The sequence below is a fragment of the Lepisosteus platostomus genome, chromosome 11, assembly GCF_059453375.1.
Source record: "Lepisosteus platostomus isolate fLepPlt1 chromosome 11, fLepPlt1.hap1, whole genome shotgun sequence".
Classification (NCBI taxonomy): domain Eukaryota; kingdom Metazoa; phylum Chordata; class Actinopteri; order Semionotiformes; family Lepisosteidae; genus Lepisosteus; species Lepisosteus platostomus.
The window spans coordinates 1496466-1550520 of record NC_142621.1 but is presented as its reverse complement, the minus strand read 5'-3'; the positions used below and the strand labels follow the sequence as shown (position 1 = coordinate 1550520).

At 42.9% G+C, this 54055-nt stretch overlaps 2 protein-coding genes and 2 long non-coding RNA genes across 7 annotated transcripts; 2 read left to right on the top strand and 2 right to left on the bottom strand.

The window, feature by feature from the left end:
- The first annotated feature begins 7518 nt into the window (after positions 1-7518).
- Positions 7519-10789, top strand: LOC148651723 (uncharacterized). The gene is made up of 2 exons (XR_015925145.1): positions 7519-7837; positions 8615-10789. It is a non-coding gene; the product is annotated as an uncharacterized LOC148651723 (long non-coding RNA).
- A 79-nt stretch (positions 10790-10868) lies between these two features.
- cdc7 (cell division cycle 7 homolog (S. cerevisiae)) lies at positions 10869-24070 on the bottom strand. The gene is made up of 12 exons (XM_088597711.1): positions 23948-24070; positions 23175-23249; positions 22178-22264; positions 21872-22007; positions 19701-19794; positions 19465-19607; positions 18192-18426; positions 17277-17366; positions 16382-16530; positions 15557-15639; positions 11962-12111; positions 10869-11463 (listed from the first exon to the last, which is right to left on the bottom strand). Exons 2-12 carry the CDS (start codon positions 23230-23232, stop codon positions 11138-11140), a joined length of 1551 nt encoding a protein of 516 aa, XP_088453837.1. The 5' UTR covers positions 23233-23249; positions 23948-24070; the 3' UTR covers positions 10869-11137.
- A 48-nt stretch (positions 24071-24118) lies between these two features.
- Positions 24119-42955, top strand: LOC148651721 (uncharacterized). The gene is made up of 3 exons (XR_015925144.1): positions 24119-24442; positions 26758-26810; positions 41944-42955. It is a non-coding gene; the product is annotated as an uncharacterized LOC148651721 (long non-coding RNA).
- On the bottom strand, positions 25411-51863 carry hfm1 (helicase for meiosis 1). Of its 4 annotated transcripts, none has more exons than XM_088597707.1 (40): positions 51786-51863; positions 49158-49232; positions 48869-48981; positions 47199-47436; positions 46343-46602; positions 44087-44134; positions 43224-43294; positions 43005-43137; positions 42554-42705; positions 42305-42382; positions 41918-42079; positions 41292-41492; positions 41117-41205; positions 40886-40929; positions 40684-40785; positions 39297-39442; positions 38855-38949; positions 38536-38669; positions 38370-38417; positions 38085-38165; positions 37435-37526; positions 37162-37268; positions 37029-37076; positions 36786-36883; positions 36470-36604; positions 35040-35125; positions 34722-34805; positions 34336-34493; positions 34130-34233; positions 32786-32944; positions 31605-31694; positions 31150-31274; positions 30625-30707; positions 30080-30189; positions 28805-28906; positions 28303-28545; positions 27049-27109; positions 26756-26864; positions 26012-26154; positions 25411-25650 (listed from the first exon to the last, which is right to left on the bottom strand). In XM_088597707.1, exons 2-40 carry the CDS (start codon positions 49226-49228, stop codon positions 25584-25586), a joined length of 4470 nt encoding a protein of 1489 aa, XP_088453833.1. In that variant the 5' UTR covers positions 49229-49232; positions 51786-51863; the 3' UTR covers positions 25411-25583. The 4 variants fall into 4 exon arrangements, with proteins under 4 accessions (XP_088453833.1, XP_088453834.1, XP_088453836.1 ...); XM_088597708.1 differs by having other exon boundaries at positions 26012-26151; XM_088597710.1 differs by having other exon boundaries at positions 51767-51819.
- Positions 51864-54055: the final 2192 nt, after the last annotated feature.

Here is a 54055-nt window from a genome sequence, read left to right as displayed (position 1 = left end):
AGGTCATGAGATAAAGCTGAAGAGGTCCAGACGACCCCTCGCTGGAGAAACCTGGGAGATGAATTCGACTAGTGCACCTCCGAGACCATTGCAGCACTTTAGCCGCCAATTAAACTGCCACAGCCCAAATAAAACAGCTCTGAAAAGCTGAGCGCACACTAGGCAGGCTGGAAACCAACACTGTGCTGCCATCTAAAAGCCAGGGGTTAGGGAACTGCACCGATTGGCCCCACCAGTCAAGGCCATAAGTAATGCAGGTTGAGCTCTTTGGCCCCAGGTTCGAGCCTGGGTCATGTCGCTAGCGAACTGCAAGTGGGAATCACCAAGCAGTGGCAGCTGGCTGAGGACCTGGCTGAGGGAGTCGGATTGATACACCAGAGGTCTCTCAGCAACACAGCACCCCCTGTGGCCTCCCGGGGGCTTGCAGTGCCATTGGGGAGGAGCAAGAGAAGCCGAGATTCTGAAAACAACTGCTGCCCTAACCCACAGGCACTGGAAAACACCAGCTCACCTGGTTCTCCATCTTCACTTCAATTAACAAGACACCCAAGGATCACATTTGTGCTAATCCTCTGCCTACTCATTATCCACCATGACATCTCTTCGCCAAGCCCCAGATCTTCTCTCCCAGCTGATCCTCTTTGTTTCTCTGAGACCGTGTCATCTAGACTCACCTCTGGGAGCAGTACCCTCCAGACTCTGCACGCCTCCTGAAGCCCTGCTCCTCCTAGCCGCCTTCATAAGCCTCTTCATTATCCTGGAGGCATGAGCAATTCCACACAGAGCCTCTCCCACCAGCTCCTTTCCCTCACCTGGAATTTCACCCTCTCTGAGTGCTAATTACTCACTCAGAGCAGCTGCATCTCATCCAGCAGGTTTTCTCAATTAACAGCTGGCCCTTCTGACACTGCAGCCCTCTGAAAGGGTGACAGTCTTCAATGAGGCCTGCATTTTGAAATTGGGAAAGCAAATTTGGAAGACAATTATAACCCTGCAATTTTTAAAATGTGCTGTTCTTTCTTTCTGACTGTCTTTGAGGCCTTTTTTTCCCCTCAAACCAGACCTGAGCCACAATACAGAGAAAAATACAGAGTCAGACTTGACCACAACAGATTAAAAAGTTACTGGTTTGTGGTCTGGCTGCTTGTTTGCTCTGTGCTAGACTGGTCGAGAGAAACCTCACCTGCTCCTTCAAGCAGTTCTCTGTCCAGGAGGAAGAAGCAGTATTTTCACAGGATTCAACAGTCTCTTCCAAAAATGAGAAGCAGAATGTTTATTCTTGAACAGCGTTTTTCTGAGAGGTGAGTCTTTCTATGTGCACTGCTTGTAAAGGAAAAAGGTTTGTTTTTTGATTGCAGAGGCAGCAACATTTTGAAACTTGCAACTTTTAAAACTGCAGTGTCCACTTTAAATTAGAAGTAAAGCCTTTCCTCTGCCTCAGTACCGACTGATTAATAGCAGAGCTTTACACAGTGTAAGGCTGAACATGTCACCCAGGTGGGGCTGTGCTTCCGTTGTGGATGAAGTGGCTTTGTTTCTGTCTGTAAACCTTTAGGATAAAACATGTTATATACTGTAAATGCAATTAAGTCATACATAGTAAAAAATTCAAACTGAGTAGAGAAGGATAAAAAAAACACAGGAAATCCGTGCAGAGTCCAGTAAATGCATGACATAAGCACATGGTATACCCGTGGGAAAACCTTAGAAATCTTGCCGTGCGCTTAACAGAACAAACTTCGCTAAGGGTCCAGTTTCTGAGATGAAGACCTGACACCCATTGAATCAGCAAAACCTTGTGATGACAGCTACTCCCCAGGTGGCCAGAAGTGTGTCCTCCAGTGTCCTGATCGCTCCAGAAGTGCTCCGCAGTGCCGAGCCTGAGGATTAATGGCGTTCCCCGGCCAGCGACTTGTGTCGAGGGGCTTCAGAAAGCTCTTGATGAATGACTCGCTCTCAGCTGGGCCATGGAGCCCCACTGGGACTCCGAACAAGTAATCGAAAGTAAAAAACAAAGTCAAATAATATTTGCTCTAGATAAAGAGTAGGTATATAATGAAGAAAAATAACTACTTTTATGTAATGTGGACTTTTTTACTACAAGCGTCAAACCACATAATTGTTCTTTAGATGTAATAGAACATACTGTACATGAGTTGGCAGCAATTTTTAGACCTGTAGTCATTTTCTAAACCCTTTCCCACCGGTAATATTGAAAAGACACCAGTGCTTTTTCTAAAGTATTTTTACTGTATATTCCTTTATCTCTTAAGGTTGTAGGTTTTCCTGCTTTTGACATAATAATAGCTGCACAGAAGAAGTTTTGTGCTCAGTTTTTTTTTAATCCCTGCTTGAAGCAGAGAGTTACTTTAAACTTCACCCCGAACGAAACACCTTCATGCTTGTGTGGTATGCGAGAAAAGGTTTTGGAAAATATTTTTAGAGGGGCCCCTCAGTTTCCAGATGTTCCCCTTGTCTTTTAAGTCAGAGCTCCCAGATCCAGATGTTACCCAGGCATTGCTTATTGCAGCAACACTAGGGACCAAATGAAAACTCGGGAGCGACAGCCCCCTTTCCTGGGGAAGCTGCCAGACCTGCACAGTCGCCTATTAATTTCATTGCAATCGAGTGACTCGAGTGGGACTCAAGTGTTAACTGACAGCTCACTGTATGGAGCGCTGAACACAATCTGCAGGCAGTCGCCAGCAGAGGCTATGGCCTTCTTAGCCACGGCTCGTCCTACAGGATCCAAACAGCCTTCGAGATCGCCTGAGAAACCGACGGGCTCAAAGCTATTGCTTTGATCAATTTTTTAAAAAGGAGCATGATAAAGAGTCGCTGTATCCTTCTGCTCATATTCAAGTTTTTTTTTATTGCAAAGGGATACGAAAGGCATCATTTAAGTGCCTTAGACTGCCATGTAGCACCCTTTCTGGGAGCCCCAGTCTGAGCTTTGTTTTGTGAACAACATGAAATTGAATCCTGCTGTCTCTAATGTTCTCCCTTGTGCACACTAGGCAGAGCAGGGCTGAGCTCCAGCTCACCACAGTGAGCCACACAAACAAGCCATATACTGGGGCCAGAGGAATTCTGGGTAGTGCCACAGTGAGCCACACAAACAAGCCATATACTGGGGTCAGGGGAGTTCTGGGAATTCCTTTCCCAAGGAAGGAGTTGGGAGGTGTGCTGAAGTCCGTTCTGAGATCAACGCTGCAGACTTCAACTCATACAACCTAATAACGTTAGTAAACTAAACTTTTTCCTGTAAAACTTTTCATTGTTTCCGGGTTTATCCATTCATCTGATGCCTCTCTATGGTGGACTCTGGGAGACATTTTGAAATCATTTTGTATTAGAATTTGTCCTGTTTTTCAATATAAACCAAAAAGTTAACTTCAAGAAAATATTGACTTCTAGGTAGACTGTTAAACCTTAGCAAATTAATCAGGGATTTATTGTGATAGCTTTATATTTTTGGTTTATTTGGGGGTGGGGAGGTGTGTATCTGAGCAGAGCTTAAGAATTGCAAAGCAGCAATCGGCTATAATGAACTGAAATTGGTGCATTTCAAGTGGCATGTCTTTACCCTGAATTTGTGAAACGAAAGGCACAAAGCCGTCTCGCCTATTTTTTAAAATAAGCTTTGCAGCAGATTTCATATTTGTAACAGAAAATTTCAACATTGTTTATCAGCACGCTTGCCAGAAGTAATCTGGGGACCAAACAGCGTGTGCATGTCACATTCCATCACGCCGCTAATTTTGCTGAAGAAACGGCCATCAGGCTGAAGAAGGAAAAACACATTTAATCAGCCCGCAGCCTGTTTCTCGCCATCTGAAATCTCATTCATCAGGAATAATCACGGCACAGGACTCTTAACCAAATGAGAACCAAATGTTGACACTTAAAACAGTGCTCTTGCTCCCAGCCAATAACTGGCGGTGCTAAACTGATTTTGCAGCTCTTAATGTATGTGAAATTTATAGTGCCTCTGAAATGACTATTTTCAACCCAAGGGAATACTGCTGTCATTTAATAGGCTTGTTGTTTTCTTTACGTCAGAACTAGTGTAGGCTGAGGCAAGGATAAAAGACTGACCTTAACGGCCTTTTATTACTTCTTTGCAGTTGTGCTGTTCTGATGAGTTGGATACGAACCAAGAGAAATAAGTGCTTATCTCACTAAAAACATCTCAGCAGTGGAGTCAAGTCTCAGGCCAGAATGGTTGATTATTTATCACAGTGGCCCCGGATTACTCTCGGAATAGTCCTTTGTGCTCTGCTCAGGAGTGGGACTCCGCTGCCCTTAGAGAGAGGATGTCTCTGCTTTCCACACAGCAACAAGCTGTCATAGACTCCAAAGCTGCACACTTCAAGCACAGTTTCTGACACAGCTCTAAATCTGTTCTTCAGCCTGAAAGAGAAATGCTCCACAGATTTCCCAAGGATAAACTTAGTTACTAATATCTCAATCCTAGGATTCCAAATCGCTAGGACAGGCCCCTGGATATTGAACTTTTAACTTTTAATGTCAGCTGCTTGCAAAACTGAAAGAATGTGCTGTTCTTTGCAAAACTAATTTTCTTTTCATTTTCTGGACTGGAAGAGCAAAGGGAGAGCTGTGCTAGACTAAAGGAACTGGTAAAGAATATCGACAGAATACAGTGTGGTTACAGGACAGCAGTGAACCAGGCCTGGTGGGGTATATTCCATGTTCACAGCGAATAAGAGCAGTAAGCAAAGAACAAAGAGTTCCCCCAGGATGTAGCTGCTGGCAGAGGGGTCACGGGCCCTGAACCATCATCACAGGGACTGAATAGTTAGGATTTTTGTGTAGTTCATTCTACCACTGGGGGGCTGAAGGGCTTAGATACGTAATTTTCTTCTTATGAGCCTTTTGTTATGAAATCCACAAATAGTGTGAATACCAAGTGAATATTGGCAAGGGAATACCAATACACATTGTTTTAGTTTTACATAATACCATAAAAACAAATCTGGTGCTGCTAGCAATTATTTAGACAATATTTACAGGATCAAATTTCTTCACAGACATCCCTTTTGCCAATAACACACTAGTAATATTCAATAAAAGGAGACTTAATTAAAGCTTACTCCACTGAAAAAAGCACATCTTGGAAAGCACGCATGCAAGGGCTCCCAAACTCTGCTGAAACAAGTCAAAACCCACAGCGCCATTTACTGTCCTGAACACAAGCAGCTGTTTTGCTCTGACCCTGTTTACACGCACACGCCGCCCTGACTGCTGCAGCTCATCACCTGAGTGGCGGACGAGCCAGATGTTGAAGGCTCTTCCTGTGGTGAAGCTCTTTCCCAGCCTGGAGCCCTGCTGAACAGATGTGGCAGAAACGCCAGTGCAGAGCAAGGTGAAGTGTCTCTGCCAGCCTCTTGACTCTTGCAACTGCATCTTAACTACAGCAACATGGTTTTGCACTAATCAAGTGTGATAAACATTGTCTATTAAACAGTACTTATCAGTGACACCTTCTGTAAGTGTAACAAACACTCACGGGTGGCAATTATAGATGTCCTGGTGACTTAAATGTGTTGAGATAACGTGTGCTGTCACGTATCTATGCAACATTAAGTATCTGCACAGCTTTTTCAGTTGTGCTGGAGCAATGTTACTCTTCCTCAGCAGCTTACCACAGATACATGTTACATTCCATTCAGATGTTCATTTTTCAATAACAGGACAAAATGGTTTGTTACTTGAAATTAAAGCCCAAGGTTGTTTCTTTCTCTTAAACTCCCAGCCAAAGCTGCAGTCCTGATGTGGCTTGTGCCTCCTGATCGTAATTCTTGTCGTAATATTCCTGCTGATGATCTCCTGTCATTTGTGACAGGTCTGCTTCGTGACAGCAGGCTCTTGTCTGACAGACTGGAAAACTTGCTCCAGGCCTCTCCAGTTACTAACTCTGCTCTGTTTGTGTTTGAAATGTAAACTGATATGTGACTGTTTTCTTGTGGCCGGTATTGCTCTGCAGCTGCTCTGTTTTAATAGCGGTTTGCTGGGAAGGATCTGTGTGTAAGACCTGAGGCTACTCCAACTGGAGATCAGGATGATTTAGTTATAGCAAGTTCCTTATTTATCACTGGGACGTTCTATATACAAAAACCTTGATAAGGAGGAGATTTTTATAAACATTTAGATTTTAGTTGTTTTAGAGTTTGGAAGAAAAAGCAAATGTTTTTTTTTTTGGGTGGATGGGGATTAAGCTCTTCTAGGTGGCCTTGCTCACCCTTTCCAAGGAATATTTCAGACATGTTTAATTAGAAAGGATCTGTAATCTCTGCAGTTGATTTTTATGAGGCTTGAAAAAAGCTTCAGACGTTCATCCTTGTTTTTCAACAATGCCTTCTCTTTTCACGAAAGGTTAGGGAGACCTGTCTTGTTCTTCGTGGTCTTGCTGCTCCCTCTGTTTTTGGATCCACTGTAAATTGAATGAGCTTGCGGATTATGCCAGGATCTATATCACAGCTACTGATCAGGATTGAACGACTGGGTGAACTGAGCAGCTTTGATATACTTTATTCTGAGTTCAGTTTGAATTTTAAATGAGCGCCAAGGAAAAATGACTGGAATTGGACTCCGTGACCCCGGAGGGACCAGCACGCTGTGTTGCAGACACAGGCCAGCCATGCTCTTGCTGCACCTCAAAAATTGTCTTGGAGAAACATTAAGCTGCTTCGTCCTGACACCCTTCACACAGTAGCTGGCCACTCTCTCGGTGCCCAAGCCAGTGCGATTTCCATTCTTGAACAGACTGAGGACTGGCGTCTCCTCCCTGCTGAGCCCCTGGCTCCTGCTGGTGAGGCTGTGCTGTCCTGCAGGTTGACGGGTTCTGGTGCTGCCCGGCGTCCAGCTGGCCCGCTGCCTGCTGGAGCGGAGGAGCAAACCGTCTCCAGGTCGGGGCTTTGCAGACGTCCAGCGTCTGTGTGCTGGGCCTCTGGACGTGAGGTGGAGCAGCGCAGGGCTGTGGTCTCCCTCCACAGCAGCCGCGGGTGAGAGAGAGAGAGAGAGAGAGAGAGAGAGAGAGAGAGAGAGAGAGAGAGAGAGAGAGAGAGAGAGAGAGAGAGAGAGAGAGAGAGAGAGAGAAGGAGGAGAGAGAGAGAGAGAGAGAGAGAGAGAGAGAGAGAGAGAGAGAGAGAGAGAGAGAGAGAGAGAGAGAGAGAGAGAGAGAGAGAGAGAGAGAGAGAGAGAGAGAGAGACTGTGAGCCATAGCGCGACGCCAGGGCGCTGGGCTCCGTTTCCAACTTGCTCTCCATCCAAACCACTCGATGACTTAATTGGCCCAATTACACCATTTGATGAACCGGAAACATTTAACACTTCTGCTCAGGGCTGAAAAGGTTTTATAGCGACTGTAACTTGAATCCAGGGTGACTTGTAAAACTTCAGCCCTCGTGCCCCCTGTGAGAGACACTTGAGTGGCTGAACCACTGATTGAATCAGCTCAGCGGAAGGGGAGTTCAGTAGTTCTGGAGAGCAGAGGCACTGAAGCATCTGTGTTTCACAGCTGTGAGGTGTTCGTCCTCTCTCGATTCTTCATGATCAGTGTTCGGTGATCTAACAAGTTTACCGCAGCCCTCAACTGCAATTTTTTCTTTTTTCACAGGGAAAATAAGGATCGGCTCTGCCCAGACAGTAACAGATTTTGCTGAAGTGCAGTACAGGGAGTGAATGTGCTCCTGTCTGGAACGGTAAGCGCTCCGCCCTGCAGGAGGCTGACTGAGCATCCTTCTGGAGACTGACTGAGCCTGCCAGCAAGGAACAATTTCTTCAGCCTCCACGAGACTCTGCTTTTCCTCTTCAGGTTTGTCCTTTCGATTCTCTTTCAGCCTCAGCAGAGGCATTTTCCCATTTCTGGTTATTGATTGTTGGCAGCCAGTTACCTTGTCTCTCATGAAATCCTAATTTGTACATAGGTTGCATTTTAGTAGAAAATAGAGCCCAAGTAAATATAGTGAAATGACAATAAATGCTCCCATTTTATTTTCTTCCTTTATCTTTTGGAAGCCAGTGAGCAAATCTGATGACGTTTTGCCCTGGAATTACAAAATGTTATTGCAGGTTATAGGACACACCACTCCTATACTTCAGGAGTTGGTTCCTTCTATTTAAAAGCCTCCCGCCTGCTAAACCCTCTCTCAGGGCTGGAGAGAGGCCGCTGCATCTGCAGAGACACAGCGCTGTTTGCCACTTCGGCCCGCGTGCTCGGGGGAGAATGACTTCCTGGTGCCGTACTGCTCCCTCGTAACAGCCGAGGTGGCTGTGAGCCGGGAGGCGTGGCCCTGTGGCATTAACGCACGCACATCTGCAAACAGTTTTCTGGTGGGGTCGGTGCCAAGGAGCGCGGAGATTAATGTCGCTTTAGAGGATCCTGCGATGATTTTGACTCAAATGGGCTTGATTGCATTAAAGTAAACAGCCCTCTCCAGCCCTGCTGGCTCTGGGCTGGGCCTGCTGTCCCAGAAGGATTCCTCACCTTATAAGGGCCGGTGTAATAAAAACATCAAGGGGCTGTGACCCGGGATAATTTATTACAAGCGACTCTTATGTTAACAACTCTTTCTCCGTATTCTCCCAACAGGTTTGCTGAAGTCCTTCACTTGTAAGCTGGGTGTTTGCTTTTACACCTACAGCTTACAGCACAAGGCAAGGAAAGCCTGCATGCACTGAAAAGCATGTTAAATAGGGTTAGGCTGTGGATTTCCTATGTTTGCGTTTCTACATTTTCACCAAAATAAACCACTCTGCAGTGTTCCCCCCGGACTGAGACAAGCTCTGGCCCCTAGTAAGCTGACCGAACGTGTAGGGCATAGGACAGAAAAACTGAAACGTGCAATTTGTCTGCATTAGAAATGCTGAAGAAAATTTCACGAACTTCCTTCTAAAGTCTTAGGTTTAACTCTGCCAAATTTCTCCAAAAAACAGATGCATCTCAGTGTGTGGCACAATCCCAAGATGGCAGGGTTTCATTGGCTGACGGCAGAACAGCTCTTCATTGCCGTAAACAAAACTAGGATCTCCGTTAAGGAAGGCGCACGACACAGCAAAACATGTGGCCCAATCAGGTCCTCTCTTCCACAGCTGCATCGCTTTCTCTGTGCAGGGAATTGGATGGAGGAATTTGGACAATGCGTGCAGTCTTCCTCAGGGGCTGGGAAACTCACCCCCCCCATAAAAACAAAAATAAAAACAAAAGGATACTGTTAATTCCATTAGGAAAAGTTGAGAGTGCTGTATTGTTCCTTGGACACCTGTTTGCCCGGGAGACACACTCGTCACCTGCAGTCAGCCGGGTCAGCTGTACTAACTCCGGCACCTCTGACCTCACAGAGGCTCAGACCAGGTTTGCTTCAGTAACAACTGTCCTTGCACTCCGAACGGAGGCTGTGTTATGCAACAGCATAGAACCCATGAAACTACACAGTAATTGCTTCAGCCTGTGGGTTGCAGGCGCTCAGCTGTGGTTCAACCGAGCATCGTAAATGTATCTTATATTAAGATAAGATCTCAGAAACATGCATTTGAAAACATACACAGAACACGTACCCCTTCCGAGCCCAGATGTTCTGCTGGTTACTGATGTTTTTCAGCACTTAATTTCCTGACGTTCATGGAACTTTACGATGTCTTTGGCTGGAGCAATGATTAAAGGGTTCTGAAAATTACATTGTTTGGTTTAATGCATAAAACCTTGTTGCAACTGTCGGATTATTTACGTGAATATATTAAAAGCGGCAGACAAGGACAATTGTTCAGAAGATCCTGGGATAACAGGAGAGGCAGGCTCCCGCATGGAGAGCACCTCATGGTGATCAGCACACACACACACACATGGACCAAGCCCTACCATGACACTACGATGTCATTTTGATAAACAGCCTGAGCATGCACAAGGACCAGAGCCCCGTTCCCATTTCTGCAGTGCTGTTTTTATTCTGACATCTTGACTTTTTCTGCTGGGGTGGGTGCAGGGGCCATTGGTGATTTCTGCGTAGGGTATTTCCTGCAGAAAGCCACAGCTCAGTGCTATGCTGCCCAGGGAGAGTTTCAGTAGGCCCTTTGAAATGCACAAATGCTGCATATGATCTAGTGACCCCTGAACCCCAAGACATTGTCCCTTTCATTGTCCAGCGATTCAAGAGCCACGTTTCAAAGCCTCAGGTGCTCTTTACAGCTCGGCTGGCCCTGTGCATGATTTCAGCACTTGCCCTTGCTTCCTGCTTTGCCTTCATCTTTTCCTTTCAGTGCATTCTCTCTGTTCTTGCTTTGATGCTGCTCCACAGCGCTGCTTTACAGAAACCCTTAAAACCTCTTTCATCAGTGGCATGAAGCGCCCTCTCAGCTCGCTGTACTGCCTCAGCCCTCGCCTCCCTCCCCCGGCCACTTCCAGCTTCTCCTGCTGGCGGTGTCACAGGAAATCTTCCTCTAGACTCTTCCAGGGCCTTTCAACAGCGTTCGAAGAGGCAAGAGAACTTCAGTGGAAAACTGAATGAGATCCAAAGCCTTCCTTTCTTCACAAGATCCCATTTCAGGGATGGGATGAGCCTGCTCAGACAGACCCGTGCTGTGCAGTCCGAAGGAGACCCATCACCCTCATTACGAACAAACAAGAGGTTGCAACTCGGCCCATTAAGCTCCTTTGTGGGTTAGTAGCCAATTAATCCGAGGACCTCGAACTGATCTTGAAAGAGGTATGGTATCAACTATTCTCTTCGTATTGAACAATAAAGCTGACTAGATTCTTCCATTCCCCCTTCTTTTTGTTTACAAAAGTCATTTTTAAACACACCTCCTTCTGTTTTCCACTACTGCATGGAAATAAAGAAAAAAGACAATTCTTAAAAGCTCGTTTTTATTACAATTCTTTCAACCTAAAACACGAAGGAAAGAATAAAACGTGAAACAAAACAACGTCCGTCACAGGGCTGTGCAAACGGTTCAGTTAAAACGGTGTAAACCGCGCTGGGATAAAAACAGGAGGAGGAAAGGTGCGCTGCCTGCCGGCCTGCGGGCCCCGTGTATCTTCAGAGTCAAGACAGGTGCCGTTAGCTGCTGGCCCGGGGGGCGCCCTGCCTCTCCTGCGGCGGGAAGCGGGGTCACAGAGTCACAGGTCCTGGAAGAAGGGGTGCAGCAGAGCCTGGCTGGCCGTGATCCTCGTCGCCGGGTTCAGGTCCAGCAGCCGGTCCAACAGATCGTACGCAGCGTCAGGAACCCTGTCCCACCCCTCCTCGCCCGAGTCCCTCTGCCCGCCCTGCGGGGGCTCCGGGGGCGGGCCGAGCCGCGCGGCGAGAGACGGCTCCTCCAGCGCACCCGGCGCGGCGCTCGGGTCCGGGCCCCCACTCTCTGAGCGCCGCTGCGCTCCTCTCAGCCTCTCGCACAGGGTCCTCAGGTCCTGGGCCGGCAGCTCCCTACTGCAGACCAGAGATTTTCCTGCACAGAACCAACAGGGGGGCAAGGCACATCTCTCAGATCCGGCCCAGGGGGCGCCCGAACGCGGGCCGAAGGACTGCCGAGATCTCCGCACATCCCAAGCCCTGGGGCCTCAGCAGTGACCAGTGACAGGTGTTGCTCAGTTCTTGCAAAACAGGCAGTCCACAAATGAGACACAAACCGAAGCTGCCTCCCTGTACAATTTGTATGACAAAACTGCCCAGGAATTGTTGTTCTGGCAGCCTTTAGAGTTCAACGATAATAAGAAATTGAAATCTTAAGGCTCTAAAATAGTCACCAACCCAGACATTTTTATGAGCTAAAATATTCTGATATTGTATGCTATAGTAAATGCTCACAAGTTTACAGAGTTCAGTAATTACCTGTAATTATTAATCTGTTGGTTATGTGACTCAGCTGCTGACATGGAAAACCCCAGCCTATCACCGAGCACCACTGGTAGGGATGAAGATAAAAAAAAAACACTCCCAAACATACCAAATGTCTTAGCAGCCTGGATTGTCTCTTTGGATCCACGAATGGTCATGATTTGCGCTAAGGCAATCAGGTCATCGCTTGCTTTGAAAAACGGGTATCTCCCACTGAGCAGAGACAGCAGCACCACTCCTGCCGACCACATGTCGATCGCTACAAAGCAGAACAAAATACCCGGCCAGTTAGTGTTAGACTAACAAGAAGGAACATATTGCTCTTAGACTCGAAGCCTTTACAAGTCATCAAGGGCCCAAAGCATTAAAAAAAAAAAAAACTCTTCTTAATAGGATATAGTGAACATAACTATAAATGATATAGTAAATGTAACTAGAACACAGCTTCAATAATCAACTAATTGTTTTGCAATGGCAATTAAATCCCACCTTTATTGACCCCGCTGTTTTCTGTGGCTGGAAGAGAACAAACATCGTTTCCTGTCAAAGACTGACATTAGGGCTAAAATTACAGGAACACACATAGCTATGGACAGTGCTGACCCCGAAATATGCGGTTTTCTATAGAAACTGAATTGGATTGCACGGTTTTAAATCACAGAGACAGTTTTGCTCCTCGGACGTCATGCTGTAGAACACGGTGCTACATTAGATTCGTGTGTGCACCACACTGCACAAACACCTTACTGGCACATCAAGTTTCAAACCACAGCCCGTGCTCGCTCATACATGGAAGGACGTGTAGGCAAGTCTTGATCAGAAACGCTCACTGGCCAAAACACTGGCAACCCCACTGAAGATCCTGCTGGGCAGCTCGAAGAGGACGTGACCTGTACTCAGCGAGGTCTGCGAATACGTGCCAGCCGTATCCCATCACATTCTTGAGTCAGATCGCGTCTCTCCGTCAGATGAGGACATAACGAGGGGGAGGGGAAATGTCTTTATATGCTGTGAGTGTACATAGCATAACAGAGGGGCTGTTGTCCTCCAAAACGCTGAGCATTTCCTTCAGCAGCTAGAGCATCTGGGTTGTCAATGCCAGGTACACAATCAAACCAGCACCGGGAGACACATTCCCTCAAAAGCCACAGTTCTCCGCTTTCCATTTAATCCAAACTGTAAGATCAAATACCCCGATTATCGCTCTCGACTCTGGTGGAAAAGGGAGTTCTCCAGAGGAGGAGAGGACCTGACACCACGGATTTCTACCCAGCTTCGCAGAGTTCAATAGTTAACCTCTGTCCGCTACGTGACTCAGCCTTCATGGAAAACCTCCATCTATCATCATCAACCTATCAGTGAGCACCAGATATGATTAAAACAAAAAAGAAAAAAAACAAACACCCCCAAATGTTTTAGCAGTCTGGATTGTCTATGGGTCCACGAATGGTCTGCTCACAGGGGCTGGGAAACAACCTGGGTTCGAGGAGCTCAGAGCTCCAGCACATGCGAGTGAAGGCAAACACTGAGGGGCCCCTCGCAGGCTTCACCCACAGGGCACACAGCACATGACAGGGATACGGAAACACTATGCGGCCGATTCCCACCGGCTGGAATAATGACAATAATGGCCGACTGCTATGTCGCCTGTGCTGGGGCGATCAGGCGGGGTCTGGGCACAGCGCGCTGCTGCTGCAATTAGGAGGGGCAAAGCAAGGCCCACGACTGCCACGCGCGTCTTCAAAAACACAGCCATCTACCCTTTCCACCGCAACTGCTAACGACGGGGAAAAATAAAATCGCGCGCGCCCCCAAGCTCGGCCGAACAGCGGCGCCTTCGGTGACGGCACGCCCAGTCGGCGCTCTTCTCCGCTGCGTGCTGTGGGATTCCCGTTTGGAATACGCTCCCGAGTGCAAGACAACGCTTGGCTGCTGCACTGCTCCCATCTCCCTGAAGCGTGGTGCTCTGTGGGGGCCGTCGGCGCTGGAGGAGGCCAGACAGCCTCAGACGGCGCTCCCCCGGGGAAGCTGGCCCCTCGCAGCGAATGGGACCCATGCAGCTGACTTCCACAGGCGCAGCGCACTGTGGAGAAGTCATGCAGATGATTTATCTTGCCCTCCCTAGAGGAGCACTAGCAACCCCCCCCGCTGAAGAGGCACAGACGGTAACTAGAGAAACAGAGACACAACAGAAGGTCTCCAGTCCGTGTCCTCGCACACACACAGCACACGCTTCTCCAGCCCCTGACGTGCTCCACTGAACCACCAGGGAACAGGACAGAGACCGCAGCCGAGGTGCTTCAAGTGAACAGAGAATAGCAATGGGCCTTCACAACATATGCATAAGTAATACGTGTAGGGACATTTTACAGCTGGCAAGTCTCCTGCAGTACCGCGATAACCGGAAAGCAGATTTCTTCAGAATGCATTTTTTTAAGGTTTACATTCACAGACACCAGCCTGTTCTCATTTTTCATAAACCTGAATCACTGGTCATCTAGGAAATGACAGCAGTCTCGGGGGGGGGAGGGGCTGAACTCCTCCAATCACATGTGCCTTTGCCTTCACTGACAAACAGGAAATGGACTAATGGTGTCACAATCCACTTCCTGATTAATTCCACATGGGAGCTGAAATCCATGAAATTAAAGATATAAAGGTTCTTCGTCTTTCAGGCCGATTTCGCAAGCATGTGCATTTACAGGGAGGTACTTACGGACCAAGTGATAAACAAGAAAGATATCAGCTGTAAAAAAAAGATATTTTTCCAGTGGTGACTGGAATGACTGGACCAGCCTTTTTTCTACTTTATTAAGGGACTCAAAACAGATCAATTCCTTATCGCCAGTCACAGACGAAACAGGGCTTTCCATCCAGCGGCACAATTTTGGTGACTAATAATTGGATTCCAGTCATTTACGTCCCAGTGAAGATGAGCTAAAGCAGGACCTCTCCTTTTTTTTTTTAATTCATCGACAGCTGAAGACCTCTGCAGTGTTACAGCGGCCCGTATGCTGCCGACCAGCTCAACCTGGTCTTTCAGGAGAGAGGAGGGAATGAAACTCCGCAGACACTGCTGCCCTCCAGAACTGGAGCTGGGCCAATAAGCCAGTATTAACCCACAAACAATCTACTTTTGGATAGATTGCATTCTGTGTTTTAGGAGATTTAAATGTACAAATTTACTTTAGCTTTAACTGCTAGATAAGGACTGCAGACATTGTGCAAGCATCTTTGAGATACTGCCTTCCACCCTGCTTTCCAAATACCTCTTTCACTAAGTCCCGACATGAGTGTGACTGAGGACAAAGGGGACTGGCTAGTAAGCATAAAAGAGGCGACAACTTAAAAACTCAAGTGCCTTGTGCAAAAGATTACAGGATTTAAAAAAAATATATATCCCTATGCAAGACTCTCCAAACTTGCACTTTGCACACAACTTGTGGAGATGCCCAGAAGAGTGGCCACACCAGCCACTGAGCAAAGCCAAAGACCACTTATTAATCAAGTGCAACATCCCTCTGGGTACCATTACTAATGAGACCCAACACAGGAGGCCAACATCCAGTAACTGCAGAACACGAATTCGCTTTCAGTGGAATAACCCAGATTTTGCGCAGTATGGTATAAGGCTGCTGGACAGTTCGAGTCAGCAGGTCTCCACGGGGAGGAGCTGTGTGCGGTCGTTGGGGCGGGGCTCTCACCTGTGCCTTGATGTGGACACTTGGTCAGGACCTCAGGGGCTCTGAAACCAGGAGTACCTGCCCTGGGGGCCACTTGCGGTTTCCTGCAACACATTTCCAACCACAGAGCAGATGTTAATGTCCTCCCATCAGCTCGGAGAAGCTGCAGCGCTCGCAGGACATTAATAAAGGGAGCAGACGCTGTCAGACAAGACGCCCTGCAAAGAGGCTCCCATAGGAATCCCTGGCAAAAACGGCACAAACCAGCAAACAGCTCCGATGAAATGGAATAATTCATAACTCAACCCATCGATCAATGCATTCTGGTTTGTTTGTGAAAAAGGTCTCTTTTTTTTTTTAAATCAAGATTCTGACTATTTTTCATTTCACGGCCCATACCTCAAACCAGAGCAGTGACTAAGAGAGGGGTTACGATGATAAACACAAATCACAAAACACTGTGAATCATAATTTCCTGGACAAGATATTTTCTGTGTAATGTCTGAAAGGATAGCTATAATTTGGTCGTTTCACTACAGAACTCAGCTGGCTCTCGAAAAGCACCAATGCACACAGACTGCCAGTGTGATAAAACACTCATACGAAGTGGCTCAGAGCTCAAGAGTTACTTGTGTCAGCTTGAAGTCCTGGGGACTCCACACCCCAGCAGCCCCTTTGCAAGAGAGGAACTGCAGCGGGGTTCCTAATCCTGATCCTGGGGATCCCCACACCTGCTGGCTTTCACTGCCTCTCTGCAAGCGTGGCACAAGTGTCAAGGGTCCTGAACGCGCTCCCTGCGCACGAGAAACTGAAACGAGAAGGCCGTGGCCCCGCGCGCGGGCTCACCTGGAGAGGCACATGTTGCACACGCGGTCCGTGTCGTGGCAGCTGCAGGTCAGGCGGGCCGGGCACCCACCCTTCACAGTGACCGGCCGGCGTGCCGGCACCGCCATCCTCCGGGACGCGACGTCCAGCACCTTGGAATGTTTCACCGGCTAGAAGGGAAAAAAAAAAGGGAATAACCTTCTACTAGTGTTTCCAATTTAGCCAGAGCCCCCATCGCACACACAGTCATCCCAGTTTAACAAGTCTGACTTGATTGATGAGGACTGGGGGCTCATAGGAGACGGACAGGTTTATTTTCCACTTCGCTTCTCTGCTTGCTCGGCGACGCCAGTTAAACACTGCTGGACTGGACTGCAGTCAGGGCAGCCAGCACTTAGCAGGGAGTCTCCGTCTCATTCCACAGGCCAACTGCTCTTACAGCCAATAAGGCCTGTTGTAGGAGATACACCGCAGCCTCCCTCTCCTCCCTGGTGTAAGTAAGTGTGGAGGCCACTGTAACACTCGCAATTACACCCCGAGATAAAGGCTTGCCATTTGCCTCATTCCAGCTATACAACTTGGCCGGCCAAAGACCCAAGTGCATTTCTCAACTAATCACAGCGAATGGTGAGAAACCGTACAGTAGTTGTAAGCGAGGAGGAGGCATGCCTTCAAATTCTTGGATAAGGTCACAGACTGTGCATCCTTGCGGCTCCTCCTGAACAGGCAGGACACTCCCCCCACCATGAACCCATTCAACTTTAGAAACAGCTACAGGAAACCACACATCAAACACAGCTACTCAACCGTAAAAGATCTGAATGCTTATGTCTTCGCAAGCTCTTGACTGGACACTGGCAAATGAGGAATGACATTCGGCAGACAACACTGAACTGATAAGAAACCCCTCCATCACCTTGACTAAGGAGTCCTCACGCGTGTTCAGCTTGTTCAGGTTTCTCTCCCCAAACACAGAGCGCTGTGCCGAGTTCACCAACTGCGCTTCCTGGAATATTAAAAGAGTTTTAGACTTCCGTCAAGGACACACCTATTTTTTTATTGTACTTGAAGGAACCCTGGAATCAAATAAACAGAGTTCGCAGATCTCTCACACACCTTGACTCTCCAGTGTATTAACCCACAGCAGCGTCTAGACAAAGTCATAAACACCCCTGCAGAGTGCAAAACGTCACATAAAAGCTGAGAACACAACTGTGCTAGGTGATGTGATAAATTACCTGTAAATACACACTTAATGTTGAAGGTAGGAATTATTAACTGTTTCACTCATGTAGGCATACGTCAAGTGAGACAACAATAGCTTTAATTCTGCACATTTTTTACAACGCTAAGCCTCTGCTTGCAAACTGGATCTTCAACTTGATTCTTACCAGCAGCTCCCCCTGCTGGTAACACAGGGCGATGCATACAAAAATGTTTTCAGTGGGGGTTGAACTTTCCTTGCCTGTGTTTTTCGGTCCAAAACCAGGGTTTCTGAAATGTCCTTTGAACTATATTCTAGATTTTAATGTTTTTTGCTTTACAGATGTAACCTAAGTTTACAGAAGTTAATTCAGTAACGGACAGAGAGGGGACAGGAGGACCAAAGATTTTAAGACCCTATAATTAATTTAAATCACGGGGCAAAACAGGGTCATGTTGTGGTTCATACTCTTATTCTGGGCTTGTGCCGAATACAGATTAATCCGCACCCTCGCTTAGATCTCTCAGTTTACGATATTACTTCAATGTTTCAATCCGGTCACAAGGAAAGGGTTAACTGTTCCACACGCATGCACACACAAATTCCCCACGCAAGGCGATGCAGAACCTTTCTGTGTTTAGTCTGAGCCAGTGACCAGGATCTCTTGGCAGGTGGCTTCATGGGGCAATGCAGAGGGCGGTCGTCCGCAGATGGCCTGCAGGGCTGCGTCTTACTCTCAGGGGGTGCAGGAGGTCTGTTATCTGTGGAAGCTCCCTGCTGGCTCTCAGCCTTCAGGACCCGGAGGAGCTCGATCTGGGTACCGGGGGTCCCCTGCGCTAGGCCAAAGTCCACCAGAGCGTACCTGCAGGTGTTGGGGAGAAACAGGAACGCTATTCATCTCCCGATACCTGACGCCACACGTCATCTAGACCAGCGGGTACGAATCCGCCAAGCAAGTCCTGCTGGTTCCTATGGTTTCCACTCCCCCTGGTCTGTTTACGAAGCGAATGTAAAAATATTTTTTTTTTTCCTGGCTCCCAAACAATAAAAAAAAAAAACCCTGTGAGGCATCAGGGACTGTATGTTCTATAGGCAGCGTCTCTGTCCTCTGATACAGACCAGGGCCCACCAGGGCCTCGGTCCAATCAAAACAGACCAGCTCGCCAACAACAGATTAAAACCCCAGTTCCTAATGGCAGATTTCCATCGGGTAGAAGGCAGAAGCTTCTGGAAAACAAAAGGCTGCCACCAAGTGCTGGCATTGTAGATCTGAGACTGGCAGATGGCTCTAAGCTGGATCTTATGACTTATGGCAGAAGTTATTGACCTCGACGTGATTGACCTCAATCCAAAAAGTGGTTCTCCTTTAAAACGAACAAATCAAACACTTAAAACCTGGGACTTAAACGGGCCTGAAGCACTTAAGTGCAGCAAATTTCCTGTAAAGCACTGCATATGCCATTCACATCCAACCGCATGATGTGTACTTGTACAAAGGCCACTAGAGCCATTCAGTTTATAGTGCTCGTTTCAGATGTTATTAATTCAACATTTGCTACATGTCAACTGCAAACTAGCAGCGCTGTTTGAAACCGAGTCTCTATAATAATTCTCTCAAGGATGAACTTAACACACTTATCACACACACACACACAGAAGTTGAGTCTGCGCGAGTGACCGGGATGGGTCACCAGGTGGACAAGGCAGGAGATGCACAGGGGGGCTGTCTGCCGGCTGCCTGCAGTGTTGCCTGTTATTCCCTGACACTCCCACAGGAGAACTTTGCACAACCCCAGGGTTACAAACGACCGACAAAGCGGACGAGATGGGCAGAGTTAGCTCGGTTTGGGCACAGTCTGCGTTCCGCTACCGCGCGGCTCAGCGAGGAGACGGCACGTACTTCTGCTGCTGCCGGCTGTACAGGAAGTTACTGGGCTTGATGTCACGGTGAATGATGCCGAAGCTGTGGATGTGCCGGAGGGCTTTGAGCAAGTGAAACATGTACCGCCGCACCTCTCCAAAACCCATCGAGCTCACGATGTCCTGCAAAAGGCACGAGAAGAAAAGCGTGCGTTCATGAAAGTGGTTTCTGAAACAAAAAAAAAAGGTCCGTTGATATTCCGGTGAGCGACTTACCACGAAGGATTCATGCTGCAGGTAAGGCATGACGATAACCACGTGGTCGTCCTTTCGAAAGCAGTACGTCACCCCAATGACATTTTCTTTTCCGCTAGAATGAGAAGGTTTAAAAACCCCCATGAGCATCTTCCCAACAGCCATACAGACTCACACTTCGGCTTCTCCTCCTGCTCATGGTGCAAGAAGGATGAGTGAGATCACACAGTGCAGCCAAGGCTGTTGGGTTTCCTACAAACCCCACCTGAAGATGTGGAGCTGCTCAAGTACGGCAAGAAACAAAACCACAGACGGACTTCATGCAGGCTGGTGCATGATCCCTGCTGGGGCTTTAGAAACTGCATGCGTCAGATCAAAAAGAAAAATGCTCTAGAAAGGCACTGAACTCTTAATCAATATTAAGCTGTGGGCGTTTCATTTGACATCAAAACCCTGGCATGGGCCAGTTGTTAGCAAAAAAACACATCTTAAAAATCAGCAAATGCACGTGCTGCACAGTGACATGTAGGCCTATGGCTTAAGAGTATCAGCAAAATACTGGAGAATGCTCTCGTCAAGTCTGGATGACATGAAGCAGTCTTAACACCCTTTAATGACTTACTCCTGGAAATATCTGCAAAGCTTAACGATCTGTACCATGCACTGATTAAGAACAGTTCAGTTTAAGTATGCGTCTGCATTTAATATTCCATAGTAATAATACAGTTAGTGCAGAACAGCGGAAGGCCATTCTCCATTCCTTTAAAGAGCAAAGGAGAGACAAAAACTGGGTTTATTGAAATAATGAGCACACGGGACATCTGGAAAAGTCACAAGCTCTTCTGTTTTCCCCCCTCGTTTTGTGGGAACTTTTAATCAAAAGAAACAAAATATATTGCAGACTTCCAAATGATCTGAAGTCTCAACTGTATGAAACTTAATCAGACTGCTGTTTTATAGCCTAAGGTCTTTCCATTACTGATCAACACTGCTCAAAAGCCGTCCCCAGCCAGATCTATAATAACAACACACAGCAGAGCAGATGAAAACTGTTTCTTCTTTGGAAGCCACTTCAAAACAACATGCTTTAACTTGTTTTTATCTCACTTGCAGTAAATTATTCAATGGGGCAGTAACGTAAAACTCTCGATTTTGCAGTAATTGCCCTTTTAAGATGCCTACCCCCCAAAACAATTTAAGAAACAAAATTGATGGTGCTTTACAGAGCTACTTTTGTATGCTCGCTCGCACAGCAATTACGAACCCCCTTAAAGAAAACCTGTTCACTGTGTTCAGGTCCATTAGGGAAGAAACCAGCCTCCAAAACATCTGGCAAACGTGCCAGGATGGCCTCACTCCTGCTGGCAAGCACACTCTGACATGATCTGACCCCGATGTGCAGGGGCAAACACGTGCCGCTTTCATCAGCATAATTAAGGCACAGCAACCGAAGAGGAAACAAAACACACGGAAGGCCACCTGTATGTGACAATTCTTTGTCATTTGGGAAAGTCACTGCAGTTGTGGGGACACACTGCACACACGAGCGAGTGGCGGGCACACCTTCCATGGTAACCTTGGGGGCACGTCTCTCCGGCTCGGCCGGCCAGCTGCGGCTGCCTGCGCACCTCGAATTCAATTCCTTCCACCTCTGCTCTTAACGACCCGATTGGGCCCCTTGCGCGCGTTGCACAGACCAATTTGACACTTTTCAAACATCGTCAGTCTGTCGACCCCGTTTAAAGGGATCTGGAAAACCGGCCGCGCCCGGGCCCCGGAGGGCTGGAGCAGCGCTCCCCTACCGGATGCGTAGCACGATTCCCTGCAACGAGACGGCTCAAGGGCACGCCCTTCCATCCAGTCCACTTCGCGGTTCTGCAGCCGCCAGGCCCTGCATTCTCTCTTAGTTAGCAGCGTCAACACAGAAAGGACCAGAGTGGCACACATCCCATGACTGCAGCAGTGCAGGTCGGGAGGACCAGAGGCTGAGAAGCCACGTTCCAACAGAGGCATGGGAAGACCCCAGACTTATAAATCACGACCAGAACTGCCGGAAAAATATCGACATCACCAGAAAGGGGAACGCCTGGCCCTCCAGTCAAACAGAGGCCTGCTTTTAAAGGCGAATAGGCCGATTTGTTTTTATTGCTCAGGTCCGCGTCAGCAGTGGCGGCGACGGGCAGAGGACTCACCCTGCCACAGTCAGGCACTGCAGCTCTGCTGCAATCCGGACCGGGTGGCTGGTCGGGATCAGGTGCTTCAAAGCAAACTTCTCTTTCGCGCCAGACGTCAACCGCGCCTCCGCCAGGTACACCGAGCTGAACGTACCTGTTAATCCCAAACACAAACACTTCTATGACACATCCGGCGTGCACAGACCCCACACACTGGCTCTGGCTGCCAAACCACAAGACTGCAGCTGCTCAGCTACAGCGCTCCAGCTTCTTAAGCTAAAGAATAAGTTCATTATATTAGAAAATGCTTAATGCAGTTCAGACCTTCACCAATTTTATCCAATATGACGAAGATTTTGGAGAGCTGGGGTATGGCTTCATACAAGCTTTCAATATCCGTTTTGATTTCTCCTGTAAAGAAAATAAACAAAAAACAACTTAAACCAAACAATATTTTGTCCAAACCAAATATATATATAAAGGCAACTATAAGGTTTCAGAGTTACAAAACAAAGAGGTTACTTCAGAATTGAATGCACGTGTGGTTTCCCGTGTGCCAGTAAGCCACCCAGACCTCAGAAATCAATACATCAGAATAATCACAGCTTTGGAGGGAATGGGAGTCAGAAGACGACACCCCATGCCTGCACAGCCAGTACAGAGAGGAGCGCCCCACAACCACAACAGCTCAGCGCTGACTCGAGACTCACCTTGGCCACACGGGACGCTTTCTGGGTATCCACACCGTCAGTACACTGCTCAAATCCTTACAGCACCTGCACCACGCTTCCAGCATGCTGCGTCTGTCATATCATTGTACTGTACGCCCCCCTGCCCTCTGGTAGGGATTACAGGACCATAAAGACACGAACCTCAAGATTCAGAGGCGGTTTCGTCCTGCAGGCTGTCAGATGACTGAACTCTACCACTACCACCGGCTCACACTCATGTTTATTTCCTCTTCTCACGCTGCTTGTCTGACTTGTATTTAAGTTGTACCTTATTTAACTTTGTTGCTGCTGCTGCTGCTGTTCTGTGTTTAAGTCTCCCTATCAGAGCACACATGCAAATCAGCATTTCACTGCACTTGTTCAGCACATGACAAATAAACGGTGCTGAACATCACTACCCCATCCTGCTCTGCTGCACGTACAGTACCCATCCGTTACTTGTGCAATGGAAGTGTAGTACGTATTGCAACCTCGGTCCTGAGGACCTGGAGACAAATCCTTCAATGAAGCAACAGGGTGCCTGGCTGAAAAAACTTTTGCAAGTTTATTTTTGGGGGTCCATTCGAAGGCAGCAGCTCTCTCCCACTTACGCGAGATGTAGTTTCCAACGCGCCCCTCCGGCTTCATCTGTAAAGGAGCCGACTCCATCTCCAATAGACAGAAACCTGACGAACAACAGAAAGTCACTTTTTTTTTTGGGGGGGGGGGGCAGGTTCAAATACGTACCCAATAACGCGCATAGACACACACACACGTCAAGACCGATGAGGTTTTCTCTTTTTTACGCACTGTTCTCTTTGTCTCTGTCAAACGATCACGTCTGAGCATCGCAGAAGAGAACAAACCCGAGGTGTTTTCGGGCCGTCCGCTTGCAAGGACGATAAACCCCCCCAGACAGCTTGCAGCGTGCGACCCCCGGGAGCCCGCAGACCATCGGGGGGGAAGGGCACGTGTGCCACTTGTTTAACATCACGACTTGTGGCACAACGCTCAGCGGGAACTTTTATTGTCAAAGTGCCATCCCGGGGGGAACAGCAGGAACAGCGCCCGGATAGCCGGGGCGCACACGCAACTCGCAGGAAAGCCGATTCACGCCACCGCCGCCACGTCGCCTCACCCCGCAAACTTCAGGACGAGCTACAACATGAAGTTAGGAGCGGGGAGCGCACAACTCATCTCCGATCAGCCCCGGCAGGACTGCCCTGTAAACAAACCCCGGGAGGCGACCCGCAGAAACAGCAACGCGAATATAACCGCGCGTCTGTCAGGGTCGTGTTGGCTAAAGAACCCCAGCACAAAAACTTCCGACAGCACATCCGCCGCTAACCCCGCTCATCTAGAGACTCAAAGGCGTCCCCGTTACCTCAGTACGGGAACGGAGAGCCCAGGCGCTGCTGCCGGCCGGCCGCGTCTCTCTTCCTCCTCCCGCAGACGAGCGACCCGCGCAAACGTGACGTCAGGGGGGGAGGGCGGGGCGGGGCCGCGCAGCGCGAGAGCGAGAGCGAGAGCTTCCGGCTCGCTCCAGGGCCGTGCGTCGGCACGCGATGCAACCGCACTACCCCTCGTCCCCCACAGAGCAGCGGCCTCACGCCGAACCATTGCTCTTGTGCACGGACAGCTCTTTGCAATGCAAAATGCAAATGAAAGACACACAAGGCTGCTGTTGTTGATGAGATATATATATATTCTACCAAAACTTCTGTAAATTTGTCATGCCCGTAGACAAATCGAACTGCATGGTGGACCCTTTCTCTTGCCCGTCTGTTTGCTGCACGAAGCCCACCATCCAGTTCCTCCAGTCTGATGTGACGCCGTTGTTGTTTGTTGCAACCCAAGTGTCTAGCTACAGCTTTCCCAGGTGAGTATGTGAGGCTGGATAAATGGGCGACGGGATAATCCTTAATTATCACATGATCTGCAGCAGCTGTGATAATAAAGCATTAGTTCAGTAATAGAGGTCATAGGCTTGTAATGGACTGGAAAGGCTGGCCTTTCCTGATGCCATGTGTTCGAGAGACCTGTAGCTACTGAAGGCAGGGTTTTGGGCACTGATATACATGACAGGGTGTCCAGTCCTGGTCCTGGTCCTGGAGGGACAGTGTGTCTGCTGGTCTTCTAGGTCTCTTCAATGCTGCAGCTTTCCAGACCTGGGGGCAGTTGTTAAATGGGACCAGTTCACCCAGTCACCAGCAGGTGCAGCTCATTAAGAGCTGAGCTGGAGTGAAGACCCACAGACACACCAGCCCGCTGGGACCAAGACAGGACTCTGCTGCTCTATAAGGACAAACCTGATGTGAAAAGGAACTTGCGTCTGCACTTTCCTGCACATTAAAAACATACATGACTCTGTTTATTAACAACATGCATTTTTTTGCATATGGTTGGCTCAGCACAAATACTGTCCTTAATGTTTAATTTAAAAAGGGTAAATATCTCACTTAAAAGCACTGTTATAAACTTGCTGGTTATGAAACTAAGGGAATGATGACTTTCGTTCATTGTAAGGTGTGACTAAGCTGTGCATGACGAGGGTGCTATGAAATATTGTCACCAATGGGTCACCACTTGAAAAGATGTTATCTTCAGCCGAAGGTGACAAACCTTCAGAGGAACACTGAACGCTTGTGGGGAAGGGAATAATCCTCCATTCTGGCTCCCTAAGGTGTGCTTACAGGGCATGGTTGACATCACTGTTTCCTCTCATCTGTTCATACAGATTACTCTCAAGATTGTTGCTGTCATTGGCTCTGTGTGCCCTCACCAGCCTCCCTATTTGTCTCTAAAATGTATATAAACTTAAAATCAAACACGAAGAAACCACAAGAGTTCAACAAGAGAGCACATCATATATTTGATAAAATAATCAAAATCTCAATGTGTTCATTTGAATTATTAACAATTAACAATACATTTAAAATCAGATTTATAAACAATCAAATCAAAGAAATACAATAACTTACAACATTTCTACTAGCATCTGAACAGACTTTTGGGGAGTACTAAAATATTCCATCAAATATTCCAAGAAAAGCACTAACTTCTGTGGCGCTGTCTTCCCTCTCAAATCTGGAACACAATGTGACAGTAAGGTTTGTAATATTTTTATGTTCAGATTTTCTCTCAGTGACCAAATAACCTGTTCATATTTAACTATTCTGTGAGTAATTATTTACATTCAAAAGCGTAACAAGTTTGAGTGTATTTCTTTCATAGTAATTGTGATTATCCTGAAGTAATTGAATGTGAACTCAAATCCTAAATGCAAATTTAACCACAAGATTAAAGAAGCTATGAGTTTCAGGCAGTGCTATCCGAATACACACATAAATGTGAATTTCCAATTAAAGTCTGTTTCAGAAATCAACAGTAATAACAGGTGCAGAGTATTAACATACTGCAAGATCTCCCACAGAGTGACTTACTGTACCTGCCACTGCCTTCTGATACTGCGCTTGCAGCATGCAAATGGGAGAAAAAATCAAATTTTCCCAAAACTGCTGATGAGTTTGTTACATTCCGTCTGGGGCATGAAAGCACCATCCTGTTCTCACTCTGCTCAGTATGAATCTTCTGAAGAGAAACCAAAAAAATAACTTAGCAGTCATGAGGCAGGATTCGAGACAAATGCTTGTTTATCAGTCTGAAATAATACTGATTGGATATTTTCCAAACTGCTTTGGAGTGTGGCATTATCCTTGCCCACGCTACCTTCTAAAGTAAAGACGCTGAGGAAGAAACACTGAGGTATTTAATCATATTTAGATGCATGTATAGCAGTAATAGTGCCCATGGAAAAGACTTAAGTGAAGTTCAGCTGCAGATCTTCTAGAAATATGTCTGCAATGGTAAAAATATTAGATCTGTCAATCTCACCACTCAGCCTTTTTACTGCCTATTTTATTTCTGGCAAGAGCTGAAAGCAAAGAGATGAGGAAGGTGTTTTTGACATCTGGTTAACTTTTGATAAGGATTTCTCCTGTATACCTGTATAATTTAATACATTTTCTGTGACATTACATTGTGCTACAGAAAACTTTGCAGCTGTGCACTGTAGAATGAATGGAAATTCTGTTAATCTAAATTCAGGACTAGGAGCTACATAAATGAAATGGGGAATACTACACATTTAAAGAAAGCAGAGATATGCAAGCTTAGCTTTTACTGCACTTACAGGTTTTGCATCTGAGAAGCTCCTGGACTGTGATGACTTATCATCTGATGTGCAGGTAAGTGCAGGTGTGCACTTAGACACCTGCGGTATAATGTCATTATATGTAGTTCTAAAAAAATACAACATAAAGAAATAAATACATGCATATTCCGACTGAAAATGTGTGCAAATAACAGGATGCTTTATAATATTATAATAGCAAAAGTAGTGTCAATCTAACATACTTATTAAAATATTTACAATGTAAACATATGAGGAATGTAGTATAATTACTTTTTATCGAATTAACTTACCCTTTACATTCTTTGAATGATGTAGTCTGCCCTATCTTGGAGTACAAAGATGCTGAAAACGCTGTAATAAAACATTAGCTTTAATAGTGCTTTTCTCAAAAATGTTGGTACTTGTATGAAAAACAGATTTCATGATATACACTGGAATCTATAGACAGTAAAGACAATAAATACCAGAATGACTGCAAAGGAAAAGCAAAACAATAAAGTATAGTTATAACAGGACAATCAGTTAACGTAACTATAATATGGTTTAATAGTTTACTGTGAAAAACTCAAGCTCATTAGGCAGTGGTAGAATGTTAGACTTGTGTTCTATTCCCTGAGGATCTCATCCAGCCATTTCTTATAAGAAGCCAGAGAGCCTTCTTCATCTACAGGGCTGGGTGGTTTGCTCCATACCCTCGCTACCCTTTGCATAAGGAAGTGTCTCTTGTTCTCGGTTCATGTTTCACTGCTACTGATGAAGAAGCCCATTGGATTGAGTTTGCCACTGCCCTTGATCAAGGGCAGGCAAGTTGGAAGAGCAAGAGATCAACAAGCCAAATAGAAAAACTGTACACAGTATGCTGAATGTGATCTTACTAGTGCATTGTACAATATTAACATCACATCCCTTGATTTACATTCTGTGCTTTTAACCATTCAGCCTAAAAGTTATTTTTCCCTTTTTCATTGCTTCCTTGAGTTGTCTGGAATGTGTAAACAACGTGTTAACATAACTGCTAGGATATTTTCATCACTATCCTCGAGGAGCTCTTGTCTTTATAATTAATGTTTTACTACCTGCATGCAACACCCTCCAACTGTCTGTGTTAAACATCATCTGCCCGGTGCTTGTTCAATCTCAAATTGAATCTAAATCTTTTCGAATGTCATCTGCTGCATCTATGGTTTTTCGAAACCTCCTATTTTTGGTATCATTTGAAAACTTGACAGGTTTACCAACTATAGCAGAATCTAGGTCACTGATACAGCTTAGGATGAGCATTTGGTCTTTATTTGGTCTGCCAAGGTCCTAATCAATGTTCATAAGAATAGATGAAATACACCGGTATTTGTGACAAATTCTTCTGGCTAGTTTTAAATACCTATATTTCCCACTTAATTCCATAAGTAAAACAATTTCTCACTTCTATGTAATCTGATCTATATAAATGCAAGGAATTATTATTTAATATTACTGTACTTTAAAAGCAGTACAGTATTAAAACTGACATCACAGAGCAGGAAAATTCTTGTTAAAATGTATACCTGTTGCTTTCTTCAATCCTGGCCGTGGTATCTGTGCATCAGAAAGCTCACTGACTTGTACCAGATTCTCATCGTCAATATCACTCCAGTCATCCACTCCAAGATCGAATGTCACACGCATAGCTTCTGAGAAGCATCCACTTTCATCTGCGTCTCTTACCCTCTGATTCTCAGAGTAACCTGTGTTGTTTTGTGGAGTGTTGACTTTACTTCCAGTATCAGACTGCTTCCACACCGAAAAATCTGAAATTTGAAAAAAGCTGCACTGTTTTGATAATTGAATTACGTATAGTGCACATATAACAGTAATCAGAATGAGTTGTACAATAATACAACACAATTTTGACCACTGATACACATTCTTGGTGTTTTTTCCTAACACACAGATTGACATTAATTTAAAGAGTAATAGGAGCAATTAGTGTTTTGACAGCAATAATAAACACCTATATATTTTCTTTTTAGTTTATAGCACTGAACAGTTTGCTTTTTAAGTATTTACTTGCGTTTTTCGCTTCCTCAGTATTTTGACTGAGAAGTTCCTCATCTGGCTCTGGGACGATCCAGCTGTGAGAGTTGGCAGTGTAACATCCCGTGTCATAGTCTGATTCAGTGCAAGAAGTCATTGCAAAATCATTAATCTCATTGCTCTACAGCAGTCTAGACACTGCAGATCAATATTTTCATGAGGAATGTCAGTACATAAAATAAGAAATGTACAGAAAGCTTTATGAACTTAAACTCCTAAACTGGCAACACAGACATTAATAATTCATATTATTTCATTATATTCTGAGCATCATGAGTAACATGTCACTATTCATATACACTATAGAAAAAAGGTAGTGTATATGAATGTACTGTATATGAATATTGGACACTGGCATCATTTTGATTAATGGATTCTTGATCACTAGCTGTGATACATAAAAATGACTTTGTAGCATTGAATCACTGAATCGCCTCATCAGAGATGACTGAACACAGATGATGAGGTCAATCAACCTGATGAGTGTCTAGCCTGGTGAATAGAGCACAACACCTCTGGGCCTTCTGTATGTTGAATGCTGGACAGAATCCATGTACTTTTGCTCACCTGCTGTGCCTGCTTTCTTTAGACTCTGAAGAGCACAAGAGATTGTGACACAGCCCCATATGGTACTGTCACAGCAGGTACCCTCATGATCAATCCTGTTGATGTCAAATCTTATCCACTTCTAGCATTTACTTATAGATAGTAAATAAAATGTATGTGTGCCTACAGCAGAAAAGATTCTGTCATTTATACTGTATGATATCTTTTATCAGAAAGTGATGTTTCTTGTGATGCTCAGTTTATAACAATACTTTTGTGCACACGGATTGACAATTGAAGAACACATTTGTAATCTGTATTCTTCAGAAATATGATCATTTTTTCAGGTGTTCAATCACGCCATTTATCATTCTAACTTTACACTTCTAATAGTATAATCAGGAATTTTAAAACTAATAATGGACAATACACCGCAAATATTTCTTACATGCTACACATTTAGCATATTAAAGCAACTCGGGCAGGAAAAAAAATTATAGTAGTCTATAATAATAAGAATCTGGATGAAACATTAGCCATCAAGCTTCCAATATTTCTGCAAATGCTGATAGTAAACACAAGAGCACATTCTGCTATGGCAGCTTTAATATGATTGTTTAGTAAACTGGGTGAAATTGATTGCTATGCAGCTTCAATTGCAAAGCTTAGTGTATAGAGTTACACTCCTTATGCAGTACATACCTCTTTCACAGCACTGCTGCTCTCCCCTTTGTTGCGATGTTGTGAAACTATCAAAAGATTCCAGAGCCTCCACCTTTGTTGGCATAAAAGCTTGGTTCCTCTCACACCTTCTGTTAGAGTATAAGCACAGCATGTTCACTTGGAGAAGTAATCTTTAAACTTGTTTTTATTTGATGCTGCTGTATTTAAATAAAATCTAAAGGATTATTTAAAAAAAATAAAACCTTGAGTAGTATGTTGAGCAGTAATGTTTCAATATAAATCTACATGAGTGCAATAAATGCATTGTTAATACATTTCCCCAAATGGGACAATAAAGCTTGCATTGAATTTGAATTGACCACTTTTTAGAAACAGCAGCAAAAGCAGTGTTTCTAAAGTCATGTCTGCTGCTTCAAATAATATTTAAAGAGATGTGTGTCAGAAGACTTTGTGATGCTGTATGAGTTGTAGCTCATCCCAAATCACATGAAACAACTTTGATTGTATTGTATGTATAGTTCTAGCATGAAATCAACAGTGTTAAATGCAGGCAGATACTGTACCTTGAACCAGTCGGCATTCCATCATTCTGTTTATATGAGAACCGGTGAAGGTCTACAGCTCCAGTGTCATTAGACATTTTCATCTAATGCAGAATAACATTGTGAAGGATAATAAGAAAAAATGGACAAAGCCGTCAGGATTATGATGTGCTATGTGTTTTACATGACAGTAAAGCAAGAAAGAGGTTTCCCATCAATGGAATTAATTCTGCAGAGAAACGTCATACTTTGATTTGAAGATGGCAAAATATTAAGTGCTACAGCACTGTTAGCTACTCTGGGACTGTCTAATGTCTTTGCCAAATAAGTCACTGTTTGATTTAGAATGTAAGGGTTACATTTACCCTTAAACTAAAACCATTAAACTTTATGATAGTGGCACCAACAACACATCCAGTCCGATGAAGATAGCTGAACATATATCCTTTGAATGAGCTACAGATGTTGTACAGCTACATTGCTGACTGGGCCTTATGATCCCTGTGGTCATAAAGGCTCTGCTGTGTTACTTTCTGTTGACTTTACCTTCAAACGTTTGACAGGTGTTTCTGCTAGTGATTCGGTCCTGCTTTTAAGATCACTAAGGTATGAAGAAAAAATGGATTCTGGATTCTTAACACTTCGCTGTACCACCACCACACCAACCTTGCCTAAGAATACAGAATTAATCATGAACACTAATCTCTTGTCACTGCTCATTTAAACTTTTACTATTTAGTAACCATATCAGTTCTAAATTGAATAATTCAGTAAAACACTGAATACTCCCCAAAACTCACAACAGAAAGACTATATCAGACTTATCACAGAGAAAAGACCCTCATCAAATAAACTTCAAAACCAGAAAAGATTACATGTTCATGAGGTTATTTATTTATATATACTTTTAAGGACTTAAGGTTTCTCCTTTGGCAGATATCAAATCTATTTGTAGCCTACTATATGTACACACACGTCATTTAAATAAGAATAATACCTACAGCAGTCATGTCCACACTGCTCCTTGTTTTTACAGTAATGGTTGCATTGTCTTATCCCAGGATCACGGTAGATGATCTCTTTGGAAGAACCTTTGTAATTTAAACCAAACAGCATAAAATAAGGCGAGGGGCACATGATTACATCATTTCGTATACTATATAAAGATTAGACCAAAGTGAAGCAGCAGTATGGTGACTGCTGTTTTGTGGTAAAGCTGGGATTAAATCTAAACTCCATTTCACTCACAAATGTGAAATGGAGTTTATACTTGATACTTGCTGGCGTCTCTTCTATTCAATGACAAACTCTCTTCCGTTTCAGGATTTGTTATTTGCACGTGGCAGATGGGTGATACATTTGATTTAATCTAGGCCTTCTAGTGCCCTGACATAATTATGACACTAATAAAAGTTTGTTTTTTAGTCAAGCAATGACTGAATGGCAATGGAATGACACTGACTCCTTAAAGGCTCACTAAATTCTGTTCTTCAGATAATATATCTGGTAACCTTCAATCATAACTCGTGCCTAATTTTACAGTGTGCATCGTATTTCTGTTTCCTCTTTTTTATATCTGTTTTGAGCTGTCTAATAAATGTCTCTTGAAAGAGCCTGTTTATGCCAAACACAAGAAACTGTGGCTTAGTGACTGTTTTTAATAAAGGCTTTGTAGACCTCAAATTAACTTTAAAATGTAAGACTAAAGTTTTGAATCATACTTTAAAAAAAGAGACAATGTTTTCCATTAAATAGTTTGTCATCATTTAACACGTCTTTAAGCATTATTGTGAAATAACCCTTTCCTTGGAAAACTCTTTAATGTAATGTTAATAATAATAAATAATGTTTCTTTATTAGCCCTATACAATTTCTTGCATTAGGAATTCGTCTTTTCGCATACCCCAGCTTTTTCTCCATGGAGACACAGACACACAGACAGGGAGAGAAGCTTGGGGTCAGAGCACAGGGTCTGCCATTGTACGGCGCCCCTGGAGCAGTTAGGGTTAAGGGCCTTGCTCAGGGGCCCAATGGAGTAGGATTCCTCTGCCGGCTGCGGGATTTGAATCGGCAACCTTCCAGTCACAGGCGCAGATCCTTAGCCACAGAGCCACCTCTCCACCCAATTTAGTATACAATCATACTCTGTAGTCCACTTGCAGGTAAAGAGACACCCACACACCTCTGTCCGGAACAGGCTGTGCTGAGGCAGTCAGGTCACATGTCTCAGCTGTGGCCGGAACACTGTGCTGCTGCTGGCTCTGCCAGCTGTTCACATGAGCTCTAAATCTCTTTGGACCCGAGTAGAAAACACTGTATGTCTGCTGAATGTCAAGTCCCACTATATAATTGGGAATACCAAAATACAGGTCATTATTTTATAACATTTTTATGATGTTTCTTTAGTCAAAACAATCTTACGAGACATATTACAGTTTCCACTTGGGCAAATACTCAATACTTAGTCAAATAGTATAGCACTCCCAAATACGGCAATGTAGTTTTATATTTTAAAGCTCAAGGTCATTAGGGGGACTTTAAATCCCATGGCATTTTTCCATATCAGTCTTTCCACTTATACCTTTTCTAGCTGAATATGGAAACCATTAAGAATTGGCTAGGATGACATGTGGCCTCTGCAATCAAAAGATGACATCATAATAATCTGTGTACTAAACTGCAAATATCACAGAGTCAATCAGCCCAGACAAGCACAATACGTGGTGTTTCTGAAAGAAGAGAAGAAACAACTTAACATGTGTTCAAGGCACTAAGAGTTAAGATTAATTGTTGTGATCAGATCCAACAATCATTTGTATTCCTCAGTTCATATTTGAGATTCTTTGGCTTGAAAATGAGAGCCATTCTCGTGAAACTAAGCCCAGAACATAGCTTTTATTGTTGAAGGCCAAATTCCTCACTTTTCCCCCAAAACATTATAATCATTATTCTTTTTTGGCATGAAAATTAAATTAATTAAATTCAATACCACCGCTTCAGGATTCTGTTATTAAGTTCTGTTCTAACCTGTCTTAAAATGTACTAGAGTCATGTTACATCAAACTGCACTTGTCAAGAACTCAGATAAGATAGACCCACAAGCCACAACAAATCATAATGGATTGGTTAAATCTTAATACTTTAATAACTATTAGGTGGAATATGAAACACCTAAGGCTGCCGCCTCCAAATATTAAGATAACTACTGCGCTCTATAGGGTACTGTGAGAGCTGAATTGTTTTGTATCCCATGACTGCTGGCAGACAAATTAAAAATAACACAAACATTATTATGAATTGATTATTAAGGATTTTTTCTTTTCATTTTGAGATTACCACTAAGTGTATATGTGTGGTTGTCATCTCTTTCAGTAAAAGGTTTTCAGACATGTACAGCATTTTATAGATAATCACCTGCTGTATAGCCTGGTTATAGGTTATATTTACCTGCAAATATGAAGTAGTATGCTCAAATATTGCATATTTAATTATCTGAAGGAGGGAAGTAAACAAAAATTGGACTTACCATACTCTGAACTAATAAGGTTCACACAAATTTGTTCGTCTGCATGTGCCCTTGTAATCTCAGTTTTTTTAGACCAGCTCCCTGATCTCAGTAACAGGGAATCACTGATACGAAAAAAACAGTCAGACATAACACTTCTTAAAATGTGCATACAGTACATTCACATGTAGTTTTTTAACATTCAAATACACTCTTGAAATACTTACGTGAGTTTCTGATGGAAAAGCACTTGATTATCAGAATCCCCTATAAGCAAACTGACATAATGGTTGTCTGGGGCTGTTCTCTTCAACAGCAACTGCTTGTAGTTTGTTAAGATGACTGTGATAATCACCTCTGCAGTTGAAACACTATATTTTGGAACCTAGAAAAAAAACATTTAATTTTATGATTATTATTAAAACTAGACAAAGGACCACAAAAATACTGGATTTGGAGACTCACTTCCAAATGCTAAAATGAAAATTCAAAACATATGTTGGTTTATTCACGTTATTTTTCAGATGTGGTTTAAAAAACAATACCTTATTTAAACTTCTAAACTATATCAAATGTTACATAACTTCTTTCAATATCAGAAGAGCCTGATTACCTGTTCCAAACTGACTTCGTACTTTGGAAGGTGAATGACAGCTTCCCTTATTTGGTTTCCAAAAGGAGGATGTCTGTTCACAATCTGGAAAAAATACTTCACACTTAATTGTGCAAAATGTCTATGGATGAAATTAAATAGAACACAAAAAGCACCGAACACAGAGAGGAGAAATTAAAAGCACATGAAGGTGAATGTGTGTGAAGGTGGTTCTGCATTTAATGCACTCAGACATTGTCAAGTGTCATTCAAAGAGAATATACTGCTGTTACATATTAAAAACAAATGAAATACACATTTTTATTAATGCATAAATACCAGCTCCAGTTCTCTTGCATTTATTTCTTCAATCTTCTGAAATGATGTCAGACCAGCGTTGACCATTGCTGTTGATAGCGTTAATCCTAAAACACACCCAAAAAAATTGATATTGAAAGCAAGTAAAAAGCATTGTGTAAATATAATCAGATTTTTCCACTTTTATCTAAATATGAGCATATATGTCAAATGAGACAGACTAGCCTGCAAATCTGCCCACATTTAAAACCAGTGAGCACATCTGTGACTCTCTTGACAGACACATGTCAGCAACATGCTGTTGATCCTGTTTATCCATGTGGCAGTGCGGTGTGAGATATACATTTTACGAAGTGTTACAATGATTCTGGGTGGGGCAGAGAATTGGGCCTGGTTTGTCCATAGTGTAGTGAAAGGTAGAGAATTTTTTGCTTTTCATAAATAAAAACACAGGTCATGCTAGTAACATTGTTTGTAGTCTGTGCAGACCTTAATGTTACCACTTACCCTTTGAAGATATTTTTTAATGACTTACTGAGTTCTCTGGCACATTGATTGCCCTTATGTAATTCTGGTCTGGTTTTGAAAATAGTCTGTAACAACTTCTAAAAATGGTGCTGAATAAGTCTCTGGTGAGGACCGTCTTGGCAATTCTGTTGCACAAAGGTATGCTCTGGCTGTCCACACTGATTACAGAAAAAAATGCTTTTGGCATTTTGGATTCTTCTACTTATTGAGTTTCTTATCTATTTCAAGTAAATGACTAAATTGGCTGTGTAGGTACTCCAGCGATGGAAAATGGGCATCCACTGTGATTGATTGAAAACCAAATTCTTATGGATTCCTTGATCTGGCAACTGTTTTCAAAAACAGATGTATGTCAACTCTCACTATAAAAGGTTGTTTTAAAGTAATATTTCAACATGTGCAGGTTGTTTTCATTCCTAAACTTTAAAATTCTTAACCCTACTAGGGACAAGCAGCAAAATGCAATGAAATAAAAGACTGTTTTAATTATTTCTTTTTAATTACTCATCCATTAGTTAAAAGTTATTAGTATTTCATGGTAACCTTTCCTAGGACCCCTGGTTAAACAACAAAAAGCCATCAATATAAAGCTTGCTTTATATTTTGCAATTGAATCAAAGTTTACTCTGGACTTCAGCTGTGGTACAAATAATTTAAAATGTTTCTTTACATGTTTTATTTGCAGGTTGAGTGTAAACAGAACAAATCACTTTTTGCTTCTATAGTGTTTTCAAACCCACTTATCAACATCAAATAAAAATTCTAACGGTTAATGTGTGGACGATTATATTGAAACAAGAGTAAACAGGTGCATGAGCAAAAGTGGATCAAAAAGACTGCAGCATGTTTCAGGATAACAAATCTAGTGGAAAAGACATGTACAGTAAATATCCTCTTCCTTACTAAGGATGTTATTCACCTACCTATTTTCTCCAGTTGCTTTGAAACAAACGGTGAGTTCTCCCATAGCCTGGAACGAAAACACTTGGCCAGAATCAAAGAATTGAGCAGAGCAGAGAAGTTCCTCTTGGCTTGATGGCCAAGAATCTCCGACAAACCTACACACAGGAATGCATGTTGAATACATACATATCATTGTTGTAAAATGTTTGAATGTAATAAGCTCACAGAACGAGGGAGTGTGAGAAAGACTTTTTTATGTAAGTTGTGGTAAAATGAAAATATTTAATTTCTGATAACACAGACAAGATGTGTTTAAATAAGAATAAAAGCAATTACATTTAGTTACTCTGGTTCCATTTCTGAATATTTTCCCTATATCCTGCGTCAAACCAAATTCTTGAACTGCGATGCATCCAAGTTGAGCCTGAATTAAACTGAGAAAAAAACCAATCAGTACTATAACATACAATAATTACAGAATATGAAAGAACTCACAAAATAAAAAAAACAAGCTGATTCGGGACACTGTGTATACACACTGTAGGTCAATGTTTTACTTTTAAGTTTTTTAAAACTTACCAATTAACTTTCATTTCATTGGTTTTAATCTTTCCCTCGATTGGGTACCTAGCCACAGTTAGAAAAAATAACATTAAAAAGACATTGAAAAGTTTTACTATTGCTTTAACTGGCTTCATCTCCTTTCTCTTACCTGATCGTTACTCTGTTTTTATCTTTGTTCAGCGTGTTCAGAGTTCTCTTCTCACTCACTCTTAACTGCACATCAGAAAACTCTTTCCCTTTGGATATCAGTCTGATCTGTGACAAACTACACATGTCAGTATGCTTTTTTGTTTTTCTCCTTGAATTTACTTTAATTTATAGACTAAAAAAAAGCATATAACCTAATTACAATTAACTAAAGGTATAACATCGGTTCTGTATTTGAAATGCAATTACATGAATGTCCTTACTGTGTACTTACCAGGTCAGATAATGTTTCTGTTCCAGAAACTAAGGTGAACTGCTTCATGGTGTCATAGGCAATGCAATACCGTGCCATAATCTTCCCAGTCTCTGTAGATAATGTTGGTAAACATTATGATAAAATTATTTAATTACAGCAACATCTTGACCTGGGGGCTTCATGAAGGACAAGTGACTACAACCAATTCTTTTACATCCAACTTGCCAGTTAGTACTGTGGCACTCCTATATTTCTGCTTTTATATGAAGAAGAATGTTCTCTGAGAGAAATGTTACTTCAGGTGCTATCATGCAAATTAATTGAATAACAACATTGATTATTTTCAACATTGTTCCAAAAATGATGAAATGGCTTTGTCTGTGGTTGCACTGCAGTGTTGAAATGCATCGCCGTAGTTTTGTGTGCAGCCAGCTCTCCTTCACTAAAGTTTAAATAAGTACCAGGTTGCAATACCAGTTACAGCCATAATAATTTACAGATCCACCGCTGACAGATGTTCTGTAGAAAGTACTGGGGTACATATCATATCAGTGCTAACGGAACTGTTATGATGTGGCTTAAATGGACAAATGTTAGAAATATTATCTGAAAATGCAAATGAGGAATTAAAACTGTGCTGAAATGAAGGCTGGCCTGTGGGCCTTTACCAGTAGTTTTAAAATTTATGTCTTCATCCATGGTAATCAGGCCAATTGAAGACAGCGCATTCAGATTCCTCAGACAGAGCTCTGAAATGAAGGAAAAGAAAGAACGTATCTTAACCCTAGTGTCGTGAATGCTACAGATATGAAGGAGAACAGGCCAAAAAAGGAATTCGTTTGCTGGTTTTTTTCCCCCGCATTATAGCGTTATGCAAGATCTCCACACACCCAAAAATAAAATACACATTTGAACTGCTAATTCTTAAATTAAATTAAACAGAAAACATGTACCTTGCAATTCTGCTTCTATTCCAGCTTTGTTTAATGCAGGAGGAAAACCTATAAAGAATGAAGAACATAAGAAACCATTTCACATCTTTTTTTTCTGATGCATTACGATGAATTTATGGATTTGTATGCTTTGGGAAAATGGCTTTATGGAATGCAGTACACATACCATAATAGCTGGGGTTCTTCAAGGCTCTGATATACAGGAATGTAGAACGTATCCAATCCAGTGCACCATTTACATCAGAGAACGTGTGAAGAACTATCTCTGCGTTTAAATGTTCAACCAGGTGTTTGTGCAGGCTGAACGACAGCAAACGAAAATCAGATGTCTTTGATAAGCTCATGACGCTCACTTGAGTAAAACTGCAGTTTAATTTCATTAGCAGTGTATACAGATGAAACGAAGTTCTCTGCACATTTTAAAAGTCACAGCACAGCGGTACTGAAACAGAAAAATATATCGTTCCAATCTGGCGAAAACTCACCTGCTTTCAGTTGTTTCATCTCCACTTACGAGATGAGTGTATCTGTCTTTTGTCTGGGATCTGGTCATAATCACTGCTGTAGCTGTGGTGTCAAACTAAAAATATATGTACATTCATACATTTATACCGTATATACATGGAATTATTGTCATTCCATTAAATACAACTGACTAGTTTTATTAAACAAAAGCATTTTTCTAATTTAGAGACCTACGATGTCATGCTTGATTTTTGGTTTTTGTATTTGATGCAGTGCAGAGCTCTTAAGAGCTCCAAAGCAGACTACATTTTTTAAGGAAATGTTAAAAAACAGGTACCAGGAATGCAACAGGAATAGTCAAACCAGAATTGTCTTAAGCCTGCAAGATTTAATATTTCTAAAGAATGCCATTGTCTGTGCACTGTATACATGGTGGAATGGCTTGGCTGAACTGTAATGTACCTGGGGCCTCCCAGCTCTTCCTATCATTTGAAGGATGTCTGTTTCACTGTACTCCTGAAACATGCCTCCTACGTAATGCATGGTGGACTTGATCACCACCAAGTGAGCAGGCAGGTTCACTCCCATAGCTAAGGTGCTTGTTGTAACTGTTTAAAATTAGAACACAGGATAAATCGTACACATCTTCTTTTCACCGCGCTGCATTATATCATTGCTCGATTTGATTTTATGGAGGTCTTGACCAAATGCTTGACAAATTCAAGAGTGACCACTTTAAGGTAGTGTTTTTTACAGATAAACACATGCATAAATCTAGTTCCCCTGGCTTTAAATAACTTTAAATAACATAAATCACCTTGCTTAATTCTAGAAATATTCACTGCTTAACTTATAAATCATTTCTTGGCTTTGGACATAGCAGTATATCTGCAGAACTGCATTCCAGCTAATGTGAGTCTCGTGCACTTAATAATTGTAGCTACTGAAATGACCCTGCAAGGCTGAAATAAACTCCCAGAGAATATATAGATCAGTATTTTGGATCAATTTCTCTTCCGTTCCTATCTTGCACATAGTACTATCCATATTTTTTGTTTTTAATACCTAATGTCTCCTAATATATTATTTTTTTGACTTGTGACTTCTCCACCTTTTGGAGCAACTAGTTCAGTTTTCAAGAGGATTTGTAGTTGTTTAAAGGGGAACTGCATTGCTGTTTTTAAATTTCTCAGTTAGTAAGAATCAGCATTGATGAATGTGTTTCAAACCACAATAAAAGTAAAATGTAGACAGTAACTTGTAAAACCTCCCGTTTACATCTCAAAATAGATGAAATATCCAAGTATGGGCACTGCCGTATTCTGTGATTCAGAACGAGGCAACAAACCATCCTGTAAAGTTATGCGGGCCTACGACATTGTAAAAGAGCAGGCTTGTGAAAACATCTCTTTTAATCCAATAGAATATCGCTCTCAACTTTGAGGCACTTTTGCCGGAAAATACTACTTACTTGTTAACTCTGCATGCATATCACGTTGGAATATTTCTGCCTGTACTTATTTGCTCGTACATCACATTACATGAGTCATTACTGTGACTAGCGAGCAAGAAGGGCCGCATCACGTCACAATTTGTGGTAACTCACACACAATCTGTAAATCTCGAAATCTGAAATATTTTTCTACACCATCAATTAATTTAATTTGTTACAGAGATTTAATAACAAGTCTGAGAAACTGGGACTGCAGTTCCCCTTGAAAGCATTTAGTTACATGGGTAAATGTGACATCAAAATGTATTTGTGTTCTCTGTCACACATTCATAAAAGGCCCTTCTGAATTTTCAATCAAGTTATTAAAAATGCAATATTCTTGAGAGGTTTACTCACAAAGTACTGGTAGGTCTCCCATGGTAAAAGCACCTTCAATTAATTTTCTGTCAGACAAGTCAATGCCAGCATGATGGAATCCTATTCCATACATCACTAGATCTGAAACATATGTACAGTATAGGAAAAAAAATCTGTAACAGCTCCTAAATGTGAAAAAGAAGGCAAAAATAATTTAATGCTTTAAATTTCTATTACCAACCTCTTAGTTTGGAGTCATGAATCACGTCTGCATACTTCATCAACCTGAAAAAGCAGTGACATCTTTTCATCTGTGATGATCACAATTAAATTAGATTTTCATTTTAGATTAACGGTATATTAATTCGAACATATAAATATTCACACTTTTGCCACTGGAATGTAAAAAAACCCCAACAGAATTCATGCCAAAATGAAGATGAACAAACATCAAAGTCTAAATATAAATCACCTTTGTTTGTGTTCAATGCTCATTATGAATCTGGCATCCTTGGCAAGAACAGATGCAGACTGTTGTACACCCTTCCTTGTTGCACAAAACTAAAAAGGAGACAAAATGAAAAGTTTATATTTCTGCTTTGAGCTTTTTTAAATAATTCAGAACAAAGTAAAATACTAATGATTACCACAAGTGTTGGTTTCTGATCAGAATAGGTCTGGATGATGCTTGCTATTTTGTAATTAAGAGACAAATCAAACTTAAATTCAGTTTGATTGCTGGAGCAGGGAAATCCAAGCACAACTTTTCTTAACTTCACAGGCCTGTGTTCTTCATCCATTTCCAAACAAACGGCCGGCTCACCACCATCTGACAGCCAATCCGCAATCTGGAAATAAAAAAAACATTCCAAAATACCCTTGTGAATACAAATAAACAGATTTCAACATCTTGTGCATTGCAGTAATTAAAAGTGGGCTTAATTTCAAATGTAAGCAATAAAAGCATACTTCCCACCCTATCAGGGAATGTGCATTCATATTTAAAGAAAACCACAAGGTAAAACAGGGCTCCATCGAAAAAAGGTAATTGAGCTTTCATGATAATTATGTCTAAGACGAGAGGATGTGGTGGATGTGGTGAGGTTGTTAAGAGTTAAATGCCAAATTCCATATCCACAAAGGACATGCCAGTTGGCATCACTCTTGGCAGTTTTAAACACCTTGAGAGGTGAAGAAAAATGTTTCCAGAAGGTTGATCAAGTACCACCCCATGCATTTTTTAAAAGGGAGAAATCAACAGCGGCATACTGACATCTTTGATGTTTGGAATTGTTGCAGAAACAGCCACGAATCTCACGGAGGTCTTCGATTCTGGGGTTTGTGCACCGTGAGAAAGGGAAGAACGCATCGCCTTCATCCTGCTCACTACCACCTCGAGAGTTGCCCCACGAGTTTCATCTTTTACAACATGGACCTGAAAGAAGAAGTTTCCCATGCATGCCTGTGCTGAAATACATAGATTTTACTACGTTTTTAAATAATATGCAGATGGCATTGCTTAAGTAGTCTTATGTTGATTGCATAAATTATACTAATGAACTCTACTGGTGTGGATCCATACAAAAATAACAAACACAGTACAGTACATAACCTAAATCAAAAGCAATTAAATTTCTGCTTTGCAGGCTTTATCACTGACCTCATCTATAAGGAAGAGCCTAACCAGCTGGACCAAACAATTACCACTCCACTTCCTTGTCATGCTGTCCCATTTTTCCTTGAAAGAGACAAAAAAAGCACAGCAAGTGGATTTCAGTCCGAGAAGCCAGGAAACCAAAAAAGTATTAATTGTGCACACAGCAGCCATATTTGCGTTATTGTGCTCCAGTGTACCTTCAGACATGAAAAGATGATGTACTTCCTGAGTCGCATTAAAAGAGTCACTTACTGGCGTAGTCATGATGAGATGAGCATCTTGAATCTCAAAGAAGTCATCAATTTCTGTATCCCCTGTGAGCTCCTTACAATTCAACCCTAAAGGCCCAAATTTTTGTTTCCAGTTTTCATAACGTTGACTGCAGAGGGCTTTAATTGGTGCCACTAAAGGAACAGGACAGAAGCCATAAGCTCTTATGAGATGGCAATTCTCATAAAAGCAATCTATACAAAAAATCATGTTTCCAAACATTTTGCTCTCATAAAGGCAATAGACAATGATCACTAGCTTCCCTTTAAGCCCTGGAATGTTTCTTGTAGCTGTTTATTGATTCTGTGTACTTGAAAGTTTTCCTTTTTATGCCTGGTTAAAATAAATGGGTGGAACAGGGCTTGGATGTTCTACTAACACAAATTGAATTTGAACTTGAATTATTTGATTGTTAGAATAAACAGACACCTACTGTATACAATCTTAATGTGGGACCAGGGCGCTTGCTCTTCCATCAACAGTCGGATAATCACCAGCTCAAACAGTACTGTTTTTCCAGAGCCCGTTGGAGCACAAGCAACAAAATTTTTACCAGTGTAAAGAAGCTGAAAGAATTAACAGTCAGGACTGAGACGAGAGCCCTTTAATCTTTTTACTTTCAAAGAAATAATATAAATACACACACACTTACGTCATCCAGTGCTTTAGACTGGATATAATTGAAATAGGGGAATTCTTTGAAAACCGATCTGTATTGTGCAGCTAAACAGATAATATCAAGGCTTAAATAATTATAGCAAACTGATCTATTTTAAAAAGTGTTCTAAAACTCCATATATTGTATTCTGAATTTACTGTATTTCAACACAAAACAGGTTTAGCAGTTACAACAGATGCAGATGCCAATAAAATACTGCAGGTACCACTGAGCCCAGAAAAAAAATGTGAATTATACTGTGTAACAGATACTTAATTTACAACCACAGTGTAATAGAAAGCCTGGAGAACAAACTCGGAAACACCTAGGAAAGAAAAATGGACGAACTGTAATATTCCTCTTTAAACAGAAACGGCAATATTCCTAAGAGTTCGGTTTATGGAGAGCTTGTTTATTTTTAAAAAATATTGGGAAATCCTGTGCAACATCTACCAGTAGTTAAGTGTACTGCACCAGTTGCCATGCCGTTGCAACTGGCCGTCTTTAAAATATATTACACGCCAGCCCAAACCTAGATGATGACCCCATTGCGCACTCTAGAGGAGAGAGACGGTACTGTTTCACCAGACGCTAGTTGCCTGCCTCTGCCTCGCCAACATTTCAGGTCTGTAACTCACAAATATTAAGATTTCCTTTAAAAATAACTGAATATAATACTTTTTTATATAAAACCTAATACAATGATGACAAGAAAAGGCGCATTACTAAAAAGGATTACTAAAATTATCCCATAATCTATGAGGGGGAATGAGAAATAAAAAGAAATAATGTGAAAACCAGCTCTAGTCATTACAAAAGGCATTAATTTCTTTAAATCGTTATTTGTAGAAGGATACGGATTTCAGTCACTGCCCGGAGGACTCCCGACTCCATGCCTAATCCACCTATAAATGAGAAATTATATATCCATAAATAAATTATATATGCATTACCAGATGGATACATTAGTTAGAACCAGCCAGTAATTCCTGTCTCTGCTGCACGAAAAATAAATTAACATCAAAGAAAAATGTTCTTAAAAGAGCAAGTTTAGGAGGTTTAATATTTGATGATGTTAGATCTCTGCATATGCATCTATGAAAGTGGTAGTCAATAATCTCTTAAGAATATTAATGCATTTAGCATGCAGTGTTTGTTAATATTAAAAATTAAAACAGACAGAGAATATACATTTTAAAAATAATTTTACATATTCAAGGGCCATTTAATGCAATACAGAGGGAGTTCATGAACTTCTCAGCAGTGCGCACTAGCTCTCAAAATAGCTGTAGCACGCCACCTGCTGGCAACAGTGTCCACTGCAGCCTGGCATACAAAGGCGACTAGCATCTGGTATAACAAAAAGGTCTATTTTACATGTCATTAAAGATTCATATTGCAAGCCTTTTAACTTAAGCTTTAAAAAACCTTTATGTGCTGCACTGAAGTTTGTTTAATACAGCCAGGCTCTTAGTTTTCCACTGTGTTTTTAATTGCTCAGCACAAGACAGATTTTGAGAAGTAGTGTTGTAACAGTTCCCTTAGAAGCCTTGAGTATTAATTGCCGGTTCCTTGTTTCTGTTGTTGTTGTTCTCTCGGTCAACACCTTGCTCCAAGCAGCAGGGAGTGAAGAGTAAGCTGTAAATCCTATATTAATTAAACCTCGTTTACAGACCTATCTGGTACTGTGCGTGTCTCTATTGTCAGCTGAGATCCAGCACTAATAAACAGGTGTTGAACTGAGCAGCTCCTTTGTGTGAAGTTTATTACGGGCCCTGTTTGGAAATCGGTGTGAAAGCGCTCAAGTTCAGCGATTTGAACAGGAAACATGCTGTCCAAGGCAGGCAAAGAGAGGAGGCTGGCAAGGGACTCAGGAAAGAGCTGACAGCCTCGCTGTCAGAAGCCTCCTCTCTCACCTGGGGATGACAGAATGTCATGGAAATATTTTCTCTGCTTTACAAATACATTAAACACATGTTCTCCATCATTCTGCCTCAAATAATTAAAACCAAATGATTCCTTTCACCCTATCACTCAGTACTGATTCAAAGCACACAAGCCACATCACAAGGAATTCAAATACCTAAAGGCTCCCCTTCAAATAACAAATTCTGTTGATTATATCAAAAGAATACAACCACATTGTGGTTTGTGAAAAAGAATTAAAATAAAGAGGTGATTTAAGTAAAAGAAAGACTGATAAATGTAAAAGGTGTCAATTTTCCATTATAAATGAAAGAACAAAATGATGGACGTTTGACACAGTACAGTATATAATGAAAGACTGTCATAATGTAGATGCAATCATACCTTATATAACTACAGACTCATTACTATATGAATAAGTTGATTTTTAAAACTTAATATTTTTAAAAGATGTTAGTCTCCAAACTATTAAAATAGTATAAGAATATGAATCTCCAAAAATCACAACTCTAAAGAGCCCTGTTTGTGACACACTGCAAAAAAAATCTCAGATTTTGGATTCAAATTAAAACAAAATCTTTAGTAATGCCTTACTTTTACAATATTACTTGCAAAAGTAATGAAATGAAAAAGCGGGAATGAAAAAGTGAATGTTACTCTCATACTTTTTAAAGGCAAATCTCCTCAGGTAAAACCACGAACTCTGTAATCTTTAATATTTTTCTTGTGCCCTATGATTTAAACTTCTGGTTTTCAATCTCTTGCTTTGTTAGCTGGCTGCTCTATAATGATGTAGTTTTCTGTGAAGTTCCAGTATTCCAGCTCCAGGCAGCAGCTTAGCCTTCAGTATACAGGATCAGAAAAAGAAGTGAGCAGCCGAAAATGGAGAAAAATGGCCTGCAGTACCCCAAGGTATGAAATAAATTGTAGATGATAACTGGAAAATGTAAGTCACAAACGGCATAATAAATTCTAGGAGATCTTATATTCTTTCAGGAGACCAAAACCAAACTTTGGTACACATGCTTGGCAGGCCATTAAAAAAATTATTTCATGCTCTGAAAACAGAGAGCTAATGTCACATCTGATTTTTTTCTGAAAGCGAAGTCTTCTGCAGCACGTACACTGACTATAGATACAGCACATGGAGTTCTCTGTAATACACACAATGGTTAGTCAGGTCTTACCTCGTACATTAAGTGGCTGTGGAGTCAAGGGAAGGACATGGGCTGTTTTTGTGCTCTGTTTTGCAGCTGTGGAAGCACAACCACCCAAAGCACACGGACCTCTCATAGAGCTCTGAGAGTTATCAGCAGATGTCATGAAAGCCTCCTGTGACACCTTAGTAACTCCATCATTAAAGCCATTGCTTCGGGCTCCTCTCTTCACGACTGAAGGGCAGTGCTGTCTGTCTGAAGCTGAGGCAGTCTGGGGACATTTAAACAAGCTGGAAAACATATATTAAAAATCATCTCAATAAATTTAATTGACTTAAGTGCAAACTTGACGTATCACAGAAAATAAAGCTTTGGAAACAACCAGCCATTTTCATATCAAATTTAACAATGAAACACAATTAAAACTGCTGTATCTGTTTTACAAATTCATTCCTAAACCAATTCCACCACTATACATCTCTTTACAAGAAAATAAAAGCTGGGAAGTCCTGGGGCAGCACAATGGCAGTAGTGCTACTGTATCTGTTTTCTGACTCAACAATGCATCAAAATGTGAATGGCGAAGAACGACCTGAAATTAAGCAGGTAAAAAGTGGTTTAGGCGTCTTCATTGAGGCAGTATTCTGGAAACAGGAACAAATAGAATTCTATAGACATTTATCGGTATGCTGATGATACCAGTTTAAAGCATAGTGAAGTAAAAGTGCAAATTTACCCCTGGACTTCAATGCCGTTCAATCATTACAAAGACCATAACTCAACTATTTGAGGTTTCTTTAACCCAAGGCAAAAAGTAAAGCACATCAGCCCAAAATACCAACATCAAATACACTACACGTAAGCATTATTAAAAAAAGAGCAGCACCTTCTCCTTAACTGTGAGCTTTCTCCATTGTTAGATGTTTTCTCACCAAACAGCTGGTCTGAACGCTGAGTTTTAGGTACATTACTGTTTTCATCTCGATCAAGATGTGAATCCTCCTTTCCCAATAAACTGAAGGGTCCTATTGTCTTTTGAAAATCACTGCGTTGAGCAGAAATATTTTTAGTCCCATCTGTTTTTTTCAAAGGTGGTATGAATTTTCTTATTGTCTGTGAAGAACCTGTGAAGAAAAACATAAACTTCTATATTTTAACAGCACAGCACAATTCATTTACTATTATTCATGCATTCTGGATTATACAGAGGTGGTCATGAACTTTAACCTTTCTGTTTTCTATTTTACCATTCTTTGTATGGATAAGAAAAAATAAATGAGCATAACCCAACCTCACTTCATTACGAGCTGTTCTCACTTACCTGGGACGTCTCTGATTGATAGGAAAATGGATATCAGCACTAAACTAAACACTTTGATTTGCTATCCTGATATATGTCAATGCTAAGCAGAGCTCGCAAGCTTATCAGGGCCAGCTCACACTTCAAAAAGCAACAAAAAAAAACATTTTTCATGAGCGAATATTTATCAGGAAGATCAAGAGTCATAAGAGGTAGCTCAAAGAGACGCATTCTGTAGACATATGTCCCGAGAAGAAATAACTAGGTAAGAATTTAGATTCCAAAGGAATGAAACAGGCAGGCTTTTCTATTATCTTGTTTGCAGAGGCATCTGGAGACATGACAAAAACAGATTAAATTTCAATGGGTCAGCGCATGGGTTTCAGAACTGGAATCCCTGATTTAGGGCATAAATGATTCGTACCGTGCAGCATTCTATTTCAATTTACTAAGGTTATGTTGAATATTAAAGCACGGATCTGTAAAATATTGGGGAAATAGAGCTCTTGTAAAGGAACATTTGGTAAGACATTCACTGATATAAATTTGTATGACTAAAGCATTAACTAGATTATAAATTTGGAATGTGATTGCCAAACCAATTTTGACCTACATGAAGTGGGAAGAAAGGGGATAAAACAGCAATTTTCTGGGTATTACAACTATAATTGTTCATGGTAGAAACTATAATGGGCATTATTTGACCATAATGGAAGCTCTGTCAGCAGTATAAACTTATAAAAACACAGCATAAAGTGCTGAACTGCCAGTAAACCACCAGGAAAATGAGATACCTATGTAAAATTGCACTCTTAATGTAATGGCTTATTAACTTGTGTTCTTGCAGTTTAAAATGATAAACATTCCCAGGACAGCACTTGCTTTAGATCTTCCAATTAAAGAATTTTTAAAATGTACTGTGAATAGTGTCCTCCGTCAAAGACAATTAATTGTATGTCCTTGAAAAATTGGTACTGCAAGCAAAAAATAAACTGAACAAAGATGACGCCTTACTTCTGACCATGTAAAATGGGTTTGTTAGAATGTGTTTGTCTTATTTTACAGAAGGTTTAACTGTTTGCCATAAGCTTGTATTTTATTGAAAGAGGGTCATGTTCAAAACCATTAGCATGCAAACTAATTCTCCAAGGTACAATGAATTTACATAGAATCATTTTCGAGTTTAGTGGTTATTGCTTATGATCTGCACATCTGAAACAACACAGCACAAGCCAGAGTTAAAAAAAGCAACTTACTGTAAGAGCGAAGTGTTTCTAATTCCTCCTGCAGTTCCTGAGTACCTGGTATTTCAGACGCCAGTGGCGGAGGTTCAAGTTGCCAAGATCCTTGCCCTTGATATTGTGGTTTTCTTTAGAAATGTGAGAGAAAATATTATTCTTGACAAGGGAACGATTTCTCATAGGTTTACCACTAAATACATGCAAAGGTTTTTTCACTCGTGTTTGTTTTCATCAAGTGACCACTGTTTACAAGGGAGGCTCCCAGTTTTTTTGGAGGGACAAACTTTGAAAAAGTAATACTCACGTCTTCTGAGTCACTGGTCCTTCAAAAAACAGACCGTCCAAAGATAATGTGCAGTCTTCGGGTCCCGCCATATTCCTGTTCACAGCAAGATTCCTATCAAGGTCATCTAATTACAAACATACATCAAATCCACTGTGCAGCCAGCAGTCACATTTGATGTTTATTTTGTGCATTTTAACAATGATTAATAACGGAGATTAGCCCTGTTTTGTGTTAAAGGGGAACAGCAGTCCCAATTTCTTAGACCAGTTATCGAGTCTTGGTAACAAAATTAATTCATTGACGGTATAGAAACATTTTACAAGTTTCGAATTAAGCACAAAGTCGAGAACGTTGTGAAAGTGCTGTAAGTTGTCACCGTTGTCGCAAACCCCTGGTCTCACCATGGGTGAGGGCAAGAGCTCCCACAAATTCCAGCTCATTGTAGTGACTAATGTACTGTGAAGTACAAGCGAATAAGTACAGGTTGTGCAGCAGATATTTCACTGCAGAAAGTTTCCAATGTGATCTGCATACAGTGTTAACAGCAAAACCATCTTGAAGTCGAGAGCAATATTTCTATTGGATTACAAGAGACGTGTTCACAAGCCTGCTTGCTCGTGGTGGGGCTTGTCTGTAATGTTTAACAGGGCCGCAGCACGTGACTGGAAGTGTTGTTGTCTCGTTCTGAGTCGGAAAACATGGTGCTGCACATACCTGGAAATCGTGTCTATTCTGTGATGCAAACTGGAGGTTTTACTGTGTTAGTTACTGTGTACATTTTACTTTCTTTGTGGATAGAAATGTACTCATTAATGCTGATTCTTACTAACCCCGAACTATAGAAATAGCTTTGCAGTTCCCCTTTAATGCAGTTTCTCTCTCTGATAATTACACTCTGTTGTCACGAAAGCAGCTGTCAGGACTCTAAGGTCTGCCCATCCCAGGCAGATTAGTACTAAGTTTATATAAAACTGTTTCCTTTCTATATTAACTGAGCTTCATCTGACATTTAAGCAACAGAAATGTACATAAACTTGTGTATACTCTTATCAGCATGCGGTTTATCCATAAATAATAAATAATTGTTAGTTTATTAGAGTATTGAAATATGAATGAGGGTTAACTGTGGTTGTGTTCCTGAAAGCAAAAGTGGTATTAACCACATTAAAATTAAAGTTAAAAAGAGATCTTAATGCATAAAATCCCGTGTTTAAAAGTTACTTGACAAACAGAATTCATCAGCTCCTAAAACTAAATTAGTTCTATGTTCTTCACTCATGAATAATTTAACTTCAAGGCTTAAAGCAGAATTTGATACTGCGCTCTGATAAAAAAAATATTTATACATAAAAATATATTCATATATATACTTATTGATTAGTGCTAAGGGGGCAAAATAAGCTTCTTCACCATAATCTCCACTTCATAAATCCATCTTCACCATGTGAATTATACATCCAACCCTGGTTCCTTTTCTGGCGGCATACATAAATCATCTGAACAGTGAAAATGGATTCATTTATGTCAGAGTTCCCCTCCCCTGATCCCAATATTTAAATATTGCAAGGGACTCCAACATGCTGTAGGTCCATGTTATTATGCTGTGCTTGGCTTTAAACCGTCTTAATAATTCTGCCCTGAGGCCTGTTTGTTTGTCCCGTGTATTTCCTCCTTTTTCAAAAATGTTACAAAAGCGCAGTCTAATTTTGAGGTATTGATAAGCTGGGAAGGAATTGAAAAAAAACTGACATAAAATGATCACATTCGCTTACAAAATGTGGTGGTTATTGTGGCCTGTGCTTCTAGGAAGGCCTAGCAGACCTTACATTTTTAAAAACCAAACTTCTAAGATTGCATTGCACGCTTTGTAAGCCGATACAACTGGTATTATTTCGCTGTGCAAGGCTGGGTCAATCATTGTTTGTGTCTCTTTTGTGTATTTGCTCTACTGCGCTTTTGCATATCCTGTTGCTGCTGCTGAAACAACAACTAAAAGTTACGTCGTTGCGTTGCAATAGAGGATTGCTCGAAGCGGGCTCTCTTTTTGGGGTGGGGGGGTAAAATCTGACAAACGCCACCACGTTTGGAAAAACAAACAACAAAAATAAATGTCTTGTAATTTCCTGCCTCCCCACACCGAGGGCCTGTGTAGCTGCAGTGGGGCAGTTGGCCAGTGACCCGCCTCTGAACCGGCTGTTTGCCCGGGTGGTGATATAGTGATGGCCGTGAACACATCTGCCCTGTTCCGGCGGCAGCAGCCTGGGCGGGTGTGACGTCCCTGCCGCGCGGGCGGGGCCTCGAGCCGCCCGCCGGGCGCGAGCGCCGTTTCCCACCGAGGCCCGGCCTGAGGGAGGCCGTACACGGGGGTACTACTTTACTACTAGTACTACTAGTACTACTTTACTAGCACGGGTAATACAGCAAGCGTGTCAACAATCAACGCGGTCCCTGCTTTTGTGTCCATTTTCACTTTGTTGCCAATAACTACCCTCCTCTCCCGCCGGCAGCGGTGCTTCACCCTCCGGACTTTCTTATCGGCGTCCTGCCGAATAAGTGCTTGTAAACTGAAAACGAATGAGACGCTTACATAATAATAGAACGTTCTGTGAATATATATCTATACATACAAGAAATGTGTTATTTTACGTGAAAACGTTCTTGAGGCTGCGGGACGCCGCTCTGCCGCCGTCGGGTCCCGGAGGGCGCGCGCGCGCGCGAGTGAGTGCGTCGGGGGGCGCACGCGGTGAAGGGGGGGGGCGGCTCGAGAGGACCGTGCTGCAGCCCGGCGCTGCTCTCCCAGCAACACCAGCAGAGTTCACTGGGGCCGTTTTCATCGCGGCCTGGTGTGATAACCCGGACGCAGTTAGGGAAGAACACCCACTACCGTCTTCTGAAATGTAATAGATGTGTAATCGATCCAGCGCAGCCTTGCACTAACGGTGAATGAGGAGAGGGACTGTTTCCGCTGTATCGTACATTGGCTTTAAACTGAGCACGCTAACAGGCCGGGCTGCTGCCTGGCCATCCCCCGAGGCCTGTCTCCCGGCGTGCAGGAGTCGCCACCTGTGTCTCTGTGAGCCCTTCACAGACCCCTGCGCCCCTTCCGCCAGTGTCCAGGAGAGACTGGGGTGACTGGGGACACTGGGGACACTGGGGAGATTGGGGAGATTGGGGTAACTGGGGAGACTGGGGTAACTGGGGAGATTGGGGTGTCCGTGGTGACTGGGGTAACTGGGGTGACTATGGTGATTGGGGAGATTGCGGTGACTGGGGTGACTGGGGAGATTGGGGTAACTGGGGAGACTGGGGTGACCGTGGTGATTGGGGAGACTGGGGTAACTGGGGAGACTGGGTTGACCGTGGTGACTGGGGTAACTGGGGAGACTGGTGTAACTGGGGTGACTATGGTGATTGGGGAGATTGCGGTGACTGGGGAGATTGGGGTGATGGGGGTAACTGGGGTGACTGTGGTGATTGTGGTAACTGAGGTGACTGGGGTGACCGTGGTGACTGGGGAGACTGGTGTAACTGGGGTGACTGTGGTGATTGGGGTGACTGTGCTGATTGGGGAGACTGGGGTGACCGTGGTGATTGGGGTGACTGGTGTAACTGGGGTGACTATGGTGATTGGGGAGATTGCGGTGACTGGTGTAACTGGGGTGACCGTGGTGATTGGGGTGACTGGGGAGATTGGGGTGACTGTGCTGATTGGGGAGACTGGGGTGACTGGGGAGATTGGGGTGACTGTGGTGACTGGGGTGACTGTGGTGATTGGGGTGACTGGGGTGACCGTGGTGATTGGGGTGACTGGGGAGATTGGGGTGACTGTGGTGATTGGGGTGACTGGGGAGATTGGGGTGACTGTGCTGATTGGGGAGACTGGGGTGACTGGGGAGATTGGGGTGACTGTGGTGACTGGGGTGACTGTGGTGATTGGGGTGACTGGGGTGACCGTGGTGATTGGGGTGACTGGGGAGATTGGGGTGACTGTGGTGATTGGGGTGACTGTGCTGATTGGGGAGACTGGGGAGATTGCGGTGACTGGGGTGACTGGTGTAACTGGGGTGACCGTGGTGATTGGGGTGACTGTGCTGATTGGGGAGACTGGGGTGACTGGTGTAACTGGGGTGACCGTGGTGATTGGGGTGACTGTGCTGATTGGGGAGACTGCGGTGATTGGGGTGACTGGGGAGACTGGGGAGACTGGGGCTTTCCCGCTCCCCTCCTGAGGGCCGCAGGGGTGTGCGTGCGAGAGCAGGGGCGAGCCTGGCGAGGAGAGGCAGCCACAGGCTCCCCACCTGCCGTTTCCATGACAGCCCTGCGTGCGCCGACACGGCTCCGTCCTGCCTGGCCTGCCGCTGGAGCTCGTGCAGCCAGAGACAAGGACGCCTCCGTCTCCTGAGCCCCTGGACGCGCGTCCCTTCTTCTGGGGAATCTCTCCAGGCCACCTTGGTGCCTCTTTGTTTTTGCAATAATTATTATTATTATTATTATTATTTTCTAATACATTGACATTTAAAAATCTGCTATATGCTCGGCCTTCCCGCATGCCCATCGATCAATCGGCCCAGAATCGTTTTTTCACCTTTAAATCCAACATGTATACAGCACGGAGGTGACATTGGAACAGGGAGCAGATGGGTGGGCCAAGACATGATCACATGTATCCCCCCCCTCCCTGTACGAAAACTTGTGGGTTTCCCAGCTGTGTCTTTCAGCTGACCCATCTTCTGCGTCGTCGCTGCTGCACCGTGAACCAGCTTCAGAACACTCTGGGAAACACTCCAGCTGGGGAGGCTGGGTGGGATGTTTCTCCTGGTGAGGCGTAGGGCTCTTTGGCATTGTCCTCAAAATATGTGCATCCTCCTTTCCAAAAAAAAAAAGGTTAGCGAGGGGGAGATTGGTTTGTGGAGCGT

What these genes read in the sequence shown, in the direction of transcription:
- cdc7 (XM_088597711.1), bottom strand. Translation starts at nt 23,232, where the DNA reads ATGGAGTCGGCTCCTTTACAGATGAAGCCGGAGGGGCGCGTTGGAAAC. An exon ending in CGTTGGAAACTACATCTCGC is followed by an intron (nt 22,265 to 23,174) that starts GTAAGTGGGAGA and finishes TTTTCTTTACAG; the next exon opens with GAGAAATCAAAACGGATATT. An exon ending in CTCAGACTAAACACAGAAAG is followed by an intron (nt 17,367 to 18,191) that starts GTTCTGCATCGC and finishes TTAATATTCCAG; the next exon opens with GAAGCGCAGTTGGTGAACTC.
- hfm1 (XM_088597707.1), bottom strand. Translation starts at nt 49,228, where the DNA reads ATGGCGGGACCCGAAGACTGCACATTATCTTTGGACGGTCTGTTTTTT. An exon ending in CCACATTAAGATTGTATACA is followed by an intron (nt 42,706 to 43,004) that starts GTAGGTGTCTGT and finishes CTGTTCCTTTAG; the next exon opens with TGGCACCAATTAAAGCCCTC. An exon ending in GGAATGCCGACTGGTTCAAG is followed by an intron (nt 30,190 to 30,624) that starts GTACAGTATCTG and finishes ATACTCTAACAG; the next exon opens with AAGGTGTGAGAGGAACCAAG.